Genomic DNA, 62,500 nt, shown 5'->3' with positions numbered 1-62,500 from the left:
AGTGGTGGATTTGTCATGCAGGCACTGAGTCCCAGCAATAACCATGGTGGCTAAAAATCAAGCAACCAAATAAATAAAATTACAGGAGAGCTTAATACCTAACAAGTACTCTGGGAGTGTTAGATATTATTATTGTATCAATGTCTGAAATCTTTAAGGTCATCAATAATAACTGAAAATGATTTCATATTAAATTAGAAGAAACTTCAAGGATAAAGAAAGCATGTGGCTTAGAGAGTAGGTGAGCCAAACTCTGCCAGTGCAAGCATGGATTCACCGGTTAATTGTTTCATGAACTGCGTGTTATGGCTTTGGAAAATGCATGCAAATATATGCAAATTACATACAAATCCACATAAAAATAGCCTCAGCTATGCCTCCGCACTTACTAGAAAGAGCCCTGGTGGCTTTATACTATTTGTTCAGGTTATGTCAAGTTCCCCACTTGCCCTTTCAGGAAGACTCACAGCTGGAGGCTAGTATGTAGAGGTGTGTGTGCTTCGGGGGTGGGGGGGGCATGCTGGGTGTGCACATGGCTTCAGGGCAGGAGTGAGGGTTAGCTTAAACACTCTGAGGGCAAGTTATACACTGCTCTGCAATCATTGTGTACAGCTGATCCAAAAAAGCTTTAAAATCTCAGGCTCCAAAGTTGTTCACCTATCAGTCAGTCTTTCTAATCAACAGCTGTTTAAAACTCTCCCATTGTGGTAGCTCAGGAGGTGGCACCATGACAGAGCTCCGGACTTGATACACAGGTTTCCGGAGTCTCTGGGTGCTGCATATGCCACAGTGCTCCTCTGGCCTCTCCTCTCATCTCTTCTCCTCTCATCTCCTCTGGCCTCTCCTCTCCCCTCCCCTCCCCTCCCCTCCCCTCCCCTCCCCTCCCCTCTCCTCCCCTCTCACCTCTCCTCTCACCTCTCCTCCCCTCCCCCTCCCCTCCCCTCCCCCTCCCCTTCCCCTCCCCTCCCCTCCCCTCCCCTCTCCTCTCCTCTCCTCTCCTCTCCTCTCCTCTCCTCTCCTGTCCTCTCCTCTGGCCTCTCTTCTCCTCTGGCCTCTCCTCTCCTCTGGCCTCTCTTCTCCCCTCCCCTCCCCTCCCCTCCCCTCCCCTCCCCTCCCCTCTCCTCTCCTCTCCTCTCCTCTCCTCTCCTCTCTTCTCCTCTACTCTCCTCTCCTCTCCTCTCCTCCTCTCCACTCCTCTCCTCCTCTTCACTCCTCTCCTCTGGCCTCTCCTCTCCTCTGGCCTCTCCTCTTCTCGTCTTTTCCTCTCTCTCTTCCCCCCTCCTTCATATTCTCTCTCTATCTCTCTCAATACTAAAACAAAATAAATAAAAAGCTTTCATTGTGATAGAACACTTAGGGCCATACAAGCTGTGAAAAGAACACAGGAAACTAGTTCCTGGGCATTAAATTATTATTTATTTTTTAACTATTTTATTTATTAATGAAAAAGGAGGAGAGAGAGCAATAACCAGATATTACTCTGGTACATGTGGTGCCAGGGATTGAACTCAGGACCTCATGCTTGAGAGTCCAATGGTTTACCCACTGAGCCACCTCCCAGACCACTGAAATTCTCAATGTCCTTAGAACTCATCAGCTGTTCCTGATTTCATCCACCCTATTCCTACCTTTAGGTTACTAGTAATTGAACAGTTTGTCCTCCTTTATATCTTACTGGCTCCTTATAGCCAACAAGTTGCACACACTACCACAACACCATCTTGACTTCTCTGGGCAAATGACCTCACCAATGTGTCCTGGAACCCCAACTGTCCAGAGCCCTGCCCCACTAGGGAAAGATAGAGACAGGCTGGGGGTGTGGATCAACCTGATAATGTACATGTCCAGCAAAGAAGCAATTATAGAAGTCAGACCTGCCACCTCCTGTTGTTTTCGCTAGTCTGGCTTCACGGGCGGGTAACAGACGACCAGGGACTCATGATTGAGCTGTACGCAGTATCTCTTTATTCATGCAGGACACAGCGCAATCTATACCAGGCTAAGCTAAACTCAAGACTACAAACAATCTTGTCCTTATAAATATACTAGCCCAGTAGGGTGGGAACAGGATGTGACCCAGAGAGGGTGGAGAGAAAAGTGACTGGTGAAAATCAGGGTGTGACAAGGAGAGGGGTTGGAGCAGGCAAGAATTCTATCACTGAACCACCAATGCCCTGGAGGGAGGGTGGTGCTTGTTAATAGTGGTTCTTCTTCTAGTGTTTGCCCTTCTTCCATAGCCAGTCAACAGCGTCAGGTTGAGCCTGATGTAGTTTCGAGACCTCCTTTGAATCTGGAGAGGTGGCAGTCATTGACTATGTGGGTCATAGTCTGTCTGGAGCCGCAGGGGCAGTTCGGGTCGTCTCTGGCTCCCCAGTGATGGAACATAGCGGCGCACCGGCCATGGCCTGTTCGATAGCGATTGAGGAGGGCCCAATCATAACGTGCTAGGTCAAAGCCGGTTGACGCTTGCAGGGGTCTGTGATGAGGTGTTTGTTCTTTACCTCAGCTGACTGCCAACTCTGTTTCCAAGAGTCTGGAACAGAGAAGTTCAGTGTAGGCATAGGGGACCAGATTGGGTGACGAGACATCAAGGGTTGGACAGGGTGGGCTAAGATATCTGCGTATATTGGCAGGTCCGGTTGAGCGTAGACGTGGGAAATGAACTTGATGATGCCGCATCCCGACGAATATCTGGCGGGGCGATGTTGCTAAGAACTGGCAGCCATGGAACCGGGGTGGAACGGATGGTTCCAGAAATTATCCTCATGGAGGAATATAATTTGGAATTGACCAAGTGGACATGGGGGCTACGGAACCATACTGGGGCACAGTATTCTGCAGTGGAATAGCATAATGCCAGAGATGATGATCGTAGTGTGGAAGTGCTCGCGCCCCATGAGGAGCTGGCCAGTCTTGCAATGATGTTATTCCTCGCGCCCACCTTTGCTGCAGTTTTTATGAGATGTTCGTGAAATGACAGGGTATGATCGAGAGTAACACCAAGTTAGACTGGCTGGGCTTCATGCCGGATTCTCGTATCGCCAAGCTGCACATTAAGCTCACGCGAGGCCGAGGCATGGTGTAGATGGAAAACAGATGATACCGTTTTTGCAGTGCTAGGGATTAGTCGCCATTTTTTACAGTAATCAGATATCAGAGACATGTCTTTCATGAGTGTTTCCTCGAGGATGTCGTACTTGGATGCCTGAGTTGCACAGCAGATGTCATCTGCGTAGATGAACTTCCTTGAAGAAGTTTCTGGGAGGTCATTGATGTAAATATTAAATAGCGTAGGAGCCAGAACAGAGCCCTGGGGGAGGCCACTTGAGACAAGTCTCCATCTGCTAGACTTGTCACCCAGATGCACCCGGAATCTTCTGTTTTGAAGAAGAAACAATATAGTGTTGGCCACCCATGAAGGCAGGCATCTTGAGATCTTGACTAGGAGACCACGGTGCCAGACCGTGTCATAGACTGCTGTGAGATCAACAAAGACAGCACCCGTCTTTAAATTCTTCTGGAATCCATTTTCAATGTAAGTTGAGAGGGCCAGGGCTTGTTCGCAGGTAGATCTTTCTGGGGAGAAACTAGCTTGGGCGGGTGATAGGAATTTCTCTGTAAGATGAGAAATACGTGACAGAAGTAGCCTCTCAAGGAGTCTGTAACACACGGAGAGGAGAGAAATTGGTCTATAGCTGGCGGCCAGTGTTGGGTCTTTCTTTGGTTTCAAAACCGCTATAATCTTCGCACGATGCCAAACTTTGGGCATAGACTCAGATTCCAAGATGTGGGACAGGAATGAAGCGAGCCACTTCTTTGCCACAGGACCCAGGTTAAGAATGAGTTCCGGGGTGATGTTATCATAGCCAGCAGCTGTTTCCGGTTTAACCCTCTTCAAAGCATCTTCCAGTTCAGACAGTGTAAAGGGAGAGAGTTTTGGAGATGGACAAGATAACCGGAAGTGGGATGACCACTCATGGGAAATTTCTCTTTTCCAGACTGGGTCGATCTTAGCACATTCAACTTGAGTTAGGTGACTGGCCACTGAGTTTGGAGATACGGGAGGATGGGAGGTGGGAGAGGGTTGGCAACCGGCACCCAGTCTGTGAAGAAGCTTCCAGGCCTTCCTACTTGAGTGGATGAAGTTCAGACTTTCCATGAGTTGTTGCCAGCGGGCTTGGCGTGCTGCATCCAGGGAGGCAATGAGATGATCAGCCACATCTGGGTCGCCCGACTCATCATACTTCTTTAGTAGTTGCTCGCATTCAGCATCAAGACAAGGCGTATAGTTAGCACGTCTCCCATGAGGAATGGCTTGGGAAGCTGCTTTGAAGATGGCTTGGCAGAAGCGCCTGTAGGAATCTTCAGAGGGGATAGAGTTAGTTGGAATTGCAGGAATAGATTTGTTGGTAAGATCACTGAACCGACACCAGTTTGCTTTCTGAAAGTTCCATCTTAGTTTCTCTGAGCACAGAATCAGTGGGAGCTGGAGACCAATGTGGATGATAGCTGGGTGGTGATGACTGTGCGGGAAGATCTTGAGAACTTTTCTCGTAGCGGGAAAGGTTTGGCCGTTGACTGTGCTAATCCAGCACAGGTCGGGTGACGAGTCTTTATTCCATCTAGCACTGTGAAAAGAGCCTGGCTGTTTGGGATCGTATAATAGGGAGAGGTCATTCGCTGAAGCCCAGTCAGCTAAGATAGAGCCGTCAGCACGAGTGGAGGAATATCCCCAGTCTTGGTGATGACTATTAAAGTCTCCAACGTAAACGGCTGGGTGATTCGGGCTAGGCAGGTCCTTATTATCCCATGAGGCACTGGGAGGCTTATATACGTTGACGAGCTGAATAGTTCCAATAGTAATGGAGTCGTGGAAGGTCGAAGAGGCCGTATGGTAAACGTCCGCAAGACACGATTTGGTGTAGATGGCTCGGCCGTGTTTAGGATGGAGATTATAGCATATTAAATCAAATCCACTGATGGAGAATCGAGCAGCTTCATCGACTGCTATATGTGTTTCTTGTAGGCAGATAACATCTGCCTGATGCTGTATCTCCAATTGACCAATAAGAACGTGTTTGGCAAAGGACAGCCCCATAACATTAAGTTGGAGGACTCGAAGAGCAGGACCAACAGCTTGAAAGCTGTCAGGAGCTGCTTGTTGTTGGCTTTGAAAGTGACTGGGATCCATGTGGATTCAGTCGGCTAGGAAGGATCGTCAGTTTCTCCAATGAATGGGTACTCACGAGATGCACCACGGGAAGGTTGATCCAATGCATCCCATTAATAGTGGTTATGTAAATAGAATAGTGTTAAGCAGGGGGGATTAAACTAATGAAACAGAAGGGGTTTTTAGATGCATACCAACAACCTCCTGCACCCTTTAAGAAATTTTGGTCCATACCCTCAGAGGGATAAAGAACAGGAAAGCTTCCAATGGAGGAGATGGGATGAAGAACTCTAGAGGTGGGAACTGTGTGCAATTGTACCCCTGTTATCTTGCAATCTTGTTAGTTATTATTAAATTATTAATAAATTATTTTTACAAAAAGAACTCCTCATCTGTGATAAGCATAGTAGTCAGTTAACCACAGGGTTTTGTTTTCTGTGAGATGGACACAGTGACTGATAGGCTGACCATCTGACAATAGATTTTGGGTGTAAAAAGGTGCCCTTGTCTAGTTCATGAATATGTGTAGAATCCCCACCACAGTGGTGTGGACAAGGAGAGGAAGCCATAGGCCCACTGAGCAGTGTGCAGCACTTACAGGGTTAAATAAGTTATTTCATTGCATAATTACAGCGGCCCACAGCCCTCGAACTTTCCAGGGGCAGCTAGACTTCACGTTCTTTGTCCAACCCTCATTCTTTCCAGCAGAATCATTCTGCCATACATGCATGCACTCACTGTTCGTGGCTTTCCAGCAGAATCATTCTGCCATATATGCATGCACTCACTGTTCGTGGCTTTCCAGCAGAATCATTCTGCCATACATGCATGCACTCACTGTTCGTGGCTTTCCAGCAGAATCATTCTGCCATACATGCATGCACTCACTGTTCGTGGAGAAAAGATACATTGAGGACCTACCACTGGCCAGGTCCTTTACAGCCCCCCAAGTTGAAAAGATGAAAAAGACACAATTTCTTCTTTTAAAAACTTTAAATTATCTTTATTTATTTATTGGATAGAGACAGCCAGAAATTGAGAGGGAAACAGGAGATAGAGAGGAAGAGAGAAAAGGAGACACTAGCAACACTGCTTCACCATTTGCAAAGCTTTCCCCCAGAAGGTGAGGACCGGTGCCTTCAATCCAGGTCCTTGCATATCTTAACCTGTGCATTCAACCAGGTATGTCACCACCTGGCCCCTAAAAGACACAATTTGTCCTCACGAGAATCTTCTTCTCCTGTCTTTGCTCCTACGTATTTCTTACGTTCCTTTTTTCTTTTTCTTTTTTTTTTCTTTCTCATACCAGAGCTCAATAAAGATCCAGTGAGGAAGGCAAACATATTACCCATAAGTGTCACAGCATAGGCAAGGGGCAGACACAGAAACTTGGACAGTGAGCATTATGAAGGAGGAAATAACTGGCTGTACCTGGAAGGTCAAGGCCACCTGGAGAGGTGAAGAGGATCCTGCCAGGTGGCGGGGTAGAGGGAACATGGTGTGCTAGGGCACAGAAGCATGAAGCCACATGGCCATGTGCTCTAAGATCTGATTCAGAAAAATATGTCGATGGTGATGGTGTCAAGATGTACCTCTCCCTACTCACCCCAGCCCAGCCATCCCTGACTCCTCCTAATGCTCAAGACTGTTAATAACTCACAAGCCTGGCCTGGCACTTTCCATATACTCTGAGTCCTTGACTTACTAGCTGTCTTGCTGTTAGGGCTGTTGCTGGTGCAAACACTGTCTCTTCAAGGAGACTGCAAGTACCCTCTGGCTGTCCCTTTGTCTCTCCAGGACCCAGATTAATGTTTCTTTCTCTTGAATATTAAGCAGGAAACAGACATGTGGTGCTAGAGGGATGCAAACTGACATCCGACATCCTTTTTAGGAATCTAGTATTTATGGGTCACCCACTCTGATATTGTGTCACCTTTTAATTTGTACAGTGTCTCCCCTACTTGTCATAGTGGCCCTATGGCTACAAATCTCCATTTTAGAGATGAAGGAACTAAGACAGAGATTACTTCACTTGCAGAGGAGACATAGACTCTGTGGCAGAACTAGGAATTGAAAAGTCAGAATGCCTGACAGGAGGGCCTATGCTTTTAGTTCTGACTCTACCAAAATATACTGCTTCTATCACAGTGACTGTAATAATGACACAGTATGGAGATTAAGAGACCAACAGGAAAGTCCTGAAGTCTAACCACATTGCAGTTATGTCTTCTTATGGTTTCTCCATCAGCCATGGACTCCCGGAACACAGAGCTGCCCTGCTCCATCTCTGTGGCCCCATCCCCAACACAGCACCTATCCTCCCAAAATGGAGAACAAAGGGGACCAGGAATCATCCTTGGTGTCTCTGCAAGGTCTCCCTGAAGGAGGCCAAGATTACTGAAGCCAAACCTGGAACATGAAGAGAAGCAAGTTAGCAGGAGGGTATTGGGAGGCTTGAAGGAGGCTGTGACAAAATCACTTAGGGGGCACCATGTGCTATTGATAGAGAAATAGGAGCTAGAAATGTCCTGTAAGGAGTTCCCAATTCCACAGTTACTTCAGGGGTTTGATGGAATACTTTGTGTTCCATTCATGGTAAGAACCAAGGCTGTTTTGGGAGAGGTGAAGGTCTTCACTCCTCCAGAACAAGTCCTGGGCATCTCCAGATAAGACACCAATAGAAACTGCAAGTCTAGCTGAAAACCATTGCTTCTAAGGCACAACATTTCCGAGTTCACTTCTGGATCCAATTCTACATGCGGGGTGGCGGGGTGGGGCGACATAATGGTCTCAGTGGGTGAATTTGATTTAGTGGCAGAAGGTAGAGTGAATAAAAGTAAACTAACTAACAAACAAGCAAGATAATGTTAAATGGTAAAAAAAAATGGCTTGAAGAAAAGAAAACAAATTAGCATAAAGAGTGACTGGGGGGCAAGTGAGATCAATAAAAACCCATCTGAAGAGAGGACTGGAAAAATCCAAATGGCTAAATGGTATGAACTATGTCAAGAGTTGGGGGAAAGAGTTCCAGCCAGAGGACACAGTAAAGACATATGTCCTGTGGGTGAGAACACAGTGATGAAATAATTAGGCTAAGGGCCCAGAGTGGCTGAAGGGTGGTGAGTCTTCCTTACAAGCCTGGATCAAGGGCAAGAGTGGCCCAGAGTGAATGAGAGCAGCATGTGGGGTTCGACCTTTCTTCGTCTGTCAGCTTTCCCCCTTGTGTGCAGCACTGCACCGGCTAGCTCATCCTATGTGACCAATTTCCCAGAAGTGTATCAGCTTAAAGCAAAGTATGTATTCAAATGTTACGTATTTACTTCTTATAAGTTCATGGTTCCTCCTGAGTCTCCTGAGTACTGGGGATTAAGACCAGGATCTCTGGGTTCTCAGCTATGAAAACCTGGTACTCAAATGCATGTAGCTTTTCCTCCTGTCACACAAAGTGTTTGATTTTTGTTGTTGTAGGCTGCATTGGGACCTCGTGTAGGCATGATTTTATTGCTCCTGGGTGAACTGTTTGAGATAGAAAAAAGACAGAGGGAAAAGACACCATAGCACTGAAGCTTCCCACAGCACCACTGGCATTCTCATCTAGTGTCTGGGCTCTAACCAAGGTGTATACATAGCAAGGCAGCATTCCTGTCATGTAAACTATCTTCTGACACCCAAAGTTAAAAATTTTAAATTTTTTATTATCTTTATTTATTGGATAGAGATAGCTAGAGATCAAGAGGGTAGGGCAGATGGGGGGGGAAAGAGAGAGACAGAGAGAGAGAGATATATATATCTGCAGCACTGCTTCACCATTTGCAAAGCTTCCCCCCATGAGTGGGAGCTGGGGGCTCAAACTCAGGTCCTTGAGCATTGTAACATGTGTGCTCAACCAGGTGCACCACCACCAGGCCCCCTAAAGTTAATTTTTAAAATTTTATCTATAAAATAAAAAATAGAAAATATTGACAAAACCATAGGATAAGAGGGGTAAAATTCCACACATTTCTCACCACCAGAGTTACATATCCCATCTCCTCCTCTGGAAGCTTTCCTACTCTTTATCTCTCTGGGAGTATGGACCCAGGATCATCATGGGGTGCAGAAGGTGGAAGGTCTGGCTTCTATAATTGCTTTTCTGTTGGACATGGGCATTGGCAGGTGGATACATATTCCCAGCCTGTTTCTATCTTTCCCTAGTGGGGCAGGGATCTGGAGAGGTGGGGTTCCAGGACACATTGGTGAAGTCCTCTAACCAGGGAAGTCAGGTTGATGTCATGGTAGTATCTGCAGCTTGGTGTCTGAAAAAGCATTAAGATATAAAACAGAACAAATTGTTAAATAATCTGGAGCCTAAGGGCACGAATATAGCAGATGAGATTTGGGCTCTCCATTTTGGAAAAAGTTAGTAGATTTATTTTAGGTATATTCTAAGGGGCCCATGACTTTACTAATTTTTTTCCTGAGCCCAATAGCTGACATACAGGTGGGCCAAAGATATTATCTGGGGTGATGGTGTCAAGGTTGGAAATAGGGCTAGAAAGCTGGGTCAGGGAAGAGAGTAGCTCCTAAATATGGGAAAAGCATATAAATACCATTAACTGTAAACCCTACTGATTTGATCTGGTGCCTATATTCTGTGCAGGAGCCTGTGTAAACTCTGCATCCCTATAGGTCTGAGCTCTCATTCTGTGATCATAGCTAGGAACATTCTAGGCTGCACCCATTGTTGGATCCATCTTCCTCCAATGTTAATTTTTAAACTTATATAATTTTCTGGGTCAGAAATCAAGGCAAGCCCTTCCAGGGTATCATGCCGCCACAGAGGCCATGTTGTTCAGCCCATGGCCACTTCAGGGTGTGACTGGGAGGGCTTTGCCTCAAGTTTGTGTTGTTGTCGGACAGATTCATGAGCTCATGGGTGGGTGGGCTGATCTGAATTCACCCTCAATCCCCCACCATGTGGTACCTCCAACATGGCAGCTTGCTTTGGTAGAGCACGCAAGTTAAAAATGATGAGAGAGAATCTGGGAGCAAGATGAAAGAAATTACCTGTTGTAACACTGGTCAAATCATGAGTCCTATCCCCATTCAAATAATTCCTGCCACACACAGGAAGTCATAGGAGGGATCCAAGCAGGAAGCTAATGTGATTTGATAGATATCTTCAGAGGATTGATTTGTTTTTCTTGAGTCCTGAGAGTGGGAGTGGGAGTTGGAGTTGGGAGGAAGAAGGTCAGGTCAGTGGAGAGTGTTTGTAGAAGATGATGCCAGCTTGGAGAAAGGAGATGACAGTGGAGTGATAATAGGAGAGCCAAAGAGTTTTGCTGATGAATAGGAGTTGGTGCCCGGGGAACATATGTGCCTCCCATCTATGGGAACACAGTGCCTTTGACACTTGAGATGGAGACTCTGTATCTTACTCTTCCTAAGAAAGACAGGGTGATACTATCCCCATCTCCCTCTGGCCCTGTCCAAGGTCACATACACATTTGCTGGGTGGTTGGCCTGCATCAGGAGCACCAGCCGTGAGCAGAGAACAGATGTCTCCTTGTGCCAGGCTGAGCATGACTGAACCTATGTCTTCAGTCTCATTAGGCTGCCCCTGCTCAGACCAACAAGACAGTGAGTGTGTGTGTGTGTGTGTGTGTGTGTGTGTGTATGTGTGTGTGTGTGTGTGTGCAAGAGAGAGAGAGAGAGAGGGTGAGAGAGACACAGAGACAGAGAGAGAGAGAGAGAGAGAGAGAGAGAGAAGTGGTCAGCCTCTAAGTGTGCTCAGAGTCAGCTTGAGCTGGAGGCAGTTAAGCTGTCTGTGAGTGTCTGTGTCAGTCTGGTGAGTTATAGCTGGCTTGAGAAATGATTCAAGGCAGGAAAAGGTACTAAAACTGCCCCCTTGTATATTTGTGCATCACTGACAAATTCCAGAGCAACAAACACTTGCATTTTTTTAATTTTTAACCTGAAGAATCTTATGCTTGCGAAATCCTTACCTGTTAGAGGAGAAAAGCAAAATAAATAGTAAGGCAGCTGGTATTTACTATGTCAGCCTTCCTCTTGAGCTCTTGAGAGATCTCCTTTAATCCATGACAAACTGAAACTATAGGTACCTGTGTGATTTTATTTCATAGATGGGAAAAACCAAGATTCAGAAAAGCTAAGCAATTTGTCCCCAGATGACAAAGGCAGGAGATAGGAGAGTCAGGATTTGACCCAGTTCTGCCTGACTCCAAACCCATTGTCCTAACCACTAACATCACCGTGTCTCCCATTCAGGCTGACTCCAGTGTCGTTTCCTGATGCCAGATAGAAAAGTAGGAATAGGAGCTTATCTTCTAGAAAGTGAGCTCAGCATTGACAGAGAGGAACAAATCAGAAGTGGGTTCTATGCTTGGTTCACTACCTCAGCTTTCATGATCATAGGCAGCAGTGGTGTCCCCTGCTGGTAAGCGTGAGTAAACACAGCAAGAAGGATCTTGGGGCTGGTGAATTAATGGAGGGAAAGAGTTCCAGAGAGCTGGTTCCACTGAATCAGACCTGCCCAGGCAAAGGGCTAGGGCCACTTTTCCTGGTGTGCAAAGGGCATCTGTCCTCATGCCTCTTGCCTCCCTGAATCCGGTGCTCTCTCCAGCATTCCATACCTATCAGGCTCAGGCAAAAAGTACTAAGGTCATGGCTCCTTGAAACACACCTAAAATAGACTTCCTAGCTTCTTCCCACATGAAGACCCCTAATTTCATCTGCTCTATTCATACCTTCAGGCTCTTGTTGATTAAACAATTTGTCCTTCTTTATATCTTACCACCTCTCAGCCATTAAGCTGCAGACTCTACTATGATGCCATTCTGATGTCCCTGGACAGATGACCTCACCAATGTGTCCCAGAGCCTCACCTCTCCAGAGCACTATCTCATTAGGGAAAGATAGAAACAGGCTGGGGGTATGGGTCCACCAGCAGGGAAGCAATTATAGAGGGCAGGATCCCAACCTTCTGCACCCTTCCCCCCAATTTTTGGTCCATACTCTCAGAGGGACAAAGAATAAGGAAGCTTCCAATGGAGGGGATGGGACACGGAGCTCTGGTGGTGGGAACTGTGTGGGATTGTACCCCTGCTATCTGACAGTCTTATAGATCATTATTAAATTACTAATAAAAACAAATAAAAAGAAGCAATACATGCCAATAACCCAATGCCATCAGCACACATCAGCCACACACTCATCACTCATACCTAACATCTGCAACAAATTTCAGACTCCTTACATAGACCATCCTGGCATCCTCTAGCTTGCAATCTAGGGACCTTGGATTTTAGCTAAGTAAGAAGTCAGTCCACCAACCAATGAGGAAAAACCCCATGACTGGCTTGGTTTTGCTTACAGGGCTCTGGGCCCATATATCCTGGAGATAGCAGCTGACACAGATTTCTGAGCCCAACCTCCTTGGGACTCAGACATGGACCACTTAGGAAACAAGGCAGGAAGTCCTACATAACTTGGGGAGCACCAAGGGGAGACGAGAAACTCTGGTGAGCCAGGGGAGGCATGACATCATGTTCTGAGAACATCAGGATACCTTGGGGACTTGCCATACCGTTGCTTCCAGCCTCTGAATAGGAATCATGCACTGTGTTTGACTCAGATAGTAAATACAGAACTAGAGTGTCTGAAGGTGTCCCTCTCCCATCTCACCTTAGGTGTTTTTCCTCAAACTGCAAATGGCCCCCATCCCTGGACGGGAGTAGGTTGAGAGCAGCAGCTGGGTGTCAGGATGCCTGAGTTCTATTTCCAGCAGCTATCAGTGACTCATGGTGTGACCTTGCTGAGGTCACTTCTGTGATTTTACTTGCTGAGGGCTGGGTGTGTGTGTGTGTGTGTGTGTGTGTGTGTGTGTGTGTGTGTGTGTGTGTGTGATCAGAGGTGGTAAAGCTTGCCTTTCTCCAGGTGCAGAATGCTGGCTCTCTGAGGTGCCCCCCACCCCTGCCTCCTTGTATACCTCAGCCATATCTGCTCCTGCTGATAGTAAGGAAGAAAATGCAAATGCTTTCATTTCTATTCAGGGGACATGAAGAAGAAGGAGGAGGAGGAGGAGAAGGAAAAGGAGAAGGAGGAGAAGGAGAAGGGGAAGGAGAAGGGGAAGGAGAAGGAGGAGAAGAAGAAGGAGGAGGAGGAGGAGGAGGAGGAGGAGGAGGAGGAGGAGGAGGAGAAAGAGAAAAGAGCTCCTACTATAGCAAGACTTATAACCACCTTGATGTACAGTGTTTCTCTAAATACTTTCAAGATGCCATTTCCCCATTTACATACCAATATGTCCTCGTGTCATCCTCTTCACCACCACCACCACCAATTTGTCTGTGGGAAGGGAGAGGGACAAGGCTTCTTTCTAGTTTCCAGGTGGGGGAAATAAAAACCAGGAGTTGTACTTCTTAGCATTCTCACTAGTACGGGCTCCTTCCCTAACTTGATTGCCAAGCACCCCCTTCCTGCCTTGTTTTCTTTTTTAAAAAATTATTTATTTATAAAATGGAAACACTGGCAAGACCATAAGGTAAGAGGGGTACTATTCTCTCCACCAGAGCTCCATATCCCACCCCCTCCCCCTGATAGCTTTCCTATTCTTCAACCCTGTGGAAGTATGGATCCAGGATCATTATGGGGTGCAGAAGGTGGAAGGACCGGCTTCTGTAATTGCTTCCCCACTGAACATGGGCGTTGACAGGTTGACCCATACTCCCAGCCTGTCTCTCTTTCCCTAGTGGAGCAGGGTTCTGAGGACCTCCAGGACACATTGGTGGGGTCATTTGTTCAGGGAAGTCCAGTTGGCATCATGGTAGCATCTGGAACCTGGTGGATAAAAAGAGGTATGAGTGATAGCATTGGGTTATTGGCATTTATATTAACATATAAATCCATACAAGTTGTTGACTAATCATGAACCTAAAGGCTGGAATATTTCAGATGAAGATTTGGGGGTCTCGATTTAGGAAATAGCTAATAGTTCTATTTTAGGTATATTCCAAAGGGCCCATGACTTTATTCGTTTTTGCCTGAGCCTGACATCTGATATGCAGGTGGACCCAAGTTGTTGTCTGGGGAGAAGATGTCATGGTTGGGAAAAGGGCTAGAAAGCTGGATCAGGGAAGAGAGTAGCTACCAAATATGGGAAAAGTATATAAATACTGTTGGCTGTAAACACCCATTGATTTGATCTGGGCCCGTATTCAGCATAATAACCTATGTGACCTTGGCATCCCTGCAAGTCCAAACTTGCATTCTGTGGTCATCAGTAGGAACAGTCCCAGTTGCACCAATTTCAGGACCTGTCTTCTTCAGCTGGTAGATAGAGTATGTTATCCAACCTTCCTTCGGAGGATAGAACATTCTCTACTATTGTTGATCCACATTGAGGGCAAGGTCCTATGGGGACCCCAAAGGCATCCATTATGTTGTTCCTGATGGAGATGACCAGTGATAATGGAGAGAAGGATCTATTTGGGCTCTAGACTCATCGTGTTTGTGTGGGAATCCCAAGACTCCCCGACTAGGGCCCCAGCTGATGGGGTGGCCTGATAGTGACTAAAGAGTCATCATTAAAGTATGCCAGTCTCTTGCCCTTATTCAGATTTGCAGTCCTTACTTTGATAAGGCTAGCTTTGGAGTGACTGAGGGAAGTGTAATAGGAAGGAGGCGAGGAGGTTACCTAGGTCTAAATAGATACTATTTCATTAGGTACTTTAAGGTGTATTTTTAGGTCTTTCTACTTGCTTGCTTCCCTGCCTTGTTTTCTAAGTGGCCCATGTCTGAGTCCCAAGGAGGTTGGGCTCAGGAAGCTGTGTCAGCTGCTATCTCCAGGATATATGGGCCCAGAGCCCTGTAAGCAAAACCAAGCCAGTCATGAGGTGTTTCCTCATTGGTTGGCAGACTTATTCTTAATTAGCTAAAATTTAAGGCCCCTAGATTGCAAGCTAGAGGATGCTAGGATGGTCTGTGCAAGGAGTCTGAAATTTGTTGCAGATGTTAGGTATGAGTGATGAGTGTGTGGCTGATGTGTGCTGATGGCATTGGGTTATTGACATGTGTTGCTTCTTTTTGTTTTTATTAGTAATTTAATAATGATCTACAAGACTGTCAGATAGCAGGGGTACAATCCCACACAGTTCCCACCACCAGAGCTCCATGTCCCATCCTTCCTATTTGAGAAGCCCTTGGTCACTGCTCTGAAACATGTAGTATATAAGCACCTCTGCTTTCATTCATTGAAGTCACTCATGAGCACCAATTTCTGCTCCACACAGAAGAACTAGGGCTACTATGGAGTGCATTGCCAAGAATGGCAGCACTTGCTTTGGGTGACCTCATAGGCAAAGGCCCAATTTGCAGCAGGTTTTTGGAAAGTAGTTCATCTGCTTGAGCTCTAGGGACCCCAGACTGGGAGGTTCTACCCCTAGAGAAATGGAGTGACTTGTGAAAGGCAAGGTAGGTAATGATGGGGCCAGGTCCAGGCCATGGGGTCTAACCAAACCCCAGGCTAGGACACCTCTCTGAGACAGACCACTCAGAGAGAGAGCTGATGAGAAGATGTATGAGCATGTGGTCCACTCATGCAGGATGGCAACCCAGCCAAGTCAGCCATTCCACAGCCGTGATGGTGAAGATTCAAAGCAGTAATATGCTGAAGATTCAAACCAGGAATATGCTGAAGATTCAAACCAATAATATGCTGAAGATTCAAACCAGTAATATGCTGAAGATTCAAACCAGTAATACGCAGGCTTCCCTCACCCACTGCTGGAGGGAGCAGAGGCTGGAAGGGTAGAGCATGTCACAGATCCTCACAGACTATTCCTGGAGAGTGACAAGGGTGGGGAACCTCTTTGTATAGCCACCTGCCTGTGCTCTGCCTGACACTGGAATCCTGCAGCATTCATGGAGCCCCTGGCATTCTCGCCCACTCAGGGAGGATCCAGACTCTTCCTCTAGCACCTGCCTCTTCAAGGGAATGAGAACCAAGTGTATGTGTGTGTGTGTGTGTGTGGGGGGGGGTGTTAAGACCCTGAAGCCGAGGATGTCAAAGGCAAATTGGGGACCCTGGCAGAGTAGGGGAAAACACGGGGAGCTCTGGAGGCTTGATTTGTTGGAGAGAAAGAGAAAGAGTGTGTATGTGTGTGTGGGGGCATAAACAGGGGAAAACTATAGATCGCAGTGCTTTGGGGCATCCCAGGAGATCCAGCACACACACTCCACCCCGTTTCTCTCTTCCTTTGATTGCTGCAAACACTTGTCTTCTGTTGAGCCATTGGCTCTGCTCCAGAGGCTCAGGTTTTGATCCATCCAAAGATACGGAGACACTGTGTACCTTTGGATTAAGACTGGTGGCTTAACTTTGTGCTTCAGAATATGAGCCTCTGACAATCTGCATGGGGTGGGGGGCAGGCAGAGTCTCTGGGGGCCTGTTCAACAGCAGTTGTTTCCTGTGTTATTTTGGTCCAGAGGGAGCTTATCAATTTCAGGGTATTTGGACTAAAATACCCCGCAGCAGAATTTTTGTTGTTGTTGTTGTTGTTGTCATAACTGGATTTCACTTCTCACAGTTAACTTTTTCCAACAGAGAGAAAGACGGAGTGAGGGAGAGAAAGATAGCACAATGCTGAAACTTCCTTCACTGTGGGGTTATAACCTGTGTCCTGTTACATGGCAAAGTAGGTGCACTATCCAGTTCAGCAAGACAATCTTTAGGTGACTCTCTGCAGACCTTTTCTTGCAAAATGTTTTTCAAGGGTCCTAGGCATTGGCACACCTGGTTGAGTGCAAGGACCTGAGTTCAAAGGCCTGCTTCACAAACAGTGAGGCAGCAATGCTGGTGTCTCTCTTTCTACCTCCCCTCCCCTTTCAATGTCTGTCTTAGCAAATTAAAAAAAAAAAAAGTCCACTAGGAGCTATGGATTTCTTTGGCAGGCACTGAGTCCCAGCAATAACTCTGGTGTTAAAAAAAAAGTTTTTAAAATTGAGAATGGGAGGGTAGTCCAGGGAAAGGAATCAGGCCAAGAACTGTGTTTAATGGGAGTTGGGCTGTAGTGCAGCGGGCTAAGCGCAGGTGGCGCAAAGCACAAGGACCGGCATAAGGATCCCGGTTCGAACCCTGGCTCCCCACCTGCAGGGGAGTCGCTTCACAGGTGGTGAAGCAGGTCTGCAGGTGTCTATCTTTCTCTCCTCCTCTCTGTCTTCCCCTCCCTCTCTCCATTTCTCTCTGTCCTATCCAACAACAACAACAATAATAACTACAACAATAAAACAACAAGGGCAACAAAAGGGAATAAATAAATAAAATAAATATAAAAAAAGAAGTGTGTTTAAGAGGAAAATATTTTTTTCTTTATTCGTGATTTACAAAGTTATAAAATAACAGGAGTACAATTCCACACTGGTCCCACCACCAGAGTTCTGTGTCCCCATTCCCTCCACTGGAAACTGCAGTGTTTCTACCAAGGTGACAGATATGGGTTGACTATTATTTCTACAACTGCCTGTCTATCTGCCTATCTGCCCATTTTTTACTATGGTCCTGTCTTCTCTTTCTTTCCAAGTTGCATATACACCCATTACTACTTTCAGATGTCTTTACTTTTCCTCTTCTCTCTCTAGGTCTTGATGAAATTGGGGTTTCAGAGCTCTCTAGTCAACTTCCCCTAATATTTCTTCACCTTGGGGATATGGACCAAAATTCTTTATGGGGTGCAGAAGGTGGGAATTCTGGCTTGTGTCATTGTTTCTCCATGAGCATGGGTGTTGGCAGGTCAATTCATACCACCAGACCATTGGTATCTTTCTCTAGTGGGGTAGGGCTCTGGAGAGGTGAGGTCGTGAGACACACTGGTGAGGCTGTCCACCCATGGAATTCAGGATGTAATCATAGTAACATCTGCAGCTTGGTGTCTGAAAGGCAGTAAGATATAAGGCAGGGCAAAATGTTTAATAAATAACCCTAATAATAAATAAGTAACCATATTTAATAAATAAAAAACCCAGAAAGTAGGAATAGAGTGGGTTATAATAGGGACTTTAGGGTGATAAGAAGCTACAAAGTCTATTTTAGTTATATTCCTAGGGTCCATGACTTTAGTGATTTTTGCCTGAGCTTGATAGTTAACATGGAGAAGGGCTAATAATATTGTCTGAGATGATGGTGTCAGAGTTGAGAATAGAACTAGAAATCTGGGGAGTCAGGCAGTGGCGCAGTGGGTTAAGCGCACGTGGCGCAAAGCGCAGGGACCTGCGTAAGAATCCCGGTTGGAGCCCCCGGCTCCCCACCTGCAGGGGAGTCGCTTCACAGGCGGTGAAGCAGGTCTGCAGATGTCTATCTTTCTCTCCCCTCTCTCTGTGTCTTCCCCTCCTCCATTTCTCTCTGTCCTATCCAACAACAAAGCAACGTCAACAATGGCAATAATAACTGCAATGAGGCGGCAACAAAAAGGGGGAAAAATGGCCTCCAGGAGTGGTGGATTCATGGTGCAGGCACCGAGCCCAGCAATAACCCTGGAGGAAAAAAAAAAAAAGAAAAAAGAACTAGAAATCTGTATTAGGCCAGAGAGTAGCTCCCAAACTTGGAGAAAATATACCATTTTTTCCTTTTTAAAAATATTTTATTGAATAGAGACAGCCAGAAATAAAGAGGGAAGGGGGTGATAGGAAGAGAGACAGACAGACAGACAGACAGACACTTATAGCACTGCTTTACCACTTGCAAAGCTTTCCTCCTGCAGGTGAGGATGGGGGGGGAGGGCTCGAACCTGGCTTCCTGTGCACTGTAATATGTGTGTTCAACCAGGTGCATCACCACGTGGCCCCCAAAATATATCAATACAATTAACTGTTTACCATATCAATCTGACCCAAGGCCCCTATATATTCATCTTTTGCACTGTGTGGCCTATGAGTCCCTATCAGCCTGAGCTCACAGCTGGGAACGTTCTAAGCTGCACTTATTTCAGGACCCGTCTTTCTCAAGTGGCAGAGTAGGCTGACCCAGCCTCCCTTTGGAAAGTGGAGCAGTCCCTACCATTGCTACTTTATCGTGACAGCAAGATCCTGGAGAGGTTCTTGAAAGGGCTTATGCTGACATTCCTGGTGGAAATGACCAGTGATGGTGGAGAAAGGGGTCTGTTAGAGTTCTAGGGCCCTCATATCTATGGGGCAATCTTAGGATTTCCTTACGTGGGCCTCAGGTGATGGAGTGGCCTGGTAGTGACTAAAGAGGCCACCATTAAGTGAGCAGTTGAAGAGGAAAATTTATCACAGTGCCTGAGGCTAAACTGAGTGCATTTATTCCTATCAGGCTTGACACCTTTCTGATCATCATCTGGGGACCTGCTGCCAGAGTTTCGGTGGGGAGGGAGCAAAACTTAAGAAAGAAAAGTTGATCTTTAGATATTATTTCTTGGGAGGGTGTGGGTGTTAACTCAGCAATATAACACAGGACTAGCAAGCTTGAGGCTCCCAGAAATCTCAGGTTCAATCCCCAGCACAACCATTATGCCAGAGCAGAGTGGTTTGTGTTCCTTTATTCACTTTCTCATATACACACACTCTCTTATAAAAATAAATAATAAAAACAAGTATGAATGATATATTAGCCAAAGGTATGTCCATATTTTATAAGTAATAAATCTTGTTACAGGTAATCAGTCCCCTCCCCAAGTTGGTGCGAGGTATGTATATCCTTTTATAATGTTACAAATAGGGCACACTGGGCAGGAGTAGGCTTTGTTCTACAGACTGGGGCACTGACACTGAGCTGTCTTGACTGGAAGTCAGTTCCCAGATCCCAGGCCACAGTGGCTCTCTGCAGGGCATCTATTACCCAGGGGCAGGTCTTTCTGGCATGGGGCATGTCAGTTCCCCTACAAGCCCAGGCCAGCATGGAAAGTGCTGACTGGTGCTGGCCTTCCTTTGAGCTGCATCAGGGGGCCAGGGCAGCTGCTGGCTAGTTCCCTGGCTGACCTGCCTATCTCACTGAGATGGATCCAGTGCCAGAGGGGGAAAGAGGAAGGTAGACCAGCTAGTCTGGAGCTCATAGAACCAGTGACCTGGGTGGAACATGGCACTGAGGGTGGGTGGCGATTATGGGGTGAGAGTCAGAGCACACCCCCACACACTCCCAGTCCTCTGGAAACCACTTAAGTGTGTGTGTGTGTGTGTGTGTGTGTGTCTGTGTGGACTAGGACCTGAACTATCCCCGAGTGCTGCAGATAACTTCACAGACCAGCCTTATATACTCTGTGAACTGCGCCTTTGGCCATCTTCACTCCTTCACCCCGACCGCTCCGCCCCCACCCCACCCCCCACGATTTTCCAGCGGGTTAATTTCCTGTGCTGGCAAATCCTTCCCGAGGCCCTCGCCCCTCCCTCCCTCCATCCCTCCCTCTCGGGCTCTCCTCCCTGTGTCCCAGCCGCCTTGGGCGCCCCAATCTGAGCTCAGTGGCCACCACGCACTGGGGCGCACCCCCTCGGGCACCCGGCGGCCAGGAGGCAGCGGGCAGCTCTCGGGGAGAGGAGCGTGCAGGGTCCGGCCACCGCTTGGAACCCGCAGCCATGCGCCCCCGAACCAACCTCCTCTCCTCCTTGGGCTCCAGGGGACCAGGAGAAGAGCGTGCGGGGCGGCCCCGACACCGCTCCGAGCGCGCAGCCATGCGCCCCCGCGCAGCCCCCCGCACCCCCGCGGGCGCGCTCGGGCTCTGCAGCCTCCTGCTGCTAGTTGGCCCCGGGCAGGGGTGTCCCGCCGGCTGCACCTGCACCGATCCCCACACCGTGGACTGTCGCGACCGCGGGCTGCCCAGCGTGCCGGACCCCTTCCCCCTGGACGTGCGCAAGTTGCTGGTAGCCGGCAACCGCATCCAGCACATCCCCGAGGACTTCTTCATCTTCTATGGCGATCTGGTCTACCTGGACTTCAGGAACAACTCTCTGCGCTCGCTGGAGGAAGGTACGTTCAGCGGCTCTGCCAAACTCGCCTTCCTGGACCTGAGCTACAACAACCTGACCCAGCTGGGGGCCGGCGCCTTCCGCTCCGCCGGGCGGCTGGTGAAGCTGAGCCTGGCCAACAACAAACTGGCAGGTGTGCACGAGGCCGCCTTCGAGACCCTGGAGTCGCTGCAGGTGCTGGAGCTCAACGACAACAACCTCCGCAGCCTCAGCGTGACAGTTCTGGACGCGCTGCCCGCGCTGCGCACCTTGCGCCTGGATGGCAACCCCTGGCGCTGCGACTGTAACTTTGCTCACCTCTTCTCCTGGATCCAGGAGAACGAATCCAAGCTTCCCAAAGGTGAGCCAGGGGCTGAGTGACTGACCTGGAGCAGGGTAGACTAGGGAAAAAGTGGGGGGGGAGAGAGAGAGCGCGAGAGAGCTGGGAGAGGTTCCCCATGGCCCTCGAATCCTGGGGCAGGGCACATAGGTCCAGCCTGAAGGAGATTTGAGTGCTCTATGAGCGAATGCCCAGAATGAAAATTGCTTCACTTTCTAAATCTGACCAGGACCTCTCCCATTATCCACAACACTGCCACCACTCAAATACCAGCTACAGACTTAAGTACAACCTAAGGACTCAAAATGCATACTTGTTCTCCAACCTGGAGACTTCATCTCTCCTGTTGTCAGTTCACTGGGCTGCCTCTTTTGCGTAACCTGTAAGGTGGTTGCAAGTTCCCTCCTAAAAGGAGCCTCTCTTACATTCCCTGTCCTTATACTCACCCAATGGCCAGTATTTCCTCCTTTTATTTCACCACATCTTCTGTAATCTCTAGCAAAGCAACATAAGATTGGAAATAATTCTGTGGCCAGGTGGTGTTGCATCTGGTTAAGTGGACATGTTACAATGAGCATGAACTCAGGTTCAAGCCCCTAGTTCCCAGCTGAAAGGGAGAAGTTTTGCAGAGCGGTGAAACAGTACTACAGGTGTATTGTTGTTCTCACTCTCTTCCTCCCCCTTCCCCTCTCTGAATTTCTCTCTGTTTCTGTCTAATCAATCAATCAATCAATAATGTATGTATAAAAAAGAAACAAAGAATGTTGCCTCAGCAGTAGCAACCTAACCCCCAGCCTTGAACTTGAATTGGGGCATTTTGCTAGGTATTTTGGGGTGGAGAGGGCTTCAGGATATACAATAGGCACTCAAAAAATATTTGACTAATGGGGCAGAGTGATGGCATGCCTGGTCGGGTGCACATGTTACAAAGAGCAAGGACCCAGGGGGTTCAAGCACCCAGTGCCCACTTGCAGGGGGAAAGCTTTGCAAGTGGTGAAGCAGTGCTGCATGTGTCTCTCTGTCTTGTTTCCCTCTTTATCTCCCCTTTCCCTCTTGATTTCTGGCTGTCCCTATCCAATAAATACAGATAATATGTGTTTTTTTTTTTTAATTGACTAGTTGCTCCTTAGAAGTGATGTTTTTCCAATTACAGAAGTCAGGCCTTCTACCTTCTGCATCCCACTATGACCTTGGGTCCATACTCCCAGAGGGTTAAAAAATAGGAAAGCTATCATGGGAGGGGATGGGATATTGAGTTCTGGTGGTGGGAACTGTGTGGAGTTGTACCTCTCTTATCCTATGGTTTAGTTAATATTTCCTTTGTGTAAATAAAAAATTTTAAAAAACCACAGAAGTGATGCTTTTCAGTTAGACTTTTAGTTTCAGGTGGTGTCATGGGGTATCTATTCTGGAGAAGTGAAGACCTCTATCTCTCCTAAGGTGGCCATATATGTAGTTTTTGGGTTCTGTTGCCAAGCTTCTAGCCCTGCTTCTTCAACAGCTCACTTAGGTGAGTTTTAAGGTACATGAAATTTTGGGGTCGTCTATGACCAAGATCAGCTCACCTGAATTTGGCAATACATTTACTTAACCCCCAAAGGAATTGGAATGCACACAGCCTATTTTGAGCTTGAGTTCAAATTTTTCTCTTCTTTTCTTTCCTCCTTCTCCTCCATCTTCTCCTTCTCCTTCTCCTCCTTCTCTCTCTCTCTCTCTCATTTTTTTTTTTTTTTTTTACGAGAGCACTACTCAGCTCTGGCTTATGATGTTGTGTGGAGGACTGAACCTGGGACTTTGGAGCCTCAGGTATGAAAGTCTCTTTGCATAACCATTATACTATCTCCACCTCTCACCTGACTTTGGGTCTTACTCAGAACTAGTGGAGATAAGTTACTTACCTGATCCTTCCAATGTGAAAGACACTGTACTGTGTGGGGAACAGCTCAGAGTCATTCGGATTACATTCAACTCTTTTATTTTTGAGTTTTATTTGTTTAATTTTTGTATTAGATGGAGGGAGAGACAAAGACAGAGAGAGAGACAGAGAGAACCAGACCATCAGTGTAGTGCATGTGATCCCAGGACTCCATCTGCTCTCTACCTATTGAGTTAGTGCCCTGGCTGAATGCCACCCTTGGATCTTGAGGAGAACCAGTCATTTCTAAGAATTCTCCTGCAGCCTCTGGAGTCTGAGCAGATCAGTTCCCAGTTTTCTCTTCAGCCTCCTGGGTTGAGGAATATTCCTGGTGAAGAATAATGGCAGCCAGCACAGAGCTGGTGAGGAGGTGAAGATTTCTGGGTTTTGTAGCCCAGATATGAAATGTGAACGAAGACCTGTGAGACCCTTTGCTTTCTTGTTGGACTTTCTGATGGTGACAGGGATACACATATCCACTAGTCAGATGGAAATACAGGATGTAGCGGCTATGGGTCTTTGTGAAGGACAGTAGGAAGGAAGCAGAGGCAGATCTGAGAAGGAAATAGCCCCAGGATTGAAAGGGGGTGAACTCCAGCATAGGGAACATGTTATATGTTCTTTCTTGCATGGATTCCAACTTTCCATGGTGAATGTATAAGTAGGTCCAGATTCCATCTCCTACCTTGTCCCCAAATGTTTGGCAGAATAGAAACCGGAACTGTCAGGCACATACTATAATGTGACTGAGATGGGTTCATCTTTGGGATGTTTTTCCTACTTACTGAGAACTCAAGAATGGTGATTTATCTATGCCTGGAATGTCTGTGCTCACTTTCTCATTCTGTTCTGTTACTAAGCACAAACCCCAGCATGGCAACCCGACTGGGTAGCAGATATAGGCCTTGAGCCTTGGGCTCAGGCTGACTCTATCATTAGAGCAAGTTTGATTAACTGATAGATCTGCTTTGCAAATTGCAGAGTCCACCAACTTCAAGTTTTGCCTTCAATCACCTACAGGATTTTCCAGATTCTTCCCTGTCCCCCCCTGCCCCCCGTTATCACCACCATCAGAAGATTGTCCCAGAGAAGGACTGTTCAGATGCAGACCTCAATGTGGAGCAGGGTTCACCTTTCTGATTGCTTTCTGTTGGAGATGGCATCCTAGACGACCCCCCCCAACCATTATCTATTGAGTTGGCATAGTTGGCTCCCATTGTTAACTACATGAAGGCAAGGCATGATAGGTCCAGAGCAGTGGGTTTCAGATTCAGTTGTGCCATGCATGAGTGTGACTTTGAACATAGCACATACTTTGTCTGGGCCTCAAGTTTCCTTTTGTCTGAAAGTACTTTAGTTGACCTTTGCTCTCTTTACAGAGTCCTGGATTTGGAGTCTGAGGACATAGATTTGAGTCCTAGCTTTAAAACTGGGTGATTCTAGGTGGATCACTGAACTTTTCTCAACTTCATCTTCCCCATGTATACACAGGGATGTAGAAGGCTGTGTTGTCTATCTGGACAGGTGCTTGTCAGGACCAACACCAAGTAATGTGGGTCAAAGTAAAGGCAGGTGTGAAAGTAAATGTTCCCCCTACTAGGAAGAAATAGGAGGCCAGTTAGAGATCTGTGACTGGATAAAACGTGGAAGGACACTCTTGGAGCAAGGAATATTGTATAAGCTCTTATATGCAGGGCTGGTGTCATTCAGGAGGTATCTGATATTCTTTTTCTAATTCTTCCATACTTTTCTTTTTTTAATTTTTGTATTGTGATTAATAGTGGCTTACAAGATTTCAAGGTTACACCCACCAACAAAGTGCTGTGTCCTCACCCTTCTGCCTCTCAAAGATCACCACCAGAGTTCTCACAAAGACTTAGAAACGGTTTGTTTTTTTCTGGTATGCTTGTCTGATTTTCAGGTTCATGTGTATCAGTTTTCTTGACTCCACAGATGAGGGAAACCAGCTAGAAGTTGACTTTCAATTCTTTTCACTTATTTTGCTAAGCATAATCACCTCCAGTTCCATCCATTTTGTCCCAAAAGACTCAATGTCATCTTTTTGTTTGCAGAATAGTAGTCCATGGAGTATATATCCCATAACTATTACCACCTCCTCCTCTCCCACCTCTTCTTCTTTTTCCTCCTTTCTCCTCCTTCTGCCTCTTCTTTTTTCCAGAGCACTGCTCAGCTCTGGTTTTTGCTTGTGCAGAGGATTGAACCTGGGACTTTGGTGTCTCAGGCATGAGAGTCTCTTTTACATAATCATTATGCTATCTACCCCAGGCCCATAGCCCATAACTTCTTTACCAGTCACCAGCTGATGGACATTTAGGCTGCTTCTACTCTAGCTTCTGTGAAGATTGCAGCTTTGAACACAGGGGTGCATAAACTCCTCTGAATCAGTGCTTGGTATCCTTTGGATAGATATGTAAGAGTGGGGTTGCTGGATCATAAACTAATGCTGTATTTATTTGTTTAAGGACCCTCCATACAATCTTCCCAAGGGGCTGCACTAGTTCGCATTTCTACCCGCAGTAAAGCAGAGTCCCTTCTTCTACACAACCTCTCCAACACCTGTCATTTCCTGTTTTGCTGATATAGGCCATCCTCACCAGTGTGGGGTGGAATAGGAGGGCTCTGACATTTACATCAGTGTGCTTGTCTGCTGTGTGAGCCTGTCTCTCACGTGGCCGCCGTGTGGGTGACAACACTCAGCACAAAGCTGGAGAACAGCATGCAGACCTCTGACATTGCACAGTGGGAAATCCCAAGGGTAACCCTGGGCTCAGTGCAGGCTGCCCACACTGTGTGGCCATTACAGCACCCCATGCAGCTGTGAACCAGAGGCAAGATGGATGGCGGAGGAACAAGCATAGGTCTTATTGTGAGAGAGCAGAGTTCTGCTCTGATTCTCAGCAAGTCCTTGACTTCTCTGAGCCTCACAGTCCCAGTCACTGACTTCAGAATACAGAGTTAGTTTCCATGTCACATTTGCTGTCAGATTTGAACAAGATCCTTCTCGTCAAAGGGCATTGTGATGCTTAGCGCACAGCAGGTGCATGATGGATGCTGATCAGTCTCCCCCCTTCCCCATCCTGTTGCATTTGTGCTTCTGATACTGTCACAGAAGTAGAAGAGCAACTGGACAAGAGCCTCTGACACTGAGCTGATGGACTTAAAGTTCTGTCTCTACTGTCTCAAGTCTTCACCTGTAAAATTCAGTTGTAGGGGGCTGGGCGGTATGTATGCATGGGGACCCAGGTTTGAGCCCTTGCTCCCCACCTGCAGAGGGTACACTTCACAAGCAGTGAAGCAGGTCTGCGGGTGCCTCTCTGTCTCTCTCCCTCTCTGTCTCCCCACCCATCTCAATTTCACTGCCTTGTCAAATAAAAGTAGAAAGAAAGAAAGAAAGAAAGAAAGAAAGAAAGAAAGGGAGAAAGAAAGAAAAAATAATAACGATACAAAATCTGGGTGGGAGTACACCTGGTAGAGCACTCCTGTTACCAAGCACAAGGACTTAGGTTCAAACCCTCTGTCCTCACCTGCAGAGGGAAAATTTTCAAACCATGGAGTAGTGATGCAGGTGTCTCTTTTCCTTTCTCTTTTGCTTTATTTATTTTTTTTGGCTTTTCTTTTAAATTTTATTTACTTATTAATGGATAAAGACAGAGAGAAATTGAGAGGAAAGGGAAAGATAGTGAAAGAGACAGAGAGACACCTGCAGCCCTACTTCACCACTCATAAAGCTTCCCCCCCCTGCAGGGGGGGACCAGGGGTTTGAACCTGGGTCTGTGAGCACTGTAATGTGGACATTTAACCAGGTGTGCCACCTCCTGGTCCCTTTTCTCTTTTGCTCTTTCTTCCCCTCTTCCATCTCAATTTCTGTCTCTATCCAAAATAAATGAAAAGTAAATACATAAAATGTTTTTAAAAAATGTGATGGTGATATTCACCTCATGATAATTAAAAGGACACTCTAGATAAAGTACTTACAGTGATGTTTGGTGTGCAGTAATCACGATTAGTGCTATTATTACTCTCCTGATTTTTTTTCTTTATTGGCAGAGTTAATTTATTAGCACAGAGAGAAATGGAGAGAGGAAGGGAAGACAGAGAGGAGGAGAGAAAGAGAGACACCTGCAGATCTGCTTCACCACTTGTGAAGCGACTCCCCTGCAGGTGGGAAGCTGGGGCCTTGAACCAGGATCCTTCTGCCTTGTGCTTTGCGCCACGTGTGCTTAAGCTGCTGTGCTACTGCCCAACTCCCATACTTCCCTGTTTTAACTAGAAGGCACAGAAGGGCGATGGGAGTGATTACCTAAAGTCTCCCAGAGTTGGAATCAACTGGGTGATTCATTCCCTGGGACCTCTGGGTTCCCAGTTCTGTGCCCAACTGACCATCTACTTCTCACAGAGGAAAACCAGGCTTCCTGGGGCATGGAATTTTGGGCTCTCCAGACATGCCTCTGCAGTGATGGAGGGATCAAAGGAAGGAAGGAGGGTATGTCCTTCTTGCCTTTCTCTTGCCGCCTAGGCCTGCCTTCTCCAAAGAAGCAGGACAGAATCCAGTAAGTGACCTTGACTGACTCTGACAGCTACAATAAAGTGTTCATCTATCAGGCAGGTCTCTTGTGAAGCTCCAGTCCACACAGCAGAGCTGAGAGGGCCACTCTGCATAGAGCTAGCCATGGGGGAATAAATGAACAGCCTCTGCCCAGGCTTTTTCTGGAGCCGGAAGTACTAGGTCTGAGCACTCAGAAGACAATGCACTGCTGAAGCTTAGTCCAGAGAAAGGAAAGTCAGGAATGCCTGCCAGGATGCCCAGCAGTTAATATAGCAAATTAAACAAGAAAACAAACAAAAAGCCCAGAATGCTTAACTAATAACCAATATCTCGGCTAACTGATCAGTAATATTTTAATATAAGTCATGGTCCGGGAGGTGGCACGATGGATAAAGCATTGGACTCTTGAGCATGAGGTCCTGAGTTCAATCCCTGGCAGCACATGTACCAGAGTGATGTCTGGTTCTTTCTTTCTCTTTCTCCTATTTTTCTCATTAATAAATAAGTAAATAAAAATATTTTAATATATGTGTACCATGAAAAATTTGGGATACATTTCCAGACCAAAAAGGGAAAAAAATATTATTTTGTAATTAGGGCTGGCAAAATAGCTCACTTTGATAGTGTGTTGCTTTGTCATATGTCTGACCCAGGTTTGAGCCCAGCCCTCACCGCATTGAAGTGACATAGTCGTTTTTAATTTCTCTTTGTCTCTCTGCCACTGTGACTGTCTAAAAAGTGTTATTTTTATCTGAAAAAAAAATTAAACATGTGGGAGACTTTTTCCCCTCTTTTAATTTTTTTCTCTTTTTAATATTTTATTTATTTTGGGGCCACCAGGCTGTGGTGCACCTGGTTGAATGCACATGTTACAATGTGCAAGGACCGGGTTTGAGCCCCTGGTCTCCACTTTCAGGGGGAAAGCTTTGTGAGCAGTGCCGCAAATGTCTCTCTGTCTCTCCTTCTCTGTCTCCCCTTTCTCTTGATTTTGTGACTGTCTCTATTCAATACATAAATAAAGGTAGTAAAAACTATTTTATTTTAATGAGAGACATACAGACAGAAAGAGCAGAGCACTATTGAGCTCTAGTTTATGGTGGTACTGGGGATTGAACCTGGGATCTTTGGGGCCTCAGGCCTGAAAGTCATTTTGCACAACCGTTATGCTGTGCTCCAGCCCTTTTGTCTGAAACTTAATGTTGACTGGGAATCTTGCATTTTAACCTGGCTGCAGGCCCTGACTGAGGATGTGCCTTCTACATTTACAACGTTTCCTATCTTAGTACAAATGTGCCTGGCAGGTACCTTTACCACAGCTCACTCAAGAAACAATGGATGTGGAAAAAGGAAGCAATTTGCACAAGGTCACGTTGTTAGTAGCTGAGATGAGCTTTGTCCTCAGGCATGTCCAGCCACTCCTAATCCTTTCTGATGGGCTAAGAACTGGAGAGTGAAAAACTCACCAATTTGCCCTCCTCCCATCTGCCTTCCTCCTGACTGACCTCCTTCCAGCCCCAGATTCTGCACCTGATTTGATGGTTTTTCTGTGAGTTGCCAGTTTGGGACAGTGTGTCACCAAGGAGACAGTGGCCATCATCCATCCCTCTTTAAGCAGAAAAGCCCCTAGACCTGGAAGCAAGAGACTTGAGGTGACTAGCTGGGGTGGAGAGGGAGAAGGAGGTGTGGTCCTGGGAGACAGGGAAGCAGCCGGTTACCCACTTCTTAGTGTGCAGTGATTTTTAAAGCCTTTCATTGTGGCTTTTAAACTTTCCATCATCTTTTCTTTACAGTGAAATGGGTAGCGAATTTTAAAACAAACAAACAAAACAAACCTGGTGTTTCTTAATAAATTACTGATGTGTACTGTAAGTCATTTGGGAAACTTGTTTGAAATGCAGATTCCTGGGTCCACAGACCCACTGAGTGAGTGTCATGGGGATGAGACCTGGGGGTTGTATTTTTAGCACCCTGTCCGCCTGGTGTCTGGGAAGCACACACTGACAGTGCACACTAAAAGCTTGGGAGTTGTTGCTGAGGGGCTGAAAGGACTTTTGTTGGAGCTGTGGCAATGTTGTATGTCATCATAATTGCTTTATTTATGCCTTGGGGAAGGAAAGACAGAAGACACAAAGAAGTGGTGGGTAGGAGGCTTTTCAGGCTCCTTCCACTGCTAAAATTCTCCATTTTCAGGGGACAGGAATGTTGTCTTTGAAGGACTGAGCAGTTAGTGCAGCCTGGCCTGGGAAGGCCTGGTCTCTCAAAGCCTCTCTACTTGTTTCTGTGCAGTAAGAAAGGTGTGGAACACCAAAACATCTGAGGCTCTGGGCTCACAGGGACTGTTATTACTTGTCCCCTGCCTTCTCCAAAAGACACAAAAAGCACAGGCCAGTGGATTTTTGAAACCGAAGCAAACCGGTTATTTCTTTTGAGTGGTCTGATTTTTTTGGAGACCATACTCTGACCTTACATAAATCTTCAGCTGGGAGACTGGGGAAGAGGAAGAGGAGAATCAGGGGGATAACAGGAAGCAGGAGAAGCCACAGAGCAGCTGCAGACAGGCATGTTCTGCTGGAGGGGAATAGGATGGGACTGGGGGTGACAGAGTGGGCTTTGCTGAGATGAGGGCTGCTGGGGTGCATTCTTGGAGGTGGAAATGCACAGTGAAGGTTAGATTAGTTTTGAACCCCTGGATATGCTTTTGTCTAACTGTACCCCAGACAGCAAGCATCACTGGTAAATAGGTCATACTCATCTCTCCACCCCATCCCTATTTTGTATATTCATTTTAAAAAAACATCTCCCTATTTGATAAGCCAAACAGTGACATCCCCTTACTACTTTAAATTGCCATTAGATTGTAAGAGGTGACTAGGTCTTCTCTTCAAAGGAACATGAATAGAACAATCATTTAGTAAAATAAAATAAAATACGAATTGTTATCTGTAACCATCTGTGGTCAAGTAGTTCTGTATTCTTTAGGTCATATGATTGTTACTTGCAGTGCTTGCTAATCTTCCAGTAGAGACCCTCAGACTCTCTTCCTTTTCTTATTTAGACAACAGGGAGATTGTGAGGTCTGAAGCCAAGCCCAGGGGTGGAGAAGACAGTTTTGAGTCAGGTATAAAAAAAGGGAGAAGGATGGGGAGGGGGGGAGGGTTGTGCCTTGCTGCCTGACTGCCACTATTGGCTGCACGGCCTTTTGCAAAAATAAAATAAAATAAAATAAAATAAAATAAAATAAAATAAAATAAACACCTTGCTTCAACTCCTTATCTTTTGCCTGGGCAAATAATTTGAATTGGACGTCATTTATGACAAGGTGATCCCTGGCTGCATGGACATTTTCTGTGTGTGTACACCTAAAAGAATCAGACGCCTGGCAGAGGTCACCTGAGGTCTCATGTCCTCTTGAAAGTGGCCTTCTGCCTGCCTTTGACAGATCTGTGCATGTCTTGTGTGTCACAGGCTAATTTGATTTCAACTTGACTCCTAATTAGAGTTGCATCACAGGGTGTCACCTTTTTCTGTATCACCGATGTCCAAGGCAGCAGCGTGGTGTGGAGTTCTGATGAGAGAGTCAAATACAAGCATGACCTCGGGCAACCTTGTCCTTTCACGTTTGTTTCTGGGATGCCCCCAGGGTCCTGCTACTCTGCCCCGAGCATTGGAGCTCTCTGAAAATGTCACATTTAGTGTGTCATCTTAGTGATTCACTCAAAGGGGACCTCATGGCTGAGTATCATGGGTCTGGTGACATACCTTTCTGCCCATCTAAGATGTGGTTGAGGGACATGACATGCTTTGTCAGTGTCATCATTTTTTTTTCTTTATTGACGGGGCTAGTGGTTTACAGTTGACAGTGAAATCCAGTAGTTTGTACATGTGTAACCATTCTTGATTTTACACTGAACAATCTAACCCCCACCCCAGGTCCTCCTCTGCTATCATGTTCCAGGACCTGAACATTCCTCCCACTCCAGACTCTTTTAATTTTAAAAAATTTCTTAATTGGGGGATTAATGGTTTATAGTCAACTGTAAAATACAATAGTTTCTACATGTGTAACATTTCCCAGTTTTCCACATAACAATTCAACCCTCTCTAGGTCCTTCTCTGCCATCATGTTCCAGGAACTGAACCCTCTCCCCACCCCAGAGTCTTTTATTTTGGTGCAATACACCAACTCCAGTCCAAGTTCTGTTTTGTGTTTTCCCTTCTGATCTTGTTTTTCATCTTCTGCCTGTGAGTGAGATTATCCCATATTCATCCTTCTCTTTTTGGCTTATCTCACTTAATAAAATACCTTCAAGTTCCATCGAAGATGAGGTGAAAAAAGTGAATTCACCATTTTTAATAGCTGAGTAGTATTTCCTTACGTATATAGACTACAACTTGCTCAGCCATTCATCTGTTGTTCGATACCTGGGTTGCTTCCCAGTTTTGGCTATTTCAAATTGAGCTGCTATGAACATAGATGTCGGGCTAGTGATATGAGAGAGATGACCCAGGAACTGAGCTCATAGCTGCGATGCCGTTCAAGTCTTTATTCATCTGAGTGCCCCAGAGTCTGGTGGTAGCACAGCGGGTTAAGCCACGTGGCGCAAAGCACAAGGGCCGGAGTGTCTTTCTTGGTCAGTGTGCAAACTCTTCGAGGCCAGAAACCGGAAGAGGCAAATCGGAAATGGAAGTGGCTTGACAATACCATACATGGTTAGGAAAAGGGCGTAGAAAGGTAAAAAGGGGGCTGGGAAAAGTATGAACTTCCTTAGCAACTGTTGAGAGGGGTTTAACTGGTAGGATTAATAATACCCTGCAGTCTTGAGGGTAGGAAAAGAATATATCAAATGAGCAGAATGGGTGGGGGAAAAGGGAGGAGACAGTAAGTCATTTCTTAGACCAGCATTGCCACAAGGACGTGGATGGGACACATAGTTACAAGAGCCAAGTGTCTTGAACTGGCGGATGGATGATTTCATCTAGAGAACACACTCTGGTCCTGGGGATCTCCTGCCTCAGGCCTGATGGTGTCAGCTCTCCTTTCTCCCCACTCCCCACTCTCACCTTAGTGGGTGCTTTGCCTTCTTGATGGTGTTTATTAGTTGTCTAGCCTCCATCCCTGTGAGTTTTTGGGACTTGATGAGGAACCTCTTGTGTGATGTCATTGGCCTCTGTGACTTCTGTTTGACATTGTCTGTTCATAAACCTGACCTGTTTTGAGGACATAGTGTGTCTTGTTACTTCTCAAATCCCCAGCAGCTGGTACAATATACTAGTTTGGCAACTTCCTGACTGCTTCTATTGCACTTAGAATAAACTACAGATACAAGAGCTCCCCAGAACCTTCCACCAGCACCACTTTTCCTACCCTGGTCTTCTACACAACTTCCTACCCCCCACCCCACATCAGTCTTCCTCCTTTGCAGGAACAAGCCAAGTACCAGTATCCAACCTAGTCTCAGAACTTCTGTCTTCAAGTAGGACGTTTTCCTCTTTATGTAACCACGTCTCTTGCATAAGGTAGTCCTTGACTACCTTGCCTAAGCAGTCCCACCTGCTATTCATTCACCTTTATCATATCTCTTTGCTTGCATTTATGTCATAGTGCTCACTGAGGTTCATATCATCTTGTCCACATTCTTGTATAGTCATAGGCTCACATCTCTGTCCCCAGAGCCTGCAATCTCACCTTAAATAGAAAGGGCTCCATGGGGCCATGGGAATAAGCAGACGGACATGCGCTTCTGAGGTTTTTGTCACAACAAGGGGCATGAAGAGAGGGTGTGGTGCCAGGTTAAGATTACTGGTACCGCAGTGGGTTACACACACATGGTGCAAATCTCAAGGACCAGCGTAAGGACCCTGGTTTGTGCCCCCTAGCTCCCCACCTGCAGGGGGATCGCTTTGAAAGTGGTGAAAAAGGTCTGCAGGTGTCTATCTTTCTCTCCTCCTCTCTGTCTTCCTGTTCTCTATTGATTTCTCTCTGTCCTATCCAGCAACAACAGCTATAACAACAATAACAACCACAACAAAAGCAACAATGAGGGCAACAAAATGGGAAAAATGGCCTCCAGGAGTAGTGGATTTGTAGTGCTGGCATTGAGCCCCAGCGATAACCCTAGAGGAAAAAAGAAAGAAAGAAAGGATCACTAGTCTTGACTTTTGCCCTTATGTCCCACTCCTGACTTTGTTCAGCAAAAAACATCCAGACCACCTTTCTGCAAAGGCAGAGACCAGACTAGTGATTCTTTGGGTTCCTTTTCTAGATATGTGTGACTTTGGTCAAATCCTGTAGCCTTGCTGTGCCTCAGAGTCTCTGCTATGAAGGAGGGAGGGAGCCAGCTGTTCCTGCCTATCTGCTAGAACAGTGTTGGCAGGGCTTAAGAGTGCTGGAGCCAGTGCTGACCTGCCAGGAGTCTCCCTGCAAGGTTCATATAAGTGGCTGGCACAGGGATTCAGGACTCCAAGGCCACAGGTCTGTTTACCCCAGTGAATTTTGCAACTGACTTCATTCTGAGGGTTTCTTCAAAGGGTACAAGGCGACTCAGCTCCTGAACAGTCAAGTCCCAGGAAACGCTGGGATGAGATTTGGGATCTGAGGGGTAGGGTGGGGCTAGATAGCATAATGGTTCGGCAAAGAGAGATTCTCATGTCTGAGGCTCCAAAGTCACAAAGAAAGAGATATGGGTCTGTAGGGAACACAGTATCTCTGTCGCTCACACCTTCCTTCCCCCTTACATAACTAAAACACACACACACACACACACAGAGTCTTTCACTCTCATCTCTACTTCTCTCACTGATTTATGCTCTTCTCCTTCTACTGATGGACTTTCTTTAGTTTCTCATCTGTGTGGCAAAAGTTTGGCTGCTCTGTTCCAGAGCCTAGAGGAGGCCAGGGGAGACTGCTCTCTTGGACTCCCATTTCCTCATTTGGGAACTGACCCCTTTTGGACTAGTCAGCTAAAGGGGATATAGGGTTGGCACTGTATGTCAGGGTTGTTGTCAGGCTATCATGGGTGTGGGGTGTTTTAGGGAGTGGAGGCTGCCAGACCTCAGTGACTATGGTCATGCTTCCAAACATGTGACAAATCCCTTGGAGAATAGTTTCTGGGTGTCCCTGTCTCCTTGGCCAAATGCAGGTGGTAACATCTACCCTTTGAGTTGAAATGAGGTATGAAGAAGCTCAAAGTACAATTCTATTCACCACCACACACAGAAACTATCCTTCTTTGCTTCTTTGTTTATTTAAATGAAATAAAGATAAAGATAGATAGATAGATAGATAGATAGATAGATAGATAGATAGATAGATTGAATGAACACCAGAGCACTGCTCAGCTGTGGTTTATGGTGGTTCCAGGGATTGAACCTGGGACTTCAGAGCCTCAAGGCATGAAAGTCTCTTGCATAATCATTACAATGTCTTCCCAGCCACCTTCTTCTTTGTTTAAAATCCAAATCATGGAAATGGAGACAAGCAGACCAAATCTGCACTCTGGCATATAGTTCCCACAGGGTAAGTAATTGCCTATCAGATCCAAGGTGACCGCTATCCCTGTAGACGGGCTCTGTGCATTCTCACAGCACATCTTCCCAGCGCCTCTCAGCCTCCTCTGCTGCTGCCCACTAAGAAGACTTTGGTAGGGGGTCGGGCGGTAGCACAGCAAGTTAAGTGCTCCCCACCTGCAGCGGAATTGCTTTACAGGCGGCGGTGAAGCAGGTCTGCAGGTGTCTGTCTTTCTCTCCCTCACTCTGTCTTCCCCTCCTCCATTTCTCTCTGTCCTATCCAACAACAACGACATCAATAACAACAACAATAATAACTACAACAATAAAACAACAAGGGCAACAAAAGGGAAAATAAATAATAAAAAGCAATTAAAAAGCAGAAAAAAGAAGAAGCCTTTGGTGTCCCATCTCCTCCACCCTCAGCAAGTCACGGTATATATTCCAAGGGCAGGAGTCATGACCTGGAGTGTGATCTGTGCCACTGGAGGTTACAACGTGATTTCTCAGTGGTAAACCCGAAGCAAAGAGCCCGTTGCATCCACAGACCTCAAAAAGTCACGTCCCCTTTCTCAAGTGAGGATCTCAGATGCGACCAGGGCAGTGGATGGAAGTATTCAGAAAAGACAGGAAAGGAGAGCACTGGAAGCACACGCTCAGTTAATTAATTAATTTTTTCCCTTTTTGTTTTTTTAATTGTTCTTCTAGTTTATTATTGTTGTTGTTATTGAGGGCATCATTGTTAGATAGGACAGAGAGAAATGGAGAGAGGAAGGGAAGACAGAGAGGGGGAGAGAAAGACAGACCCACTTCACTGCCAGTGAAATGACTCCCCTGCAGGTGGGGAGCTGCGGGTTCGAACTGGGATCCTTAGGCCAGTCCCTGTGCTTTGTGCCACAGGCACTTAACCTGCTGTGCTACCGCCCGACTCCTGGTAGCACACGCTCTTGACCAACGGTTCAGAGCACCATATGCTAGAATGCTCCCAACACATGGTGACTGGGCTTCTTCTGTGGGTCTCCGGTTTGAGGTCACTGGGCCAGATGATGGAGAACCCTTCTAGTTCTGATTTTGGCTGAATCCCTGTCCGCCATTGCCCATCTCCTGCAGGTCCCAGGTGGAGAGGATCTGAAAGCCCCTCACCCCAGCTCCCAAAGGTCTGCTAGGTGGGTTCCCACCAACTCTGTGAGCACACTTTCAAATCAAGGGTGGGTGGGGGTGGGTGAGAGTGAGAGGGCTATGTCCTTCTCCTTTATTTATTCATGTGAATAAGGGATTCCTCTCCAATTAGAAAGAGTCCATTGCTTTCCTCCAAGGTATCAATGAGCTAATGTCGACATCAAAAATGAAAGTTACACAAAGCTCTGCTGGGGAAAGTGTGGAACCCAGAACTAAAAGAAGGAAAACTCTGTCACATACTACAACATGGAGGAACCTCAAACGGAACTTCTGCAAAGTGAAATAAGCCAGTCACAAAGGACAAATACTGTTGATTAACTCAGGAGGTACCAAGAGCAATCAAGTTCACAGAGAAAGAACTTTGAAAGGTGGGCTTCAGGGTCTGGTGAGAAGGGAATGAGAGTTTGTATTTGATGGGAATAGAGTTTCAGTTTTACAAGTTATAAAAGAGAGTTTTGGAAGTGGATGGTTATGATGGTACAACAGTATCAAATTTGAACTGTATTAGGGGATGGATTTTAATTATGGGAAGAGTAGAAAGACGTGATCTCCCAAAGAATAAACATTTCAGCCCTCAGTGACCCTCTCTGCTCATTTCTTCCCTGAGAGAGGTCAGGCTGGGAAAACTGCATTGCATCTAGTTGATTTCCACACTTGTGTTCACAGCTGAGGCCAGTGTGCTGAGATTTGGGGCTGGGAATTCAAAGGGAGTGTATGGAGAGTAGATGCCAGTCAGAGACCTGGTGCAGGACCCTCTGTGTTATGCTGCTCTGTCTCCAGGAAGGACCTGGTCTGTGGAGCCAGGCACAAATAGACGTCCTTAGTCTTGTGCTGCCAAGGTTGCTCCCTCTGGTTCAAATCAGCTGATTATGTCATCAGATAAAGTGTTGGGGAGGACGGTTGGGAATTTCTCCATATGTGGTAGTCTATACTTAATGAAAGTGATGGTGGAGAACAAAGGTTAGCACTATAAGAAATGAGAGAAGCTCACCCCTCTCCCAGCACCCACTCCTAGGAAGAGGAACCCTTCCCTGCAGTGTTGTCCTCTGGTGCCCCATCTTGCAGGCTTCCTTTTCTGGTACCAAGAGATGTGGCAACCATATTGGACAACTCCAGGTGCTTACAGTCAATTAAGAATCTGAGCCCAGAAGGAGCTCTAAGTAAGGAGTCAGGTCCCTGGATGCTACCCAGACTCCAAATGACTAACTTCTCTGGTCCTCTCATTTGTAAATAGAGTGGTTGAACACATGTTACAATTCACAAGGACCCAGGTTTGAGCCCCTGGTCCCCACTTGCAGGGGGAAAGCTTTGAGAGTGGGGAAGCAGTGTTGCAGGTGCCTCTCTGTCTCTTTATCTGTCTCCCTCTCTGCTCTCAACTTCTGGCTGTCTCTATCCAATTAGTAAAGATAATAAAAAAAATCTACAGAGCTATAATGCAACTTTAAATATGCATGTATGCATTCTTTAATCTTTCCCCTCTGTGTTTATAATTTTTAGTGAGTACACAGCTTTTGCATAGTAACTGGAAGTAGGAAAATAAAACAGAACAAAATTATTTTTCAACAAGAGCACAGTGGCCTGCCCTTGATCTGGTTTAGGTAGTTCCTGAGAGGCCTGATCAGGAGAAAAGCACCAAAGAGATTGTCTGGCTGCAGGCCTGTTTGTTGGCAAGGAGGGGAAGATTAATCTCAATTGACCATCTGCTATGTCACCATCTATTTCAGGGGAATGGAAACTCTTCACTCTCCTCAGCTCAGGTGTCAGCAGCTGGGGAGAAATCATCAGTCAACAGAGGGGATCCCAGACTGGGAGAAGGCAACAGGCATGGTGCTGAGTCCCTGTGACAAGGAAGGTGGCCTGTCTCTTCTGAGGAGCAGTGCAAAGTGCCAGTAGTAAAGAGAAGGAGCTTTGAGTTCCATTAATTTTTTTCCTTAATATATTTATTTATTATTGGGTAGAAGAGAAAGATTGAAAGAGGAAGAGGAGAGAGGAGAATGACAGACATCTGCAGCCCTACTTTACCACTCATGAAACTTTCTCCCTGCAGGTGGGGACCAGGGGTTTGAACCAGGGTCCTTGTGCCCTGTAATATGAGTGCTCAGCCAGGTTTACCACCACCTGGCCCCTCCAGGTGGGTCCCATTCTGCCTGAGCCAGAATGAGCTGGAATTTTTAACTTTATTCCGTGTAAGATGGCTGGAGAGTTTGGAGAAGGACATATAACAGACAAGAGAACAGAATTCAACCTTCCATTAGCTGTGCCTGTCCTCCACTGAGTTGTCTCTCCAAGCCAGAGATTCTTCTTCTAGCGTTTGCCCTTCTTCCGTAGCCAGTCAACAGCGTCAGGTTGAGCCTGATGTAAAGTTTCGAGACCTCCTTTGAATCTGGAGAGGTGACTATGTGGGTCATAGTCTGTCTGGAGCCGCAGGGGCAGTTTGGGTCGTCTCTGGCTCCCCAGCGATGGAACATAGCGGCGCACCGGCCATGGCCTGTTCGATAGCAATTGAGGAGGGCCCAATCATAACGTGCTAGGTCAAAGCCGGGTTGACGCTTGCAGGGGTCTGTGATGAGGTGTTTGTTCTTTACCTCAGCTGACTGCCAACTTTGTTTCCAAGAGTCTGGAACAGAGAAGTTCAGTGTAGGCGTAGGGGACCAGATTGGGTGATGAGACGTCAAGCATTGGACAGGGAGAGTGAAGATATCTGCGTATATTGGCAGGTCTGGTCAAGCGTAGACGTGGGAAATGAACTTAGATGATGCCGCATCCCGACGAATATCTGGCGGGGCGATGTTGCTAAGAACTGGCAGCCATGGAACCGGGGTGGAACGGATGGTTCCAGAAATTATCCTCATGGAGGAATATAATTTGGAATCGACCAAGTGGACATGGGGGCTACGGAACCATACTGGGGCACAGTATTCTGCAGTGGAATAGCATAATGCCAGAGATGATGATCGTAGTGTGGAAGCGCTCGCACCCCATGAGGAGCTGGCCAGTCTTGCAATGATGTGATTCCTCGCGCCCACCTTTGCTGCAGTTTTTATGAGATGTTCGTGAAATGACAGAGTGTGATCGAGAGTAACGCCAAGATAGACTGGCTGGGCTTCATGCCGGATTCTCGTAACGCCAAGCTGCACATTAAGCTCACGCGAGGCCGAGGCATGGTGTAGATGGAAAACAGATGATACCGTTTTTGCAGTGCTAGGGATTAGTCGAGATGAGTGGCTCTGAAACATTTTCTTCTTTGAAAAACTCATGAAGCCACCAAACACATGATCTGGGAGGACAACTGGACAGTGAGCTGATTTGTGGTTGACAGAGGCTGACAGGGCAGGTGTCCAGTTCATTCTTCAACTTTGTTTTCCTCATGCATTTCCTCATGGGTCTCTGGAATGTAAACGACATAAGGCAATATTGCCACTATGAGCAAGGAAGGGACCTGCTGCTAGAACTGATACTTGATATCAGAAGACTGGAGAGGGGCAAGGTGGTGGCGCACCTGCTTAAGGGAACACATTACAGTGCACACGGACCCAGGTTCAAGCCCCTGGTCCCCAACGATAGGCAGAAAACTTCACAAGTGGTGAAGCAGGGATGAGGTGTCTCTCGGTCTTTTTCACCATCTCCCCCCTCACCTCTCATTTTTCTCGCTGTTTTTATTCGATAATAAATAAGTAAATAAATAAATACAAAGATTTAAAAGAGAGAGACAGTGAAAGAAGACTGGGGAAACAGAGTCAGAAAAGAATGAGGCAACTCTGCATTTCTAGAAAACAGCAACCTCTGAAGATTCTCTAGAGCAGGTGTGATAGAAGGGACAGCCCTCCCTCCACCCCCAGCCCTGAGTTTGATCGGTCTGTTTAAAATGAATCCTGTGGACAGATCAACCTGTCAATGCCCATGTTCAGTGGGGAAGCAATTACAGAAGCCAGACCTTCCACCTTTTGCATCCCACAATGACCTTGGGTCCATACTCCCAGAGGGATAAAGACAGGAAAGGTATCAGGGGAGGGGATGGGATACGGAGTTCTGGTGGTAGGAATTGTGTGGAGTTGTACCCCTCTTATCCTATGGTTTTGTCAATGTTTCCTTTTTTATAAATAAAACATTTTTTAAAAAAAGAAAATAACCTGAAATAAAATATAAATGATTATTCAAATAAAAAAATGAAACATGCTAGACAGAGAAACTCCAGCCAGTGCAGGTGATGTGCTGATCTTAGCCTGGGAAGAACATTTTTTTAAAAGTTTGGTGGCTGCTCCGAAATTTAAGATATAGGATGCAAGGTGATTGCTTCAAAAGAAAGCAGGGAGCAGCCTTCTAAGAAGGTGTCATGGAGAGGGCTGGGTGGTGGCAGGGGCGCATCTGCTTGAGCACACATGTATAAGAACTCAAGTTCGAGCCTTCAGTTCCCTGCCTGTAGGGGGGCTACTTCACAAGGGGTGAAGCAGGTCTGCAGGTGTCTATCTTACTCCCTCTCTTTATCTCCCCTCTCCTCTCAATTTCTCTCTATCCCTTTCCCCCCAAAAAGTGTTTAACAAAAAGAGGCAAAAGTCTAAGAAAATAAAAATAAAAAATAAAAATGTGATCTTGTTAAAAAAATTACAAAGATATCATAGAGGTTGAGAGACCATGGGACAGGAGATGTTCAAGTTCTAACCTGTGAACATGATCGTATCTGGGAAAGAAACTAGAATCAAGTTAGGAATTTCAACCAGGAGAAGACCATCCTGGATTTAGGGTGCACGCTGAATCCAATATCCAGTGTCCTAAATAAGAGAAACCCACAAAGGTAAAGGCAGAAACTGGAAAGGGGGTGCACAGAGCCCCTCTCAGAACCGGAGTCAGATGTGGGCACCAATCTAAAACCTTGGAAGATGAGTACGATTAACCACATTTTTTCCCTCAAGTATATGTGGTGACAGATTTTCTTTTCTTTTCTTTCCTTTCCTTTTCTATTAATTCCTACCAGGATTATTGCTGGAGCTCAGTGTGGGCACTACAAATGCACCACTCTTGGTGGCCATTTTAAATTTTTTTTAAATATCTTTAATGAGGGATTAATGGCTGATAGTAAAATACAATAGTTCATATAAGGGTGAACTTTTCCAGTTTTCCACATAACAATCTAACCCCTCACAAATGTCCTCCTCTGCCATCATGTCCCAGGACCTGAGTCCCCCCCCGCCCCAGAGTCTTTTACTTTGGTGCAATACACCAACTCCAGTCCAAGTTCTGCTTAGTGTTTTCCTTTCTGTTCTTGTTTTTCAACTTCTGACTATGAGTGGGATCATCCCATATTCATCCTTCTATTTCTGGCTGATCTCATGTCACATGATTCCTTCACGCTCCATCCAAGTTGGGGTGAAGAAGGTGACTTCACCATTTTTAATAACTGAGTAGTATTCCATTGTATATGTATATACACCACAACTTTCTCAGCCCTTGGTGGCCATTTTTTCCTTTTTCCCCTATTTTACCCACTATAATTAGTATAACCCCCCCACACACACACTTGTGAACTAGATTGGAAAAACTAATAAAGGCAGGCTGTGCACCAGGTTAAGCTCACATGATACTATGCCAAGGACCAGTGCAAGGATCCGGGTTCAAGTTCCTGGCTCCCCACCTGCAGAGGGTTCACTTCACAAGCAGTGAAATAAGTCTGCAGTGAAACAAGTCTGCAGGTGACTATCTTTCTCTCTCCCTCTTTTTCTCTCCTCTGCTTCAATTTCTCTGTGTCCTACTGAATAAAAAATGGGGGAGGGGGAAAGAAAAAAATGGCTGCCTGGAACAGTGGTTTTGCAGTGCAGGCTCTGAGCCCCAGCAATAACCCTGGAGGCAAAACAAAACAAAACAAAACAAAACCAAACCCACATTGTGCCCAGAAACTAGTTCTGAGGCTCAAGGAAGGACTTGTGCAGCCGTGGGTCTCCCTGCTCAGGAGAATGGGTTGACACTGGAAAAGATCACTGGAGTTCTCTGTGCCTCCATTTAATGACCTTCTTCTTCTAGCGGTTGCCATTTAATGACCTGAAAAAGGGGAACAACTCTAGTAAGCTCCTTAGTAGCTTGGCATGGGGTTAAATGAGCTAGTACATTTCAAGCCTTAAGAGTGATGCCATGTGCACTCATGCCCCTTAAGTCTTGGCTTTCCTTCACTCTTCTCAGAGATCTGAAGAGCTGGGACCAGGCAGTGGCGTACCTAGTTAAGCACACACACTATGGTGCACAAGTACCTGGGTTCAAACCCCTGGTCCTCACCTATAGGGGCAAAGCTTCATGAGTGGAGAAGCAGGGCTGCAGGTGTCTCTCCGTCTCTATCACTCTCTATGTTCTCCTCCCCTCTCAATTTTTCGCTGTCTCTACCTAATAATAAATAAAGAAATAAAATTAAAAAATTAAAGAGAGAAATGGAGGGAGGAAAAAGAAAGGGATAGAGAGAAAAGAAAATGGAGGGTGAGAGAGAGAGAGAGAGCAAAAGAGAAAAAGAAACATAACCATGACCTCAAGGAACTTAAGTCTAACAGTCAGGGTATCTGTGCATGTACATGAATAAGCCCATTTTCCATTTTCATTTATGTTTTATTTTTATAGAGATAAACATGGAAAAGGAAGCAGAGAGAGACAGACACCTACAGTACTGCTTCACCTCTCATGAAACTTCCTCACTACAGTTGGAGAGCAGGGCCTTGAACTCGGCATCCTTGCACATGGCAGCATGTACACTTTTCCAGGACTGCCACTGCCTGGCCCCCCACATAAGGCTATTTGAAGAGACCATCGGTCCAGGGAAAGCAGAGAAGAATTGGAGGTGGGTGGTACAGGTCCAGAGGGGAGTGGAAGGCTGGCATGGGCAGGTAGAGAGGAGTGGAGTGGGTCCATATGGCAGCCTGCCTTGATTTGGAAGGTCTCTCTCTCTCTCTCTCTCTCTCACTGTCTCTCTCTCTTCCACCCTAGAAACTAGCATAAAGCATCATGCATCATCCTTTTTGTTTCATGAATGAGTTAAAGAAATTTAATAAATAGCTATCTCTCTAGTACCTAAGAGGAGTGAGTCTACCTTAGAAGGTAATTTAACTCAGTCTTTCTCAACCCTGGGTATTTTGTCTCCTTCTTCTCCCAGAAACAGGTGGCACTGTCTAGAAACATTTTGGATCATCACACAGGGGATGGGGAGAGGGAGATTGGTACTACTGTCATCTCCTGGGTAGAGGTTAGGGGTTCTCCAAACATTTTTTTTTCTTCTCCTTCTTTATCCCAGAGAACTGTTCAGCTCTGGCTTATGGTGGAGCAGGGGACTGAACCTGGGGCTTGGGAGCCTCAGGCATGAGAGTCTCTTTGCATAACCATTATGCTATCTACCCTTACCCCAAACATCAGAACAGTAAGTTGTTATGTGAGTTGTTATTGTTATATGACAATAATGTCAAGGTCAAGAAACTCTGGTGTAAAGCAAGGTTTGCAGGGGAGAATGGGGGCTCCAAAGTCAGGTCAGCCCAGCATCTGAGTTGTGTTGTCAGACTGTTTGTCTCCACTGTGTCTTTAAAGTACCCTAGCAATGATGTCTTGCCACCCCCCAGTCCCTCCCACCTCTGCTGAGGCCTGTCTTCCTGGCTGACTTTCTTTGTCCGCCTCTTCTTATTTCTCTGCCTTTTGTGAATGACAAAAAACCCATTATGCCAGTGTATCTTATCTAGTGAGCTCCATCGAGCATGGTTCCAGAGCCTCCCAGCCCTGGTGGTCTTGTGGATGGCAGTTTTCAAACAACCCAATTTCCTGTAATCACAGGGGGAAAAAAAAAGTGAGATGACATTTTCTAAATGCATCGCTTTGTAAAAATGCCAAGTCTAATCTCAAGGCACAGAGAAGGTAGTGGGAATCATAGCCAGCAAAGGTGGGACTTAAATGGCAGACACTGTGGGTCTGGGTATTTTGCTGTGTTTGTTTCTCAGCTAATATAGCTCATTGAAAGGCAGGATTTTTATAGAAAGTTATTCTAGATGAGTAATGAACTGGTACGAGTTTGAAAACTGCAAATATTATCTTGGATTAAGAAACCACCTTGGCTTCCTGTGATCATTGGTGTACATCCCGCTTGTGTTAATAATTAATCTTTGGCTGGTGTTGAGGTGAGAGTGTTGAAGAGGCAGGTCAAACTGAAAAAAGTCTCTGCAAGCAAAGCCCAGTAAAACTGCCCTCAGACCTCTCCTGCTCTGTTCAGACACATCGAAGAGACACAAGAATAAACAAATGCGTGTCTGTTTAAATAAAAAGAAATAGTCAAAAACAAAACAGAGTGATCAGGTGTATACTGTAGAAACCTGCTGGACCTCTGCTCTGGGCTAATTTCTTGGGTTTATTAAGGTAGCTATTGATTCAGGGAGGTCTGGTTGCTAGGCAACAGTTCCCAAGATGCTGGAGAGCCTCAGAGGGTAGGGTACAGACTCCTTACTAATGATGCCAGGTTAGCAAGCAAAGAAGAAGTTGAACCATTCTCCCGCCATCTACAAGTTTCTGATCAAACTTCGAAGCTTAGCTGCAGAACTCCTTTGCAATTAGTAGGTGTGTTGTTTGCCAGACAGAAACCAACTACTGAGTGGGGTGTGAAGATAGTTGCCTTGATTTTCAGATCATGTTGGAGACAGTTGAGGATCAGTGTTTTTTTTTTGTTTGTTTGTTTTGTTTTTGTTTTTAAAACCAGAAAAACACCAACAAGAAGAGCCATTGAGGACTTCACTAAGAACTGAGAAGAAGTCAGAGGTAAGCAGAGGTTGCAGTCAGTTTATAATGCCAAAGTGTTATCTTCATGTATCCGCAGTAGTGTCACTAAAGAATTGTATAAACTTTCTTTCTGTGCTTTGACTTTCTACATCCATAGAATGAATATCAGAGTAGGCCTGGCAGTGGCCCACTCAACTGAGTGTACGTGTTCACCATGCTCAAGGATCCTGGTTTGTGCCCTGTTCCCATTCCCCAGATGCGTGGGGGATTAACTCATGAGTGGTGAAGTAGGTCTGAGGGTCTGTCTCCCTCTCTATCTCCTCCCCTCTCAATTATCCTCTGTCATATCAAATAAAATGGGGGAAAATTGCTGCCAGAAACAATGGATTCTGAGTGCCAGCCCAGTGTCCCAGTAATAATCCTGGTGGCCATTAAAAAAAAAAAAAGTATAAGAATAGTATCCAACAATTGAAAGGTAATATACATGGAACACTTAGAATGGAGTTTGTACACAATAAATATATCAATGAAAGCTTTCATTCTTCTCTTTCAAATTAGAAACAGAAGATCTGAATTCTTTTTTAAAAAAATATTTAATTTAATTTATTATTGGATAGAGACAGAGAGAAATTGAGAGAGGAGGGGGAGATAGAGAGGGAGAGAGACAGAGAGACACCTGCAGCCCTGCTTCACCCTACAGGTGAAGAATCTTTCCCCATACAGGTGGGGACCATGGGCTTGAACCCGGGCCCTTGTGCACTATAATGTGTGTGCTTAACCAGAAGATCTGAATTCTTTATGCACACTAGTATTGGCATTTTCTTTTCTTTTCTTTTCTTTTCTTTTCTTTTCTTTTCTTTTCTTTTCTTTTCTTTTCTTTCTTTTCTTTTCTTTTCCTTTCTTTTCTTTTCTTTTCTTTTCCTTTTTAATCAATAAAAGGGGACCTTTTATTAAAGATAAAAATAAATGGAAATTTCAAGACTTTCTTTCTGACTCTCCTTACCCAGTTCTGCTTTTTTTTTTTTTCCTTTACTGGGGGGATTAGTGGTTTACTGTTGATGGTAAAAGGGGTCATGTGTAGCATTTCTCAGTTTTCCCCATAACAGTCTAACCCCTCACATAGATCCTTCTCTGCCATCATGTTCCAGGACCTGAACACTACCTCTGCACCCCCCCGCCTCCCCCCCACACACACTAGAGTCCTTTACCTTGATGCAACACACCAACTTCAGTCCAAGTTCTGCTTTGTGTCTTTCCCTTCTGCTCTTATTTTTCAGTTTCTGTCTATGAGTGGGGTCATCCTATATTCTTCCTTCTCTTTCTGGATAATCTCACTTAACATGATTCCTTCAAGCTCCATCTAAGATAAGGTGAAGAAAGTGAATTCATCATTTTTAGTAGCTGAGTAGTATTCCATTGTGTATATAGACCACAACTTGCTCAGCCATTCATTGTTCGATACCTGGGTTGCTTCCAGGTTTTGGCTATTAAAAATTGTGCTGCTATAAACATAGGTATACACAGATCTTCTTGGATGGGTGTATTGGGTTCCTCAGAATATGTCCCCAGGAGAGGAATTTCAGGGTCACAGGGCAGGTCCACTTCTAGCCTGCTAAGAGTTCTCCAGACTGCTTTCCACAGGGCTTGGACAAATTTACTGACCCAGTAGCAGAATACCAGCTTTTTAAATTGCATACACACACACACACACACACACACACAACACACACACACACACACACACACACACACACACACACACACATATCATAACTTCTTTAGTCAATCATCTGTTGATAGGCATTTAAACAGTGTCTATTCTTTGGCTACTGTGAATAATGCAGCTATGAACATAGGGGTGTCTATTTGAGTTAGTATTTTATGCCCTTTGGATATGTACTTTGAAGTGGTATTTCTGGATCATTTTTGTCATTTATCATTTTCTATTTTATTTATTTATTTTTAATGAGAAACCAGAACACTGCTCAGTTCTGGTTTATAGTGGCCCTGGGGTTTGAACCTGGGACCTCAGAACCTCAGGCATGAGAATCTTTAGCATAACTATTAGACTGTTTCCCCAGACCTCAGTTTTTATTTTCCACATTTTTTTGAGTTCTGCTATGTACTAGACCTTGGGATACAGTAATAAATAGTAAAAACTTTTAACCTAAAGCAGCTTGATTATTATTTTTTTAATTCCTAATAAGTTTTTGATTTTTTTATTTTGTCTTATTTGGTAGGATAAAGAAAAAGAAATCAGAAAGGGAGGAGACACTTGCAAAGCTCCCCTGCAACCCCCCCCCACCCCCGTTGCAGAGTTCCACTGTGCCACCTCCCATTTCTGTTATTTAAGCTACCTGGTCTGTGGTATTTTGTTAGGGGAGCCATAGAAGATGCCTTCAACTCTTCACTGGACATGAAGAAAAAAATACAGATTTGAAGGGGGCTGAGATAGCTCATCTGGGAAGGTGCCAGCTTCACCATGTGCGTGACCCAGCTTCAAACCCAGTCTCCACACCACAGTGCTGTGATGTCTTTTTCTTTCTCGCTCTGACTCTCTTTTTTCTTTTATCTCTTTTAAGATTTATTTACTTATGAGAGAGAAAGAAAGGGAGAGAGAGAGAAACAGTACACTACTCCAGCTCACCCAATAGCATGGGTCAAACTTGAGACTTCTTAGGTATGAATCTAGTGTCCACAAAGCTCCAGTGATGACAAAAACAAATAATCAAACAAGATGTGTAAGCATGTAAAGTTCTAAAACCTATCATAAGCATAAGATGCATATCCTGACAGACACACAATATGAGCTATGTATAAAACTAAGTTCTGGGGAGTTGGGCGGTAGCGCAGCTGGTTAAGGCGCAGGTGGCGCAAAGCGCAAGGACCAGCATAAGGATGCCGGTTCGAGCCCCCAGATCCCCACCTGCAGGGGAGTCACTTTACAGGCGGTCAAGCAGGCCTGCAGATGTCTATTTTTCTCTCCCCCTCTCTTTCTTCCCCTCGTCTCTCCATTTCTCTCTGTCCTATCCAGCAACAATGACAACAATAATAACTACAACAACAACAACAAAAAACCAAGGGCAACAAAAAAGGAAAATAAATAAATATTTTAAAAAAATAAATAAGTTCTGCCCACAATTTATCAAACATCACATAGAAGAAAATTCCTGACATTATCACCAAACTCAGCAGCAACCACAATGAAAATGACCCCGTCCAAAAATGAGGAGAGAATATATGAACAAAATATTCACCAAAGAAGAAATCCAAAAGACCAACAAACATATGAAAAAAATGCTCCAAGTCTTTGATTGTCAGAATAATTCAAATAAAGACAACAATGAGATACCACATCACTCCTATGAGAATACCATACATCAGAAAAGATAGCAACAATAAATGCTGGAGAAGTTGTGGGGACAAACCTGCACTGCTGGTGGGAATGTCCATTGGTCCAACCTCTGTGAAGAGCAGTCTGGAGAACTCTCAGAAGGCTAGAAATGGACCTACTCTAGGACCCTGCAATTCTTCTCCTGGGGATAGACCCTAAGGAACCCAACACACCCATCCAAAAAGATTTGTATATACCTGTGTTCATAGCAGCATAATTTGTAATAACCAAAATCTGGAAGCAATTCAAGTGTCCAGCAACAGATGAGTGGCTGAGTAAGTTGTGGTCTCTATACAGAATGGAATACTACTCAGCTATTAAAAATAGTGATTTTTTTACCTTCTTTACCCCATCTTGGATGGAACTTGAAGGAATCATGTTAAATGAGATCAGTCAGAAACAGAAGGATGAATATGGGATGATCTCACTCATAGGCAAAAATTGAAAAACAAGATCAGAAGGGAAAACACTGAGCAGAAATTGGACAGGAGTTGGTGTATTGCACCAAAGTAAAGGACTCTGTGGTGGTGGGGGGTGGGTTCAGGTCCTAGGACATGATGGCAGAGGAGGACCTGATGGGTGTTGTATTGTTACGTGGAAAACTGAGAAATGTTATGCATGCACAAACTATTGGATTTTACTGTCAACTATAAACCATGAATCCCCCCATAAAGAAATTAAAAAAAAAAAAAGAAAGAAAGACGGGGAAACACAAAGCAGAACTTGGACTGGAGTTGGCATATTGCACCAAAGGAGAAGACTCTGGGGTGGGGGGTTCAGGTCCTGGAACATGATGGTGGAGGAGGACCCAGTGGGGGGTTGAATAGTTATGCGGAAAACTGAGAAATGTTACATATGTACCAACTACTGTATTTTTACTGTTGACTATGAACTATTAATCCCCTCCAATAAAGGGGGAAAAAAAAGCTGGTTTTGTGTCCTTATGGGATCAGAGGTGATTATGCTTGGTGACATAAACAGGTGAAAGGCAATTATTAGATGGTTTCACTCTTCTGTGGAACTTAGAGAACTGAAACATGAGTTTGCAAAGAAAAACAAAAAACAGAAACACAAAATCCAGAAGTAAACAGTCTCTACAACTTTGTCAGAGGGCGGGGGAGATAGCATAATTCTTATGTTAAAGAGACTCTCATGCCTGAGGCTCAGGCTCGGAGATGCCAGGTTCAATCCCTGGCACCACTATAAACCAGAGCTAAGCACAGAACTTTGGTGGTGGATGTGGTATGGAACCCTGTAATCTTACAATCTTGTAAAGACAAATTTAACCTTCCTTCCTCCCTTCCTCCCTTCCTTCCTTCCTTCCTTTCTTCCTTCCTTCCTTCTTTCCTTCTTCTTCTTTTGTTTTTCTTCTTCTCTTTCTCCTCCTCCTTCTCCTCCTCCTCCTTCTCCCCCTCCTTCTCCTCCTCCTCCTTCTCCCCCTCCTTCTTCTCCCTTTCCTCCTCCTCTCCCTCTTCCTCCCTTTCCTCCTTCTTCCCCTCTTTCCCCTCTTCCTCCTTCTCCCCCTTTTCCTCCCCTTGCTTCTCCTCCTCCTTCTTCTTTTTAGTGGTGTGAGGGATTGAACCTGGGACTTTGGAGCCTCAAGCATGAAAGTCTCTTTGTATAAACATTATGCGATCTACCCCCAATCCAAAATTTAAACAATACCTTGAAAATTTGTTGAATACGCGAATACAAATGCATGTCAGTCTTCTCCCATTAGAATTTGTGCATTCTTGGGAGTCAGGTGGCAGCGCAGCAGGTTAAGGTGCAGGGGGCGCGAAGCGCAAGGACGGCATAAGGATCCGGGTTCGAGGCCCCCCTCCCCGCTCCCCACCTGCAGGGGAGTCACTTGATAGGCAGTGAAGCAGGTCTGCAGGTGTCTCTCTTTCTCTCCCCCTTTCTGTCTTCCCCTCCTCTCTCCATTTCTCTCTGTCCAACAATGACGACATCAATAACAACAACTACTACAACAATAAAACAAGGGCAACAAGAGGGAGTAAATAAAAATTAAAAAATTTACAAAAAAAATTTTGTGCATTCTGGGGGTAGGGACCTGATTGACCTGCTTATCTCCAGCTTGTGGTGGCAGGCTCAGTGATTGCATATTAAGTGAATACAGTGAGTCTAGAGAATCTCTCTTGGGGCTCAGTTCCTCAGGCATCAGACAAGTCTTCCTTGCCAGTGGTGAAGCAGGTCTGCGGGTGTCTCTCTTTCTTTTTCTCTCTCCTCCTGCTCTCTCAGTTTCTGGCTGTCTCTGTCCATTAAATAGAGGTAATAATAAAATACACACACAAACACACATAATTTTGGGCTGGGGAAATAGCAAAATGATAATGCAAAAAGCCCTTCATGCTTAAGATACCAAAGGCTCCAGGTTCAATCCCCAGAACCACCCAACATAAGACAGTACTTGGTAGTGCTGTGGTTAAAAAATAAAATAAAGGGGGCTGGGTGGTGGCACACCTGGTTGGGCACACATGTTACAATGTGCAAGGACCCATGTTCAAGCCCCGCGGTTTCTAACTGCAGTGGGGGAAAGCTTCACAAGTGGTGAAACAGTGCTGCAGGTGTCTGTCTGTCTCCCTCCCTCTCTGTCTTCCCCTTTCTCTCAATTTCTGGCTGTCTCTATCCAATAAATAAATAAAGATAATAAATTAAAAAATAAAATAAAATAAAGCAAAACTAAAGAGTCACCTTAAAAGCAAGTCCCAGAAGACCAACATGTTCTAATTCTTCTAATGGTGCTCACTCTGATGCTTTTAAAGAGTCTGGATTCTAGTCAAGTTTTTGCCTTTTCATGTGTGGTGGGGGTGGGGGGATAGAGGAGGCTGCTCTGGTTTCTTACTGTATCAGCATCACCATCACCTTGTCAACTTTGAGACCGTTCTGTACTGCAGCTCCAACCTCTATCTCTCTGACTCTCATTCTCTCTACCTTTTTCCCAGGTCTGCAGGAAATCCAGTGCTCTCTGCCCATGGAGAATAGAAGGATATTCCTGCATGAGCTGTCAGAGGCCAGCTTCAGCGAATGCAAGTTCAGCCTGTCCCTCACGGACCTCTTCATCATCATCTTTTCGGGCATTGCCGTGTCCATCGCAGCAATAATCTCCAGCTTCTTTCTGGCTACTGTGGTGCAGTGTTTCCAGAGGTGCACTCCTAACAAGGACACTGAGGAGGAAGATGAGGATGAAGACGACTGAGCCGCCTCCTCTCTGTTCCTCATCTTCTGGAAACTAAGCCTGTGGTTCCCCTCTGAGGAGAAAGGGCAAGGCTGCAGAGGGAAAAGAAGTGACCACCATCCATGCCCAGAGTCCCACTTGTTCTGTGCCTGGCATCCTGGGCTCCTGGTAGGATTCCCATCTCTGAGTTTAGATTGGGCAGAGCACAGAAACCCAGGAAGGATTCCTGGACGGAGGCCTGCCTATCTCCTGGCTTGAGCTGTGTGTTTGGGGAGAAGGGGACTGAGTCAGGCTTTGTAGCCACTGCCTGAAAACCAATGAGGGAGAATGAGAGACCTGCAGCTCTCCACTACAGAGATGATTTTGTGATGACCATTTCTTGGGCCTGGACTGGGAGACCATGCAGTGTCTCTGACCCCCTAGAAAGTAGTCTCTCAGGTAATGGAGATGTGATTCCAGGTCCCACTGTAGGGGGCAGGACTTCTGTTACTGCCTTCAGAAATCTTGGGATGTTGCACAGAAGAGAGACCCATGTTTGGCTAAAGTGGCACCTAGGAGACGGCTTAGAACTGGACAGACGGTGCTTGTTTATACTTTGGCGAGCAATTGGGAAAACTTTCATTGGCATAATTCAAACCTTAATCCTTATCCTGATATGTAGCAACCTGCAGAGGAAGGATAGTCATTTTGCCTGCACAGTACTGATCACTTCTTCACAGTCATTATTTCCTGAGAAGACAAGTTGTGTCCCCTTCCTGTGCCCCCACAAGTCCTATCCAAGTTCCCTTCGGTCTAGTGATGCCATCCTCTGACCTGGCTCTTTTCCAGATTTGTCATCTGAACATGTGGTGAACTTTCCCAGAGGCCAGTGTTCTAATAAGCAGGTTGCATTGGACCAACAAAATGTTAAAGAAGAGAAAACAGAGGAGGACTTAACCTCTGAAAAACCTCCATCAGTGGCCTTAGGGTGTGTATGACATTTTTTTGGAGCATCAGTTGTGACAGGGAAGAATTTTGCAGGAAGTGAAATGTGGCAATTTGGTTCAGAGACAGGATGAAATGGTTGTATGGGTGCAGCTGGTTAATGCAAGCTGACATGTTGTGTTAGCAGCATCGGACCTTGCTGGGGACTGAGATTTGCAGGAGAGACTCTACGAAGCTCCTGGGGGGTATTTCTGGGAATCACCTCTCATTGTTTCTCACAATATATTCTTTGTCTCCTTCTTTCATTGTTCCTGTGCATTTTTGCTTCTACAAATAAGGACTGAGAGCTTGCTAAGTACAGTGACCTAGGTACTCTGCATATGCATGGAATAAGAAAGACCAGGGCAGGGGTAGATAGCATAATGGTTATACAAAGAGATTCTCATGCCTGAGGCTCTGAAGTCCCAGGTTGAATCCCCTGAGCCACCAAAAACCAGAGCTGATCAGTTCTCTGGTAATAAAATAAAATAAAATAAAATAGAATAAAATAAAATAAATAAAATAAATGCAGTGTTTGGGGAGACTGTGCAAAAAGAATTTCATGCCTGAGGCACCAGAGGTTTCAGGTTCAATTCCTACTACCACCTTAAGCCAGAGCTGAATAGCGCTCTGGTAAAATAATAAATAAATAAATACAAATGGAAGCTGTTTTGCTACTGGCTTTATAGCCACAACAAATAAATACAGAGAATCCCTGTACAAAATAATACAATTAAAGGACTAGGCAGTGGTGCACCCAGTTAAATACACATACACATACAAGTGCAGGGACCTGCACAAGGTTCCAGGTTCAAGTCCCTGACTCTCCACCTTCAGGGGGGACACTTGACAAGTGGCGAAGCAGGTCTGCATTTGGCTTTCTTTCTCCCTCTCTTTCTTTCCCTCCTCTCTCTGTCCTTTCCAATAAAATTAAAAAAAAAAAAAGGCCACCAGAAGCAGTGGATTCCTAGTACTGGTAACTGGTACCGAGCCCCAGAGATCACTCCAGAAGCAAACAAAGCAAAAACACAATAAAGTTTCAAAGTTGAGCTGTTTCCTTTAGGCAATACTCAAGATTTTAGTTTTTGGTATTTGGACTTTAAGCTGTAGCCCTTGTTTTGGATGGATTACTGGATGTGGGACACAGTCCATGATTCTAACCAGATATGAACAGAAAAAAAAATGGCTACTTGGTCCAGGTAGAAGTAGATGAAGTATTTTGTTTCATATGTCATGTAACTACTGAAGTTTCTCTCCACAGTGCAGTTCCAGGGGAGGTTGCACTTCTTGTCAAACTCCTTTTTGAGGTGGAGTGTAATGCCCTTCTCTAGGGCTGTGTTTCTCTACTGTCTTTGTAACACACTCCACTGAGTCCTGTTGCATCTTCTCTAGCATGTCCACATTTTGTGTCATGGTCTTTTGATTGCACGTGGTTACCCAGGGGCAGGGACTGCAGTGGTCTTCTGGAGGAGGGATTGAGGAGGCTCAGAGCCAGCTGCTTTCCTTGTTTAATTTTTTAAAATATTTATTTATTTTCTCTTTTGTTGCCCTTGTTGTTTTATTGTTGTGGTTATGATTGTTGTTGATGATGTCGTCATTGTTGGATAGGACAGAGAGAAATGGAGAGAGGAGGGGAAGACAGAGAGGGGAGAGAAAGACACCTGCAGACCTGCTTCACCGCTTGTAAAGTGACTCCCACTGGGGAACCGGGGGCTCGAACCGGGATCCTTACACCGGTCCTTGTGCTTTGTGCCACCTGCACTTAACCCACTGTGCTACCGCCGACTCCTCCCTGTTTAATTTTTTATGTGGTGCTGGACTTGGAACCCAAGATCTCAAGCATGTAATATACCATTGAACCACTTCTCCACTTCTCTGATATATATATATATATATATATATATATATATATATATATATGAGATATAGATAGATATATGGACAGATAGAGCAAAATATGGCTCTACCCACAATGGAGTTCTGCTTGCTTTTCTCCTCATATGATGTTGGCACCACCCTTGGCCACTCCTCTGGCCCCCAGAACAGTGGCTCCAGTGGACTTGTCCCTGGCTCAGAGGGCTGTCTTTTCATGGCGTCACTGGCCAGTTGGAGAGGCAGACAGCATCTTCTTGGATTCCATGACAGCCTCAACACTTGAGAGCTTCACTCACAATGCAGAGAATGGGGTGGAAACTAGAAAGGCAAGAGAAATTAATTACCATCAGCCATAAGATCTGAGTGAATTCCATCCTACTGGTTTCAGTTACACATGAAGGTCCAGGGGTGTTTTCAACCAGAAGAAGAAATCCCACTGAAAGACAGTAGAAAACATCATGGAAGGCAAGAAAGAAGGATGAAGAATTGGAATCTGGGAACTTGAGACACAAACACTGATGCCACATGCCCTCCAGCCTGGCCACATCCTGGACGCAGCTGTGGTTTGTTTGGGGTAGAAACTGCTCCCTGGGCTTCACTTCTCATCCCCAGGAACACCTGCCACAGACATAGTTAGAGGCCCTGGACCCAGCTGGACCAAGGCCAGAGTCACAGTATCTTTCTCCCAGAGTCTAAGAGAGATGGAAAAAGAGTCACCAGACCCTTGTTCTAATAGATTCCTTGAGGTGAATTTCTATAGGGCAGGCTTAAGGAGTCTATTTCAGTCCTTCTGGTCAGTGGGCTCAGCTGTTCCCTTAGAAGGCACAAGGTTTGCAAAGCACAGGTGGTCACTTTTTGAATGAATCACTGAGCAAGGAAGAGGCAATGCAGGACTTTCTAGGTGCTACAACCAACCACAGTTTCTTTCTTTCTTTCTTTTTTGTTTTCTTACCAGAGCATTGCTCAACTCTGGCTTATGATGGTGCAAACAATTGAACCAAGGACTTTGGAGCCTCAGGCATGAGTATCTGTTTATATAACCATTATCCTATCTGCTCTCTGCCCTCAACCACCATTTCTGCTGGTTGTTCTTCCCTCACTCTCAAATAATGCCAGTTGAAATAGTCACTACTTAGGTATGAAAAGTCTGTAAATCAGTCTGGAGACCTGAGGGACATGCATGGTCAAGCCCAAGAAAACACACTAACCAGGAACTACAACTTGAATGGGGAAATGTCTTTAGAGAAGGGAAACCACACTTATACTAAGCAATGATTTAGAGCTCCCTGATTTGCTATAAAATCATAGTTGTTTGTTTTCTGCCTGCTAGTACCTTATGCCTGCAGGATTCCATTGCTCCTGGTAGACTCTTCCCACACCACTATTATTTCAGATATATATATATCATTATTATTCCACCATTCGTGAAACTTTTTCATCCGGTGCTGGGACTTGAACCCAGGTCTGCTCACATGGTAAAATGTCCACTGTAGGGATGAGCTCTGCCCAGGTCTCACTATTACTAACAGTAGTGACAGCAGTGGTACACACTGACTGAGATCCTTCTCTGCACCAGAAATACCCCTCTCCTAGGCTGTCATAGGCACCATCAGGTCTCAGTTGTTACTTCCTCTGAGTTCCTCTCATTACATATTATTTTCAGCCCAGCATGTTCCATGATGTAAAAGAACCCCACTTGCTTGTTCATACGTTTATTGTCTACCTCTCTGAACTAGACCAGGAGCTGTCCAAAGGCCAGAACTATCTTAGAACACAGACCTTAGAACAATGCCTGGAACATCATGGATGTGGCATAACCAACATGCACACTGCTTAAAGTCTTCTCTGTGTTCTTCATGAATGCGATGATATTATTATTAGACAGGCTAGCAAAGAAAGGATATCTAGTAATACTTGTACTTGGAAGAAGTACAGTTACAGTCAGTCCCTAGGTTAACTAGGAGAGTGAGGGCTGGCTTCTGTTGGCGACTGTGCTTCCAGGAGACCCAAAGAATGGAGAGAGAAATTGGGAATGGCAGAGGGGTAGAGGTAATCTACAACTAGACAGAAGAAAACTGCTGGTAAAGTTAATCTAATCTAGTTGAAAAAAGAGAAGAATCCAGGAGTTGTATTTTTATTTCATTGATGTTTCTTGAAGATTGGTTCCTAGGTATTTGCTTACAACACCTTCAGAGCAGATAAGTGAATTCCAAGGAGTCCGAGTCACTCTGCAGGCAGGAAGGAGCTCTGTCCAACCACTCTCACCACTCTAGGCATGAACTGATTTAATACTGGTTTTGTAGATGAGAACATTGAGGTTTGAGGCTGAGCCAGGGCAGATTCCAAATCCTGTGCTCTTGGGTATGATAATTGTTCACGTGTGTTGAGGTCCCCCTCTGTGCTAGATGTTGGGCCTGGTCTTTTATGTTGCTCACATACGCCATGAAACAGTGCATTGGCCAGGACTCTTCAGAAAAACAGAACTATGTGTGTGTGTGTGTGTGTGTGTGTGTGTGTGTGTGTGTGTGAGAGAGAGAGAGAGAGAGAGAGAGAGAGAGATTGGTTTAAGGAATTGACTTATGCATTTGTAGTCTGGCAAATCCCAAATCTTAGTATGGGTGGATACACTCAAAATTTAGTGCAGATCTCATGCTGCAAGTTAAGGACAAAGGCCATTTCTGTAGCAGAATCTCCCCTTGCTGGTGGGGGACTTAGTCTTTGCCGTATTAACACTTTCACCTGATGAGGCCCGTCCACATTGTGGAGAGTCACCTGCTTAATTGCACTGATAAGAATGATAATTTCACCTAAAACAATAGCCCCATAGAAATATTCAGTGTAGGGAGTTGGGCAGTAACACTGCAGGTTAAACGCATGTGGCGCAAAGTGCAAGAACCAGAAGAAGGATCTTGGTTCGAGCCCCCGGCTCCCCACCTGCAGGGGAGTCTCTTCACAGGCGGTGAAGTAGGTCTGCAGGTGTCTATCTTTCTCTCCCCTTCTTTGTCTTCCCCTCCTCTCTCCATTTCTCTTTGTCCTATCCAACAACAACGATATCAGTAACAGCAACAATAATAACTACAACAATAAAACAACAAGGGCAGCAAAAGGAAATAAATAAATAAATACAAAAAATAATAATAAAAGAAATATTCAGTGTAGGAGCCAGGTTGTGGCACACCTGGTTAAGCACACATGTTATAATGCACAAGAACCCAGGTTCGAGCCTCCAGTTCCCACCTATAGGGAGAAAGCTTTGTGAGTGGTGAAGCAGGGCTGCAGGTGTCTCTATGTCTGTCTATCACCCCTTCCCTCTTGATTTCTGGCTGTATCTATTCAATAAATAAATAAAGATAATAAGAATTTTTTTTAAAGAAAAGAAATAGTCATTGTAAGGTTTAAGCAAATATCTGAGCACAGTAGCCTAGCCAAGTTGATATATACAATCAGACACTGTGTTCTGGGAGGTGGCACAGTGGATAAAGCACTGGACTCTCAAGCATGAGGTCCTGAGTTCAATCCCCAGCAGCATATGTACCAGAGTGATATCTGGTTATTTCTCTCTTCTCTTATCTTTCTCATGAAGAAATAAATAAAATCTTTAAATATATATATATATATATATATATATATATATATATATATATATATATATAATCAGCTATCACAGACAGCTATCTTCTGATCTCTCCTTGCTGATTCTCCCAACTCCCTATTGCCATGAGAGAACTGGCCTGGACCTTGCAGATCATTCTGGTGGGATAGAGTAGGTGATGAGTGGGATTTGCCAGAGGTGCTCTGGGTACTGTATGCATCGCTCCATCCACTTGTATTCCTTTCCTGGAACAGCAGGAGTAGGTTTGGCAGAGATGCTATCAGGCTGCACACTCTTTGGGGCACTGGGTTCCAGGGAAATCAGCCCATTCTTGCTGGATGCATTCAGGATGAGTTCATTTTAAGCCTCACATTTCAAATCCCTCCTAATGAGTCAAAAATAGCCACATATCATAATATCTTATCTCACAGTCTTATTTTCCTGAAGATCTCATGACCAGAGGGTCCCAGCAGCTTTGCAAATGAAGTTTTATTTTGATTACAGCCAGTGTCACTAGGATAGCCCAGGGACCTGGACAAGAGGAGACCCTATTTCTTTTCTTTTCTTTTCTTTTCTTTTCTTTTCTTTTCTTTTCTTTTCTTTTCTTTTCTTTTCTTTTCTTTTCTTCTTTTTTCCTTTATTGGGGGATTAATGTTTTATATTAAACAGTAAATACAATAGCTTGTACATGCATAACATTTCTCAGTTTTCCACATAACAATACAACCCCCACTAGGTCCTCTGTCATCCTTTTCCAGGACCTGTACTCTCCCCACCCACCCATCCCAGAGTCTTTTACTTTGCTGCAATAAACCAACTGGAGTCCAGATTCTGCTTGTGTTTTTTCTTGTCTTGTTTTTCAACTTCTGCCTATGAATGAGATTATCCCATATTCATCCTTCTGTTTCTGACTTATCACTTAACATGATTTCTTCAAGCTCCAACCAACATGGGCTGAAAATGGTGAAATCACCATTTTTAATAGCTGAGTAGTATTCCATTGTGTATATAGACCACAACTTGTTCAGCCACTCATCTGTTGTTGGACACCTGGGTTGCTTCCAGGTTTGGCTATTACAAATTGTGCTGCTATGAACATGGGTATAGATAAGTCTTTGGATGGATGTGTTGGGTTCCTTAGGATATATCCCCAGGAGAGGAATTGCAGAGCCATAGGATAGGTCCACTTCTAGAGGGGACCCTCTTTTGAGTGTACTGTTTTAGAGCACTCTGCTCCAGACATCTTCCAGCTGTGTTCTTCTCTTTGGGGTAGAGACTATATGGCAAGGAGACCTGCTTACAAAGAACTAGGACCCTTTCTAGAAATTTTTCCAGGACCCATAATTTCTTCCATTAACAACCTTAACCTCTGGCAGGGGCGGGATGTCTGTAGCTTCCCTCCTGCAGGGCAGGCTGAGCGGCCAAAGTGAAAGTTGGAGGGAATGGAAAAGAGGATGGACATCAGGCTGGTATGTCCACACACAGTTGTACAGCTCTTATAAATGCAGGGTGGAGCAAAGACAGAAGAGAAAGTGAGAAGTCTGAGATGAATCGGTTCCACCAGTGACCATACTCTAGGGTACATTACCAAGAACCCAGATGCAATCATATTCATCTTTTGGATGTAAAGTTGATCAGGCTGTGACATCGGTCACCACAATGATCACCAGGGTTGATCTGGCTAGGCAGGTGTCCCCTTCCTCTCTCACCGCTCCATGTGCTTCCCTCCTGAAGCTGAGCACTCAGTCTAAGAGGATGACCTTCTCTCAATAGAGACAGATCTGTCTTTGGTAGAAGGTATATAAATAGTTGCCCGAACCTCCCAACAGGCTCTCAAGGCTCATTATTATTTATCTTTTAAAAATCTTAATAGTAGTTTAATAATGCTTAACACAATTGTCAGATAACAGGGGTACAATTCCACACAGTTCCCACCTCAAAGCTCCTTGTCCCATCCCCTCCATTGGAAGCTTCCCTGTTCTTTATCCTTCTGAGAATATGGACCAAAGTTCTTTTTGGGGTGCAGAAGGTGGAAGGTCTGGCATCTGTCATTTCTTCTCCACTAGACATGGACATTGGCAGGTGGATCCAAACCCCCAACATATTTCTATCTTTCCCTAGTGGGATAGGGATCTGGAAAAGTAAGGTTATTGGTTATCTGCCTGGGGAGGTCAGGATGGCAACTTGGCGGCTGAAAGGTGGTAAGATATAAAGCAGGACAAATTGTTTAAAAAGCAGGAATCCACTGGGCATGGTGGCATGCACCTGTAGTCCCAGCTACTGAGAGGCTAAGGCTGGAGGATTACTTGAGCCCAGGAGTGCTGGGCTGTAGTGCTCTATGCTGATCGGGTGTCCGCACTAAGTTTGGCACCAATATAGTAACCTCTCAGTACCGGGTGGCCACCAGGTTGCCTAAGTAGGGGTGAACTAGCCCAGGTGGAAAAAGCAGGAACCCAAAGGTAGCAATAGAGTAGATGAAATGATAAATCTGGTCTCCCAAACCATTAAGATGGTCTTTTATTGTCAAGATAGCTGGGTAGAATATTTTTCTGTCATAGTGTATCTTTGTTTAAGACTAGTCAATCTGTAGGTGTCTGTTCTGTTACAGATGTGCTATCACTCATACTCCCTCTGGGAATATGGACCAAAGATCTTGATGGGGTGCAGAAGGTGGAAGGTCTGGCATCTTTAATTGCTTCTCTGCTGTACATAGGCTTTGGCAGGTGGATTCATACCCCCAGCCTATTTCTATATTTCCCTAGGGCTCTGGGGAGGTGGGGTTCCATAACACATGAGTGAGGTTGTCTGCCCAGGGAAGTCAGGTTGGCATCATGGGAGCATCTGCAACTTGGTGGCTGAAGAACATTAAGATATAAAGAAGGACAAATTGTTTAATAATCAGGAACCTAAAGGTAAGAATAGAGCAGATGATATTTGGGGTCTTCATGTTGGAGGAAGCTAGGGAGGCTATTTTAGGGTATATTCCAAGGGGCCCATGACAGACAGGCGTGACTTCTATCTGAGCAATGTAAGTGGCTGGGGCAGCTGGTCTTTCTAAATGTAACTGCTTGAGCACAGCAGTGCTCAAAGTCTCTTTAAAATCCTGCGTAAAAATCTATGGAACCAGCTGCCATCTCTGGACATTGGCCATAAACTCCCTTTTAATAACTGCTAGTGACCTTGAGGGTTAAGTAATTGATTATTTGTACAGTGTCTGTTTGACTTTCCCAAAGCAGGCCCTGCTGTAGTTTTCATTTGCCTGCAACCAACAAGGTAGCTTTGTTCTTCAAGACTCCTGGCTAAGCAACATGTAACAGATCTTTAAAATGTTTTTACATGTCATTTTCTCTTTTAAAAGAACACTACTCTATTGTTTGCAAATGTGACCCATTTTTCTTTTGGAAATTGGACTTTTCCAGGGTAAAAATAGCTGTGTTTTCACCTTAGAAAGCACAGCGTGGGAGGCTGGGTGGATGGTGCACCTGGTTAAGCACACAGTATGAAGCAGAAGGACCTGTGCAAGGATCTGGGTTTGAGCTCCTGGCTCCCCACTTGTGGGGTGGGGGGATGATGTTTCACAAGTAGTGAAGCAGGTCTCTACCTTTCTCTCCCTCGCTATCCCCCCCTCCACTGTCAATTTCTTTTTGTCTTATCCAATAAAATAAAAAGGTGGCTGCCAGGAGCAGAGATTTGTAGTGCCAGCACTGATCCCCAGCAAAACCCTGGAGGAGGTGGGAGGGAGGAAACACAGTGTGCTTTTTTGGTAAGCATTCACATCATGGGCTCAGAGGAATAGCTCACTAGTTAGAGTATGTTGCCTTGACATACTTGAAACCCAGGCTTGAATTATAGCACCACATGGTAACAGTGCCCCAGCACCAGGCTAAGTGCTGTGTTTTCACTCTCTTTTTATTTGAATGATCAAGCATCCTGGGGGTCAGTGAAACTGTGCATGTTTGAGTCCCAACTCTGCAAAAACAAAACAAACACTCACACCCGTGTCCAGGACTGTTAGTCATGCATTCATTGGATTTGCTGGCATTTCACTGGTACTGAATTACTAGAGCCTTTCCTGCAGAGTTTGCCACTGCTGTTAATTACTTGAACAGGTTTTCCCCTGCAAAAGGAGAAGGAGGAGGAAAAGAAGAA

At 45.4% G+C, this 62,500-nt stretch overlaps 1 protein-coding gene and 1 long non-coding RNA gene across 3 annotated transcripts in view; both read left to right on the top strand.

Moving 5' to 3' along the window:
* The window catches only part of LOC132541446 (uncharacterized), a 66,544-nt gene extending 58,706 nt beyond the window's left edge, over window positions 1-7,838 (top strand). The window contains exon 4 of the long non-coding RNA XR_009552652.1: window positions 7,419-7,838. This is a non-coding gene — a long non-coding RNA (uncharacterized LOC132541446). The remainder of the gene's footprint in view (window positions 1-7,418) is intronic.
* Window positions 7,839-20,625: 12,787 nt separating this feature from the next.
* LRRC38 (leucine rich repeat containing 38) lies at window positions 20,626-53,145 on the top strand. Of its 2 annotated transcripts, XM_060202310.1 has the most exons (3): window positions 20,626-21,479; window positions 45,330-45,388; window positions 51,689-53,145. In XM_060202310.1, exons 1-3 carry the CDS (start codon window positions 20,750-20,752, stop codon window positions 51,845-51,847), a joined length of 948 nt encoding a protein of 315 aa, XP_060058293.1. In that variant the 5' UTR covers window positions 20,626-20,749; the 3' UTR covers window positions 51,848-53,145. The 2 variants fall into 2 exon arrangements, with proteins under 2 accessions (XP_060058293.1, XP_007534282.2); XM_007534220.2 differs by lacking the exon at window positions 45,330-45,388.
* The last annotated feature ends 9,355 nt before the right edge of the window (window positions 53,146-62,500 follow it).

Source organism: Erinaceus europaeus, chromosome 11 (genome assembly GCF_950295315.1).
Source record: "Erinaceus europaeus chromosome 11, mEriEur2.1, whole genome shotgun sequence".
NCBI lineage: Eukaryota > Metazoa > Chordata > Mammalia > Eulipotyphla > Erinaceidae > Erinaceus > Erinaceus europaeus.
Note: the sequence above shows the minus strand (reverse complement) of the source record. Positions and strands in the feature narration are given on the sequence as shown.

Bases quoted from the DNA above. Each gene is read 5' to 3' on its own strand.
- LRRC38 (XM_007534220.2), top strand. From the start codon at position 20,750: ATGCGCCCCCGAACCAACCTCCTCTCCTCCTTGGGCTCCAGGGGACCA. The intron at 21,480-51,688 runs GTGAGCCAGGGG...CCTTTTTCCCAG, and splicing joins CGAATCCAAGCTTCCCAAAG to GTCTGCAGGAAATCCAGTGC.